The sequence below is a fragment of the Cupressus sempervirens genome, chromosome 3 (genome assembly GCF_028749045.1).
Source record: "Cupressus sempervirens isolate cs-2001-9-10 chromosome 3, ASM2874904v1, whole genome shotgun sequence".
Taxonomy (NCBI): Eukaryota; Viridiplantae; Streptophyta; class Pinopsida; order Cupressales; family Cupressaceae; genus Cupressus; species Cupressus sempervirens.
In genome coordinates this window covers 490,814,748-490,875,695 of record NC_143120.1, presented here as the reverse complement: position 1 = coordinate 490,875,695, position 60,948 = coordinate 490,814,748, and the positions used below count along the sequence as shown (strand labels likewise).

Here is a 60,948-nt window from a genome sequence, read left to right as displayed (position 1 = left end):
AACTTGTAAGACCTAACTTTTTAAACATGCTTCAATCCACTATAGAATAAATGTGGTGCATATTGGTGCCCTTAAATCTAACCCACCAAGCTCAACCAAATTTACTAAAGAGAAGAATATACTAGCACTTGTACCTGATAGGTAGGTCCAAGGATCACGCCAATTGTTTTCTTGTCAAATTGATTTAGGAATACTTAGAAACCAAAGAATTGGATTTTACTACCATTCCGGTCATTTTAAAATTGGAATCCAACATTCACAGGTATAAGAAGAACATTGATTCACAGGTATAAAAAGAACATTGATATAGCAGTAATTCAAGAACTGTACAGGGAACAAGCGTTGGATATGAAGTTGCGTTGTTTAAAATATAGTTAGCACAGTAATCTAATGGACTGAACATTTTTTGTTTTATTTTTTACACCTTAGAAATAGTTGTTTGAATAGGCGAGAACATGTTCTTTCTATTCAAAATTTGATTTTTGGATTCAGAATTAGTAAACAACAGATATTGAATTTCTTGCACAACGTTTCATGCCATTGAAATGGCGATGGAAAAATAAGCATATCATAGTCCAGTATTGTCAACCAAAACATGAACGGGGAATTGAAGCAAGGAACAAGTTCATGTGACTTGATCCCTCTTGTCCAGTATCCCATTCTGTCACAAATTCATGGGACCTTGCAAAGATAGAATCTCTTAACTGTTTTTGCAAAGAGGTAAATTTCCCTTCTAAATAATTGCACCGACAGAGATATTAAATAAAACTGAAATAATATTGAAAAATCAGCAGGAAACTAACAAGTTGAGTCGTAACCCAGTGGTAAAGATGTAGAGCCCATCATAAGTCCTTATAAATAAAAAGTGGTTTTCAACACGTTAAAATCTAAAAATGGAAATAAATATCTGGCATTCTCAATCAGTTTACTACTCCACCAACCTGAACCAAATTACTTTTATAAGGCATAAACCATAGCAGTCACAAGGAGTAGTATAACAACCATGGAGGAACAAACCATTTATCTACAAGAAAACACTAAGACAATGGATATATGTTGCTCACTTAGAAGTCAGAATGAAATCAGAAAGAAATTGTTAAGGGGATTAACAAGCATGAGTTACAAGTGAAATTAAGAGAGGTCGAAAAAGAGAAAGTGGAGAGCCGGTGAAGAAAGAGAAGTCAGAAAGAAATTGTTAAGAAGGAGATTAACAAGCACGAGTTCAAGAATCCTGAGGAGCATACAGTCAAACAGAAAATAGAAGACTTGTGAAGTCTTGGCTGGAAATTAGTTCACAAAGTTTTGAAGAGCATACAGGCAAACACAAAATAGAAGACTTTTGAGGTCTTGGCAGGAATTGGTTCACAAAGTTTTGCAGATGTGATGTTGAAGATCCTAGCATCGTTTTTGTTGTTTGAAGCAACCTCAAAAAATGATAGATATCTAAAGCAACCTAAGGCATGCATAGTGTAGGTGCAACAAATATAAACGCTGCTATAATTACATACAATTTTTTAATGAGCTTAAAAGTTGTTGCTTGTATAAAAATTGTCAGATATCTGATTTGAAATGTTATCAAATGATGACAAAACTTAGATTTTGAAATTAAAATATTAATATAAATTGAAATAAAAGATGTCAACATCAGAAATCTCTCCCTAATATATAAATTGAGGCTACTTTGACTTGTCAAATCGATACATATAAGAACACAAAAATGGTAGTTTATCTTCAACATATAAAGTTGCACCAAATTAGAAGGATTCGCTTAGATGATCTTTCATAGCAGTCAGTTTGAGTCGTAAATGGTACAGTCTTCTATTAAATTTCCCCCAATTTTTTGTAGGGAACACAAAGCTCTACTATGCACAACTGTGTCAATAATATACATAATGAAATTAAATGACACTGACAAGAACAGTGTCCAGATCTTTAAGTGCCATTTTGATTGACCTTTTAGATATGTCAGCAGCACAATATTTCAATGCAGTGTGCTAGAATGCTAGAATTGTAGAGACTCTGTAAATATTAGATTCGTGGATGACAATAATTACTTTAGAGATAAAAATTATGTTTACCTTACCAAATGTAATGATTAATTTGATAACAGGGAGTAATTAGTTTTGATCACTCATATAACACTCTCTTCATTTTCTTACGACATGTGTTATGTCCTTTGGAATGGCTGTGGAAACTATGTTCTGAATCAAACATAGGAATACTCAACGTAATTTCATATTTTTATCAATGTTTCGGATCACACTCTGTGATTCATTATCAGATTGAAGGAAAGAAAGTGAAACGAGAGAATGAGATATGTTGCAGACTACAACCAAGAAAGAGAAAAAAAACAAACAATTAAGAAATATCATAATCTGCACAATTTTACCAAGAATGGATCTGTACATTACTTTGGTTTAATTTCCTATTTTGCTAATATCTGTACAACTAAGATGTCGGCCTTCATAAGGCCAACAACATCCATTTAAGCTTACAATTACAGATACTAAGGAAAAATATGTTTACCTTTTGCATGAGTAGTTTCTCTTTATTTTTTCCATTCATGGACATAGAACTGTACATACAAGATATTAAGGTTTAAATAACAATATATATATGGGATCTTTGTTCTTTTGTGGAACAATTCAGAATTGGATCAAAATTTGCTACATTATATCTTTGCACATCACAAAGGAGTGTTTAATGTGGAATGTTGAAGCGACTCAAGGCTTACAAGGCAAATCTCTTACGAAAGTATCTGTTGCCTCGTGTATACATTTTGAACATCTGAAAAAAATGCTTGATCATAAAAAGATACCTGCCAAAAAGGATAATAAGATATCATTGATTAGAGAATCAACATAAAAGGACTGAAATTATGCAGTTACCTAGAAAGCAATTTCTAAAAAGAGTATTTATACGTTGCCATGTATTTCAATGGTTAGATTTAAAACATGTACTAAAGAACATGGAGTGTCGAATATATTTTCTATTGGTGCACCTTTAGTAACACTGTGCAACTAATTTTCAGTAGAGAGACATCACTTGTAGTCGAGCTTCCTCAATCTGAAGGATCATGTATGGGTGGTTTTGCATTTTTACAATCTTGTCAAAGGAGAAAGTTGGTTGGAGACAGAGGCTACCTAAGGTCTTGACTCTAGACAGGGTTGTGAACGTTAACCCTTGCCTCTATTTTTCCAATGTCGATTGTAGCTTTTTGGAGAGTTAGCCCCTAAGATTTGTGTATTGTCATTGCCCATGACATTTTGATTGGTAGCTGCCTCATGCTGCCTAGAGATACAAGTGTTATCGGTACCATCATGGAGTCCTCTGCATTCCATGGAGAGCCCACATATTTGTCTATTCCTGTCACTACATACAATGGGAGATCGGGTGGCTTTGAACCAGCACCGTAAACAATGCTCATTACCTCACCTAATGCTCCGTTTACAAGTCCAGCCTGTGTCCAAATTTTTTTTGTTAGCATGATCTGTTGGCCTTTGCAAAGTAACACTTGCACCTCTAGTTTCTCATCCTCTTTAGTATTATTAGTTGTATTCTTGGTTCTTGTTGCTACACTCAATGCTATTGGGAGGTTTAACTGCTTCAACATCTTTTTGTTGTATTGTTTGACTAGATCATTAGTGGAGAACAAGTGGGTTGCATTGTCAAATTCCTCCTTGTTGGTTGACACAATTCTTATGTGAGCACATGTCATCAGGAGTTCCCAATCCTCTTGTGTTGGATTTGCATTTCGTATGTTTTCTAGTGCTTGGCGGAATTGTGTTTGTTAACTTGATTCTCATTGTTGGCGGTACAATGTTTGTAAGGTGATAACTGTCGTGAACTTTTCCCAAAGTAATCATGCTCCCGCATGGGCAGCATAAATAGGCTTGCCCATTACAGGTGGCAGTTGTGAAAGGTCTCCAACTAAGACTATGGAGAGCCCACCAAAACATAGATGCTTATTGTGGGGGAATGCTTGGCACAACCTACTATCAATCTTTACTAATAGCTTTGGGCCTATAAAGCTCATCTCATTGATGAGGACGTGTCTTATGTTCTTCAAATCTTCCTGAAAGGTTGTCAATGCCTGCCCTTGTAATGCTCACATCTCTTTGATAGGAATACACAATGTAGAATGTATTGTTGTTGCATGTATGTTGAAAGTAGCAACTCCGGTTGGAGCAAGTGTGAGCAATTGGATTGTTTGTTGTTGTGTGTTCTCATTCAATGCAAATCTTACACAGCTAATTAAGTATGACTTCCCTGTACCTATCGTTCCTTGTATGATCATGTACAATGGTATGGTAGAGGCACCTTTGCTATGGCTGATAATTATGTTTAGGGCTTGCTTCTGGTGGTCAGCTAATACATGTACATGGTTTTCAATGGAAAATGGCATGTTCATAGTTGATGAGCCTTTTTTAGCAAGCTCTATAAACTTTGTCGCTATTTGGTGAAAGTGGGGGGCACCATGTCTTGATCCTGTTTGTTGTTGTTATCAAAGTCTCATCTCCCAAGCATTTCAAGGTCGCTTAAGTTACTACATGACGTTGGTCCCATTTGTGATAGCATTTGCCATTCATTGATCTCTAGTGTGCCATTGTCAGTGCCACTGTTGTCTTCTTCACCTTTTGTTGTTGCCTCTGAAGCGAGATGTTGGACATGCCACGCAATGTAGTTTGTTGCATTCATTTGCCTCCAATTTCTTACAATTGCATCTTTTGTGAGTCCCACATCATGCTCAATGTGGCGGAAATGTTTATATAGGAGCTATTCTGTCCAGCAAAATATTTCAAACTATTCTGAGTCCTCCTCTAGAATGCAATAAAATTTGGGGTGTACACGGACAATTGCTTCTATTGGCCTCTTTTGCCACTGGTTCTTTTTTGCGTTTGGCAGAGTAGGTAAATATCTTTGCAGGGTCGATGAGTGTCAATGTCTCTAGCTCGGGTGGTTGTTTAATGTAGCTTTATATATAATTGTTCTCTATTATTGTGGCAGATGGCATCCTCATTATTCATTGCAGTACTTTTCTACCTACATTCAGAGAGGCAAAAGGGCGACTGCACTCTACAAGGGGCAATTTTTGTAGCATGTGGTATGTTTCCTGTGCCCCTATGTCACGCTTAGCAATTATCTCCACCATGAATTTTCTATATGTTGTTAGTGTTGGATTATCTGCTTGTTGGCCTGCACACACCCTTGATAACATGTTTTTGCATGTTTTTAACGTTCTCTCCACCTTTGCAGCATACTTGGCTATGTATTTGAGAACCAGTTATCTTGAAACTAGTTCTCTTGAAATGACAGGCTGGCAATCTATGTTGGCTCTCCAAATTTGAAGCATCCGTTGGTTATGGATGTTTAATCTATCATCATTCCTTGCAGGTTCATATTTTTTATTTCCAATATTGTCAAATGTTAGTATAGATCTGGGTTTCTCTTTCCAGGGAGCTTTGTAATGGCATTCCATTCTTTTACCTCTCTTACGAAGGCATTTTCCCTCTGTGCAGTTTGTGTGCCTCTGGACACGATTAACAAGCTCTTCATAGTCTTCAAAGGGGTCCACAGAAAAGATTTCTACCGTATTTAGCAAGCATGGATCATCATGTGGCGATTGAAATATTCCATTATTTCTTTCATTTGTCTCTCGAGGATATCACGTTGTTACAAATGTATCAAAGAATGCTCTTGCCCTTTCAACATTCATGTTGCTATCCCAATTAATTTTATCTACATCTGGAGCATTAGGGAGCCAAATGAACCCATGTACATGCCTTGTACCTCTACTCTGCCATTCGGTCCTGTATCAATAGTCCTCCACACCTAGTAGTTTTTGGACAACTTCTTCTCAAAAGATCTAGAACCATTGTTGTAGGTAGAGCAATGTGGTGTGAGGGTGGTTAACAACATTTTCTAAGTGTTGCTTGTTTGATAATATAGTTGTTGGGGTTTTACCAATGAAGAGTTGTTGAAAGATTGGCCATTTTGTATCAGCTGCACTTAATGTGAAGAATAGAGAAGGTGGGCCCAACTAGTGAATCAAGTCCTTTAGTTCTAACCGCTAGATATTCCAATACGGTCTTGGTCCTCTAATCGAAGAGCCAAAGTGCATAAGCTCATTTGCTAGCTGTGTATCAAGTACATTTTGTAGGTGTGCTCGAAGGTTTTCAATAATTGTTGGTATTTTTTCCTCTACATTCCTCTTCATTAAAACACTTGCAATGCCTTGTGCACGATGTCATAGCATGAGGTTGTAGATGAAGTATCAATATCAAGGATGCCTTCTGAACCTCTTGTCATGGAACCGTAGCATGTGTACATCGTACTCATGGAGATCCACTTGATTCAGTCATGCTTGCATGTATTGCATGGCTCCAGTAGGAAAGAGTGTAGGAAATGCCATATCAAGCAATGCTTTAGTGTTGTACTCATTTATTTGACATAAATCCATATTAGGCCAATTGATTGTATTTCCTGTAGGATCATCAAGATGCAAGATGTGGCATATTGCCTCAAGCTCATGACATGCATTTGGCATCTTGGTGATGAATGATGATGTGTGGGCTCCACTACCTGTATTGTGGCCTTCATCTGCATCCATCTCATTTTCAAGTACTATGAGACCATCTTCAGTTTCAATGGTGCTCAACATGGTCGACACATCAGTGCTTTGTTCTGGTAGGGCAAGCAAACAACTCATATCTATGGTTATATCATAATAGTATTCGTCATATTTGATCTTGTATAGCAACGCATCTCTAACATGGATTCTACTCACATAGCAATCATAACATTGTGTTTGATTGTATTGTTTTCGTACAATGAGTACATCCAAGTCTGGAATTCTGCGTGGTAGGGCATTCATACTTGTGATGTCTTGTGCAAAGCTAATAGTATGTCCATGGTATTTATATTGTCCACCAAACACTTGTGTTACTTGTATGATTGGGTTGACTCTAGCAATGAGGATTTCTTCCACCTATGTTAATTTGCTCAGAACAGCGAGTTGCTCACCTGGGTCCATGTTGTTTAGTGCAGAGAACTGTTGTATTCCCACCTCTTTGAAGCATCTTTTGCATGTAGGTCGCAGGGCAGATGCTTGGAGCGGCAACCTTGAGTAACACTCATTGCATACCAAAAATCTTCGTACGATAGATAATTCATCTATTCTTTGTCTGAATCTCCATGTTGCAGTTTCACTGTCTGTATAGTTACTTTGTGTTGTTTGGCACCTTGGTAGCAGCCCCAATGTAGCATCTGATTGGGAGGGGGACAAGACAGGCCCATCTGGTTGTTTGCATTTTCAATAGTTTCTTGTGCACTTATTTGTTCCTTGCAACGTACACGAAAGCATTGCACTCTTGTAGAGTCTTTAAGGCATTGCATCTGGATCTCTTGGGGGTGGTTTTGAGTCTGGTCTGCTATCTTTTCACGCCTACAGGCTAGTATCTCGTCCCTATGGAGAGCATAATATTGACGATCTTTCCTCCATCATTCTTCCATAGTAAGTTTGATTTGTTGATTATATGCCTCTTGCTCAGTGTTCAACATGTTCATTTGTTCTTTGCTACAACCAGTAAGAGTGCATGATTGTTAAAGAACATTATTTTGATTAGTCTAGGAATGTTACATACATTAAGAATTTCAAGAGTTTATGGACAATCAGTTCCATAATATTCAAAAAGAGGCTGTTGAAGTATATGACATTGCTGCCATGTTCAGAGGCCTTAATGCTGTGACAAATTTTGATATGAGCACATAAGATGTGAAGATTATAATTGAAAGCAGCACCTTACCCATTTGAGGGGCTGCAAAACAGCTCAAAGAAGCTAATATATCTGATCGAAGTGTCAAAGGTTGTCAAACAGATTGAAGAAGAGGCTGCTAATCACACACCTTAACTAGTTACGCCAATGCTCATGCTAATTACACGAGTGGGCATGCAGGATGGCCTATGATTGCATTTCAGCATCATGCATATAATCAATAGAGGGCTGGTTGGTGCAAGCAAGAGTACAATACCCATAATCAAGTCTTGCAAACACAATTGCACACATCCACTAAAAAAAATTCAGCCATAAATCATGGAGCAAAATGCTTATGTTTTGCATAATCTTATGAACATAGAATCTTCTGGTTAGGTGGATGTGACTTACACGACTTCCAATAATTTGGCGTTCATGTCTAATTCAAACTGCCATCCAAAATAACAGTTGCAAACAATGCTAAAGCTCTTCACTGCATTAGTGATAATGGGGGAAGCACTTCAAAGCCCTCTTCCACCTATGATACAATGATATCTTCAGACCCCTATCCAGGAGGTTTGTATTATTTACCTTAGCATTCACATATACTGGTCAAAGAAAACTATGAAAGTCCAATGTACAACAACCGGAAGAAACCTATAGCGACTTACAGTGATTCAGTTAGAATTTTGTCAATTATCTAACAAAATAATGTATATGACAGTCCCTAAAGGAATATCTAAAGAGGACCTCAAATAATCCTATTTAGAGGAAATCAATTGATCCTATTTTATTTTTCTCGGTTAGCCAACATTCAGCTCCAAATGCAACCATTGTAAAAACGCATTTTAACACAACCAAATGAATTATTGTGCATGAAAATGAATGCCTGATTTTGTGGGAGGCTCAACATTCTTTTCAGAAAAAAAATTATCAATTCATATTTGGATTCTCCTGTATGTTTTGCACATTTTCATTGCAAAAGCAATAAGTTCACTTTTTTACCATAGCCATCTACTTTGTTGCACTATCGAAATGCAATTTTTGATGTGAAACAAAAACTTCGTGAAGTAAACTAAGAGCAATACATGCTAGATACTTGAGCTCATACACTAAATTGGGAGTCTCATTGAAGGGTTTCTTAATTTTTTTCACAGTGATTGCCTCTGAGTAAAATTAGGAACCCTTTTAAATAATATGTTCTCATGGAATGTTATATCCTATATTTATCCATATTGTTTTAGAAGTGGCAATAGAAATACAGACCAATCAAAGGACTAAAGACCACAGTTTCTTTTTTATTTGTAACAGCATTAGAATGTGCGGTGATAAAGCTATTGAGTGATTGTTCCATTGCAGGCCCCCTTTCAAACATCTCTTGACATATATTCTTTGTTGTTAAATTGATATCGCATGTGTTCCATAATGGGAGCAATTAGTACAATAATATTGGAACCCAAATATATAACATCCATTGTAACGACTCTTGGGTGAGATGAAGAATTTTTTTAGAATAAGAAAGACTTTAACCTTCCACAGTCCATAGTTTTTAGAAGATAGTTTCTGGTCGAAATAGGCAGTGTCAAATATTTGGATTATCAACATTTGTTCGAATACATGTACAAGAGTTGGAAAGTTCAGAATTTAAACTACATCTTTGGGAGGATTTTATGAGAGTGTTGCTTGATATTGCTAACCTCTCATATCCAATGAGTCAAATCTCCCTAAACACAGTCATGATCTTTTGGTCCTCGACTCATATGACTGATCTAATAGTTTCTATATAGAATAGGTTTCATGGTCTGAATTGATTCTCATCGAGTCGGTCAGATTCAAATTTTATGTTCGAAGTTATAATTTTTTTGTTCTATATGGATGGCATCGGGCATTATTATTGTTTGCAAGAGTAACCCAAGAATCAACATTAAGACTAAAGTGTTCTTTTTTTTATGGAAAACAACCAGAGATTGGTATATGTTTAACCTAGTGAAAAAGGGCAATCAAATACCGTGTTTTGGCGTTTTGTTGCATCAAATTCTAAAAATGATCTTAAAACAGTCTAGTGCGGGGGCAATATCTCGAGACCTAGCCATTAGATTTCATATATCATTGGAAATCAAATTTGCCGAAGGCTCACCAGAATGATCTTGAAAATAATGGTTGGCTCAAAAGTTATAGTCACTTATGTTTTTGATTAAGTAAAACAGGTTTTAAAGGGGTGCGTGAAACCCACCAGGTAAAAACAAAGGACAAAATAAAGTTCAACGCTAGCTACATAACAATAGATAACAACAAGCCATAATAGGCCACCAGAACCAAACAAAAGAAAAAACAGCCAAAAAGAGGAATAGGCAGTCGTAAACCACCAAAAGCCAAGGGCAAGACAAAAAACTAGGAACACCGATCAGGGTACCATTTCTTTGACCATCTCCACTATCTTGAGCTCCACCTTTCCCATGGTCTCTGCTGCAATAGTCATCAAATGAATATCAACCAGGGAATCCTCCTTTGCCCTCTTCCTCTTGTATAATCTCCTTATGTTGCTCGGGCTCTCAGCCAAAAGGTTGTCATCTTCTTCAATGACCCTGATTTCCTCGATGTCCTTATCCTCTTTCCCCCTAGTGCTATCCTCCGTCATCGAGTGTAACTATTTTATATTATCATTTAATCCTTTGATAATATTGAGGCTCTAGTTAGCCGAGCTATGGAGAGAGCTCTCCATCCTTTCCATTCTTTTTTCCATCTCAATAACTCTCACATCTAGCTAGCTAATTCTAACGATCCCATCCTCCCCTTCCTTTCCTACCCCTGCATCCTGATCTTTATCTCTTCTATTTCATGGAAAATCCACTTAATTGACTGAAAATTGTCCACCATACTGTTGCAGGCATTGTTTAGGAGGTTCAGCCCCACCTCCCTAACATTATCTCTTAGAATCACCAAAGTCGGATTGATGAGTTCCTCTGATCTAAATTGTTTTATCAATTCAGAGGACAATACCAAAGGAAGAAATAATGGTATTGTGAACACATAATAAACAATATCAAGAAACCAATTTATTCATAAAATAAAATTTCATACAATTGTGGACAATCTTGTAAGTGAGATGTATGCCTACAAATCAATCAAGTTTGGAGAAACTTGTGGAGGGGTTGTGTCCGAACTCATAAAGTTGGGCTATCCCGTGAATGAGATGTATGCCCATGAACTCTATAGGAGTAGGGAAATCCCGTGGTTAAGATGTCTGCCCATGAACTTTGTATTGATACAAATTGGCAACCTCTGAAAACAAATTGTCTCTACATATCATTCAGCCTTGTTGAATTCGACTTGAGCCTCTTTATACATCTTCATGGAAGCTGAAAGGTCACTTTATCTACATCTTCATTAGAAATTGAATGGACAATTTCAAATTACAAAGTCATTAGAATTAATTAAAGACAATAATTAATTAAAATATATGATTTAATATAATATGTTAATTCAATTCTGATCATTCCTCCTTCCTTATGAGGCAATGGGCCCCATTGCTCCATCATCTTCCAAATAAAGTAACGATGTCCACATGAAGAGAAGGCTCTGAATCTAGTTCTTGGAAAGGATTCAAAAACTCTCCTCAAATTTAAATCAATAAAGACCCTCAAAGGTCAATAAAACACTGTGGCTGATGCAACTGCAGTCAATTCTCCCAATTGGCTTCCGAAAGGATGGATAACAGAAATGAAATGCCATGAAACTAGCTCAACAGCAGGGACAAGGGATAAGTATTATATTGACCCTGTTTCTGGTAACCGATTTCGATCTAAGCCTGATGTATTGCGGTACTTACAGACTGGAGAAATTACAAAGAAACAAAAGTCAAAATTGTGTGGAAATGGGAACAGTGAATCCCAACATTTTCCTCTGCCTTCAGTTGATGCTTCAAATCTGCAGGTGCCTGATATCAACTCTTCCTCTGGAGTGCCCAACAACTTGGAAATTGAGATCAATTTAATATCCGTTCCTGAAGAGAACAACAAAAGGAAAATTTTGAATAGTGCAAGATGGATATGAAGCGAAAGTGTCACCCTCTTGGATATAGAATCGTGCAAAGAGGAAAAGGAAAACATGAATCATGAATTGCAGCAGAGTAGCATGACAGGCTGGTGGAGAAGGAAGCTAGGTTCAAGTTCCTCTTCTAGCTATAGTTTTCAAATTCGGTTTCCTCCTCCATCCCATAGGCAGATTATATATATGCACACAATAGAATCCACCACCTTTCACCATTCTAATATGTCGCTCCCCTTCACTTCTCAAACCCATACTCTTCTGTTACCCTTACAGCTTCTCCCTTTATGTGAATTCCAAGCCTCTTTATCCTTATTGAGGCCACCTCTCCATATCAACAGCCCCACTTGTTTTATCGAGCTTCTTACCTGTGGGTTCCTCTCTTCAAACACCCGAGATCTTCTTCCTATCTTTCGGGCTCCACTGTTTCTCTTTGTCGTGTATAGCTTGCTGTGTATCCATAGGTCTGAAAAACTTGAGCTATGTTGCCACCTTCACATTGATATGAATCGAGTTCTTTTACAAACCCGAGCTACCCTTTCTGTTTTAGGTTTCATACAGAAACCAAGCTCTCTCCTTTTGTCATGTTGGCACAATTTTGAGAGGATATCCATATGGAATATGAATAGACATAATACCACCTTATCACAATTGAAAGCATTTAAATCGAGTTCCTCCCTCTCAAATCCGAGCCAAACCAATAATAATGATTCTTGGAAAAAACACCATTTCAACTCTTGCACTCATACCATGATCAATACGTACATAACCATTGAAATGATTCTGCATAGTTTGAATACCTTGCATTTATCAGCAAATTCAAAATCATGTTAGATCTCAAGCTAACAAATGCTTTGTTGTTAAATCAATTCTGGTGTATGTGTTGATGAAGAACATGAAATACCACGTACCCCGGATGATAAAAATCTTCTAAGATGATTGAACTTGGCTCTGATACCATTGATCTGAATTGTTTTGTCAATTCAAAGGACAATACCAAAAGAAGAAATAATGGTATTGTAAACACATAATAAACAATATCAAGAATTCAATTTACTCATAATATTAAATAGAATTTCATACAATTGTGGAATATTTCGTAAGTGAGATGTATGCCTACAAATCAATCAAATTTCGACAAACCCATGGAGGAGTTGTGTGTCTGAGCTCATAAAAGTTGGGCTATCCCGTGAATGAGATGTATGCCCCTAAACTCTATAGGAGTTGGGCAATCACGTGGTTAAGATGTCTGCCCATGAACTCCGTATATAAGATCTGATACAAATTGGCAATCTCAACAAACGAGATGTATGTCCGCATCATTTTGTTCTTGAATTTGACTTGAGCCTCTTTATAGATCTTCATGGAAGTTGAAAGGTCACTCCATATACATGCTTATTAGAAGTTGAATGGACAAATCCAAATTGAAAAGTCATTAGAAATAATATAATATGATTTAATATAATATGCATGTTCAATTTTGATCATCCTCCAACTGAATTCTTTCATCACTTTATTCCAAGACCTGCGACTAGATATGTTCTCTCACCAGTCCCATTTTCACAATCCTAGTTTCAAAGTTTCTCCAAGTGGTTTTCTTGCCCTTAGCACCAAGAGTACAAGTGGTTTTTTCTTAACCATAATCCTCTTTACTCTCCTCCTAAGCTTCGAGATGGGTCTCCTTTCCCTTACTATGCCCCTTCTCAACTTCCTTATCTCCTACCCTCCTCCTTTTGGTCGAGCTATCATCCTTCCTGCTGATTTGTACCTTATTGGTACACACCTCTTTCACATCATCCTCCTCATCCATTTCCATCTCCTCTTCCTCTTCATTGTAATCCTCCGCAGAATTTACCTCAGGCTTAGTCTTCCTACCCTCCGGGCCTTTTCCAGTCTTTTTCTTCTTTTTCCTACCCAAGTCCTTAATAATGTTGGCCACCTCCTCTTCGTCATCCAAATGCAACCCTGCACTATCCTCAATGTCAGAAGGAAGGTAAGAGTTTTTTGTTTCCTTCGAGGACTCCACTTTATGGGCTATAGCTCTACCACGGATTTGAGCCTTAAAGTGCTCATAAAAAAGTAACAACAGACCCTCATGGAAGGTCGGGTTAGCATACGCTTTTCTTAAAACCCATGATATTCTTATTTGCTAAGAAGAAAAGGTAGTAGGGGATGGAGTTTTTGTTTTATACTTGAAGTGGTTTAGGATGACAAAATGGTGGGTTGATTCTATAATACCTCATGTCAAGCGTAATGTACGAGATAATTGCCCTCAGAACAAAACTCCATAGTTTCTTTATTGATGTAGGTTCATAGTACGCACCAATATTCACTAATTCTTTCATCTCCTTGGCATCCTTAGCAAAGTCTTTAATAGCATTGAGGGAAACTTTCTTATCCCTAAAGAATTTAATGCCCTGATTAGGAGAAGCAATGACCTCCGCAATAACACCTTCATTGACCTAGAAATCAATATCGTCAATCTTCACCTTCCCATCTTTTCATGACTTAACCATAAGATAAGTGATCTTAGGATTCCAACCATGTAGTTTCTCTATAAAACTCGTGATGTTGTCTCCCTCAGCTTCTCCCAGACTTTCAACCTCCTCTTCCACTTCTTCGCTTCACCCTCCGCCTCTCTACGATGCCTTTCGCCCACCATGTTGTTGTGGAACTTTGAACTTCTCTGTGTTCTCCAAGTGCGAAGAGTCAAAATCTAGTTTTTCTCAGCAAAACAATTCTTGTCTTTTTCCTCGAGAAAGTGATTGTAAAAACAATTACCAATCACCCAGAAAACGTGCCAAAAAGCCCCCCGATTATGGTTCGGCCCATGCCAAGCTTTCATAACTTTAAATGGATGATTGACAGCATTAACTTTCATTATTACACTTTATGCTTTCCATCCTCCCTTGGATTCTCTCAATCTCTATTAAACTTTTAGCGGCCACCGGAATCCCCTCAACACTTAACCACCTATGTGGTGTGTCCCTTCTAACTGCCTCATTGGCCATCTAATCAGCAACCGCATTAGCCTCTCGGTATACATGTGACACATAGACCCTCTCGAAGGTGAGTAATATTTGTTTGGTTTCTTCCTTCATGTTCTTAATACCCCAGAAGGATTGATGTTCACCCTTGAGGCATTTAATGACGTTATTAGAATCCCCCTCAAGCTAGAGGCTTTTAACACCTATCTCTTTAGCTAGCTTCGTAGTTTGAAGGGTTGCACAAGCCTCAGCAAAGTGATTAGTTTGGTGTCCTAGAGGGAAAGTAACCGCCGCTATACCATACTCATGGCTATTTCTAATCACCCCTCCACTGCCCGCAACTCCCGGGTTACCTTTTGCTGCACCATCAAAGTTAGCTTTGTGCCAATCCTCTGGGGGTAAAGACTAGTGACATTTCTTCCTTCTTTTTTGAGCGTTAATACTGCTACTGTTATCTCCTGCAAATGGTTTAGATCATTTGCATAACATATAATTTTCCAAAAGGGCATTTTGAATTTTACCAGACACAATTTTGGCAAGAAGGCAGACATCCCTGAAGATACGATTATTTAGTTCCTTCCATATTCCCCAGCCAAAGTGAGGTAGAGCCCATTTGCTTATGGCTTGGAGCCCAGATCCCTTCCAAGAGTCATCCCACTCCCTAAAGAATTCAATGGTCGAGATAGAAGCACACTAGCCCATCCCAAAAGCTTGACTAAAAATAGACCACACCTCTCTAGTGAAGGAGCAGTGGATAAATAGGGGATCCACAGACTCGGCCTGCTTTTTGCACAGGACACATCTATTAGGAATACGAAGGCCCCTTTTACATAGATTGTCTATAGTAAGGATCTTGTTCTCGAGTAAAAGCCAGAAGAAAAAGTTGATTTTAGGGATAAGGCCAGGGAACCAAGCCTTAGCCCAGTCCGGTCTGGAATCCTACCTCATAAGAGCTTGGTACCCCAAAGCCACCAAGTAGATGTCATTTGAAGTGTTCTCCCAAACAAGTTGGTCCTGATCGTCATTCAAAACCACAGAGTGGAGAATTGTCATCAGTGATTTGAGGTCCCCAGATATTAAAGAAAGGTCTCTCCATTCTCGGCCATGTCTATAGTCACTAACAAATCTGCCATACTTCTGAATACAAATATAAGCCCATCTTTCATATTCAGGAAAGTTGTGAAGAGGCCCCTAGATCAACCAGTTGTCCTCCCAAAACAGGGTATCCTTGCCATTTCCTACACTCCATTTCAACTTGTTGGTCGTCTCTCTGGCTCTTAGTATACCATTCCATTTATTAGATCCATTGGGAATGGTAATTCATAGAACAATTGTCTAATTGAAGGTCTACGAAGGTATTTGTCTTCCAAGATGTCTTGCCAGTCCCCCTTGCTAGAAAAGATTCTCCAAATCTGTTTAGCTTGGAAAGCTTTATTGAAAGGTCTCAGTTTTCTTATACCCAACCCCCCATTTTGTTTGGGAAGGCACACATTGTCCCATGCCACGAGGGAAAATCTTTTGTTATCTTCCGATCCAGACCAAAGAAAATTTCTCTGGATCTTCTCCAATTGGTCGACATACTTGCAGAGAGTCCCAAAGAGACTCAGTGCATAAGTTGGGAGATTAGAAGAGTGGATTTGACCAACTGAATCTTGCCAGCTTGGCTAAGGGTGATTCCTTTCCAAACAGCCAATTTCTCATTGAACCTGTCAATAAGGCTATTTGAGAAAGAGTCAAGGAGTTTGAGGCCCATTGGGAGACCCAAAAAGATAGAAGAGAGGTTGCCCAAGTCACAGCCCAGAATAGCAGCAATCTTCCTCTGTCTCTCAACTGGAGTGTTAATGAAGAAAAAAAAGCTGTTGTTCAAGTTGACAAACTGCCCCGAGCCCCTAGAGTAAGAGCTCAAGATTTTTCTTCACCACCCTGGCTTCTCCAACCAAGACTTTCCCCCCCATAATAGTGTCATCAACAAATTGTTGATGAGAGAAAGGTAGTTAGAATAAAGTAACTATTATGTTTAGCGCTTGTTTAAGCTAGTCGGGTTGGGTAGTTCAAAGGTGAGGGAATGCGTTGGTTGGTTTCCAACCAATTGACCCTTCTGTAAGTACTTGGATGATTGTCAATGTACTCATATTGTTTTTCTGGTATTAATAAAGAAATCATTCCCTTGCCTTTTGGTATTGTGGTATTACTAGTACATTCTATGTTTTACGTATGTGTATATCAATTGTGTTATTCTGTATTTGTGAACTTGAGTGATATTCCCACTCTACAGAGAAACCAGGGGACCAGAAGAAGGTTTGATACCAAACAAAGCATCAGAAATTATGTTGGCAAATATCATCCTTCCTAGACATTCAACCAAAATAATAAAAAGAATGGGCGAGATCAGATCTCCTTGCTTGAGCCCTCTAGAGGGTTTGAAGAATGCAAAGGGCAAGCCATTGACCAAAATAGCCAAAGAGGTTGTAGAAACCAACTGGTTAATAAGTTTGATGACCCTTGAGTTTAAACCAAAGGCTCTTAGAACCCTAAATAGAAAGGACCAGTCCACCCAATCATAAGCCTTGGAGAAGTCAAGCTTAAGGAGGAAACCTTCTCTCTTGCCTTCTTCCAAAGAGTGGATTACTTCGTGGACAGTCATGATAGAGTCCAGGATTTGTCTCCCCAGGACAAAGCCTGATTGCTAAGGAGCTATAAGAGTTGGGAGAACCTTGATAATCCTTGAAGCCAGAACTTTAGAAATAATCTTGTAGAATGAGTTGCAAAGGCTGATAGGTCTGAATTGGTCCAAAGAATCCACCCTACCCTTTTGGAATAAGCACAAGGAAAGTAGCATTTACCTCCTTGACCAGACTCTTGGCTCCAAAAAAACTCTTGAACCGCTTTGATGACATCCTGATGGACCACTTTCCAGAACGTTTGAAAGAAAAAAGTAGGAAAACCATCTGGGCCTAGAGACTTGTTGATTGCAAGGGAAAAAACAACCTGCTCAACTTCTAGAGGGGAAGGAATAGCCTCAATCATTGCATTCTCCTCTGGTTGGATCAGAGCCAGGATATTCGAAATAATATCCAGCTAATCTTCATCCACAAGATTAAGATCTCTCGAACGAAGATTAGAGAAGAAAGATATGGCCCAACAACAATATCACTTTCCTCTTCCAGGACAACATCCCCCAACTTGATTCTACTGATTCTATTATATAATTTGTGTTTCAGAGTAGAGATATGGAAGAATCTAGTATTTTGGTCCCCCTCTTTTAACCAGACAACCCTTGATCTCTGTTTCCAGTAGGCCTACTCTTGACCAATTATATTGTGAAGCTTAGTTAGAATAATTTTTTCTTCCTCCAACCTCTCTTCATTATACCCCTCCTTTTGAATGACATCTTGAATAATGTTGAGATCCTCTAAGATCTATGCTTTAGAATGAAATATGTTACCAAAATTTGACTTATTCCACTTTCTAATATTTAACTTTATGGTTTTCAGCTTCTTTGCCACCTTGAACATGGCAGTTCCCTCTATGTGAATGTTCCACCACTCCAAGATACGAAGAGAAATATCTGGGTGGGAAGTCCACATTATCTTGAGTCTAAAGGGGAAGTTACGTTTCATAGCAACGGGGTCCAAAGTGAGAGAAATAGGAGAGTGATCCGATCCAATCCGAGCCATTAAAGATAGATTGCAATAATTAGAATTCATCCAATCTAAAGATAAAAGAGCCATGTCCAACAAAACTTGAATGCAATCTCTACCCACTCTCTTATTGGACCAAGTGAAGAAGCTTCGCTGGAGATCAACATCCAACAGAGCCAAATCATTGATAAAGTCAAAAAGGTCCTGCCCACCGACCAGATCCAGAGCCAGACTCCTCTGTTCTTCATCTTCCCTTAAGGGGGTGTTGAAGTCCCCCATGATTATACAGATTCCCACTTGGAATCTAGATAACAAATTCTTAATTTTAACCCAATAGTTCCTCCTTCCAATCTTAGAGTTGGGAGCGTATACATTCAAAAGATACCAACATTCATGTTATTTGATATTAACAACTTGAATGAGGAGAATATTGCCTTCACCATATAAGACTTGGGACTTGAAAAGATTAGAGTTGCAGAGAAAAAGCAAACCTCACGAAGCCCCGTCTGAATTCGTTGAAAACCTTTCAAAACTCCTACTGAAAGAGATTCTCTCCACAGACTCCTTTCTCATTTTAGTTTCTTGAATAAGCATGAATTCCGGTCTATGGTCCCTAAGAATATTTCTTATTACCTCTTGTTTGTGGGCTCCATTTAGGCCACGAATGTTCCAGGATATGACCTTCATCTCTTCTTTGCATGGCGGGCCTCTTGGATGGTCTTTTGGCTCCCATCCGCTAGGTTCCTTCTAGTCTCCTTTTTCCTGTTCTAACTGTGATTGTTCCTTCCAAGAGTCTTTGCTTTTGCTCCAACATCTGCTTTCACTCTACTTCTTGTTGCAACTGGGGAGACTGGAGAAGGGTCACGACTCTTCTTTTTCTTTTTGACAGTAATCCATTCCCCCTGTCGTTCATCAATACAACTCGCAAACAAAACCTCCATTATGGTTAGTTAACCTAGCGACAAGGACCTTACCAGTTCCACCACTCTTGAAATCTTCCCAAGAGAGGCTACCTCCTAGCAGAATATGCCAGTTCCTCTAGGGTTGGGCCCACTGGATTGAGCTACAGACACACTCCCTACCAAAATCTAGGAATTGGGGACATTTGAAATTTCTCCTTCTATTTCTGGGTCAGTCCTAGCTATTGTGAGGCCTCGCCTCGACCCTTCGTAGCCTTAGTTATTACTTTATCATTTTGATACTCACGACTCGGGATGTCGAGACATTATCAGATACCTGAACATATCATATTATTTCATGTTGTGTGATGTTATTTTTCAGATATTTGATGTTTGTCATTTAATGTTTTATGTATATGTATGTTGATGAAATCAGTAAATGTAGGATTGATACTTTGATTTTAAGATATTTTAAATGGTTAAGAATTGAATAGGATGAGAGGAACCCTGATTTTGTTATAGATGGATGTTTTAAATTTATGTGATTCCTGATATGTATATACATATGTACATGTGATTTCCGGGACTACTGATGTGTGCAATGAGTGTGCAGATATTTTAGTCGAGGAAACCCACGGAGGAAACAGAACTGATCCCTATGTGCTAATTTTGGAAACCTTGTTGTTCATAATTCAAGTATTGTATTGTGAGATGTATGTATGTATCTTTCTGTGTTAAGTGAATGTTAGTGTTTGTAACTATGTTCTTTTAGTGTCGCTTGACACTCATAAATTTGTTTATGTTCTTCAGTGTGCTGAGTAGGGTTAGTTGTGTAACCTTTGAACCTATGTTGGTTTAAGTTAGTGTCAATTTGCTTTTTGGCTCTTAATCGAGGTTAGTCATACCTAATCCGGATTAGTGCTTAATCTGCATTTTAGAGTTGTTAGTTGGTCCTAATTATTTTCCTGGCGTTTGTTTGGCTCTAAACCTATTCCTAAGGTTTTAAAACTTGAAATATTTATACCCAAAGGGTATGGGTATGGGTTGGGGGTCTTTTCCAACCCCTAAGCCCCTTTTATTGACTTTTGAGGCCACTCAAAAAGTCTCTTTTTGCTTTTGTGCGAGAATTGACTATGGCTACCATGAGTTGTCTCACCCCACCTCCACTTAGTATTTAACCATAGTGTGGGTTGAGTTAGGAGCTTCTAGATTTGTATGTGGGTGGGAGAAGTTATTGATCCCTTTGGTGGTTGAGTTTGAGGCTTATTTAGAGGCCCTTCTTGGACTAGTTGAGGTTGTTACCCAATCTCTAGATTTAGAGAGGAGTCTTGGAAGATTGAAGCAAGGAAGGGGAAAACTCTATTCAAACTGGTTCATTTGCCATTATCTCTTTGTGCAGGTAGGAATTTTCATCTCCCTTGTTCAGATTTCATTCTTGTTTCATGCTTATGCTACCTTGTTGTTGTTTGAATGTTTGTATGTTTGTGGGTATGTTGGGAAGATTTGAAAACCATGTTATTTTGGATGATTTCTTTTCATGTTTATGTTTGAAATTTTGAGATTTTCTTGCATGGGTGTTTTGGTATTACTCACCCTTGGATAGGACAGAAGTGACCAATTTTGGGAAAGGTCTGTTTAGTTGGACTCCAACTAGTGTAGAGTCTCTTCTCAGGATGACAAGAGGGAGAAAGGGTAGGGTGTTATGGGCCCCTACCTGTCAGCACAAACCTTGTATGATTATGGTATGTTGAAATGAAAGAACGGAAGTTCTTGGTTTATAGCCCCGATTGGGCATCTGTTTGGTGTTGTGCTTGACTTCTCCTGGTTGGAAGAATCCACCTTTCCCTAGTGTTGATTCATTGTGAATCATATTGTGAAAACCATGTATGAATATGCATGTTTGATTGTCTCTTGGTTATGCTTGGTTGTCACCCGATCAGATTCTGTTTCCTCCACGGTTCGTAGAAATGTGTTGCAGAATTGGATATGGAACCCTTGTTGAGGGTCATGAAGGAAATTTCATTTAAGTGTTGTAATTCAGGATTGAAATCCTATGTAATTTGTATTTCAAAACTTTGTTGGATTGGCAACGAAGCCGGGTTTTCTTCCTGATTCTTTCCCAGCTGAGCCTTTGAATCAGGTTTGCCAATAAAAGTGGTGATTGAGTATAATTGGTTATCATGTGATTTAATCATGATTTAAATTTAGATGGTTGCACATCAAGAATAGGATGAAATTGATGATGTTCAATTTGGTAAAATTTCAAGTTTTCTTTTATGTTGAAAATGAAAATTATGATCATGGATGTAGATTCAGTTTGCATGATTATTTGAATCAAACAATTCTTGCATTATTGATTAAAACGGATAATTCATATTTTTGGTATATTAAGTTGTAACAAGTCCTTATAGATTTGCTTTGAAAAGAAAATTTTAATTCCCCCTTGGTTATTAATCAACTGAAAATTTTATACTTAGAAAATTTAGACCAAAAAATATATATATATTGGCATTGCCTTGTAATTCTAAACTTAGAAAATTTCAAAAAAAAAAAGTATTTCAAGAGAGTGAAAACTCTCTGGATTTTGTATGAAGAGGCAATTTAATTCCACCTCTTTGCAACAGAGAATCTTTGAAAGATTCCTTCTTATATTGTGGTTGAAAAATATTTTTAGATTAACAAATTTATAAATAAATTTATATATCAATGCAAAAATAAACTTTTAAAATATCCTAGTCTAACTACATAACTTTGTCTTAAATGCTTACCCATTTTACCTTGGGCGTCACATCTCAAATGCTATGTTTTAAAGGGTTTTATAATATATGTTTGTGCTTAGTCAACAATGATCATGGGGGGGTGACGTCACCCTGCCCCCATGTCCCATCCCCATCATCACTTTAAAAAGGGGCGTTCATCTTGGAGAGGGAATGCAATTAAGTTTTGGTTATAAAACAAAGTTAGCAAGTAATTCCACTTGCCTTTCTCCCCAACTGCCCTCCACTGAGATCGCACGTTTTAATGAGGGAGGGGGAGCATTTAAGTTTGTTTTTAAACAAAACATGCTTGACCTTATATCTCTTGGCCGCAGGTTTTGAGGGGGGCGGCTCTGCTAGCGTACCCTCGGGCAGAGCGCTGTCGCGCTGTCCCAAGGACAGCGCTTGGGAAGCGCTTGCCCAAGGGTTAGTGGGGAATAGAGTTAGTGTAGGGGGGAGTTAGGGTAGAGTTAGTCATGTTAGGTGTTAGGTGTTAGTAATGTTAGTTAGATCATTTTAAGTTTAGTTTAGTAATAATTTTTTTTTAGATAAGTTTTTAAGTTGTTATTTGTTTAAGATAGAATTAAATTGAAGATTAGTTTAGTTTTAAATTTATGATTAGTTAATATTAGTTAGTTGGGAACTTTATCTTTTATATATAATTTAATCATTATGATCCTTTTAAATATTGAATTTTGATATATTATTTTTATGTTGGTTTAAATTTAGTTTAAATTAGTTTATTTTATTAGTATTAAATAGTGTCTTAGATGTTAATATCTTAAATAAGTTTTAATTTAAAAAGTTTTAAATGTGAAATTAGTATATTTTAATTAAAACAATTTTAATGTGTTATTTATTAGTTTTAATTTAAGGTTAATTAACTATTTAAAATAAGTGTAAATATTTAGTTGTTTTATTCTAGTTATATATTATCTTTCGTAGAAATGTTGTCTATGAATTATAGATGAATTTTATGAGAAATGTTATTGTAGTAAGTGTGCTCTTATTTTTTTTCATTTCGAATCATTAATCTGATATTACTTATTTGAGCATTCAAATCAATTAGTTATAATGTTAATTGATATCTTGCCTAGTAAATTTATTATTGATCAAAGTTAATGGAACTTAAATTTACTGTTCATAAGGATCAACTATTGTAATAGACATGCAATGTTTTAAAAGTTACTAAAATCTTCAAGTTTTAGGTATCTTAATTAATTCAAATTAAATTGTTAATTTAATTAATCGATTTAACAATGAACGATTTAGCTTATCAATCTTTTCCTTCGTGGTGTCTTTAAAACTAAGACGTAATCTAAATGTTTTGTTAGGGATTTTGTATCCACCTTTCAGTGTACCTATATCTTTAGCTGAGAATCAACTTATCAAACTTAGTGAATTTTAATTATTAACTTAAAAAAAAAAAATTGGTGTGTGTTTTTGCCCTCGTAGTTTGGGCATGACAGCTATCCCAAATAAGAAATCCCCCTGAGAGATTTCCCTCGTAGGAGAAGATATCAACTTGTTACCTAAATCCTCAGATTCACTTTCTGACCACTGTTGAACAGCCACAAGCTTTAGGGATTTGGCTTCCTTAGTAGCTGTTCCACCGGACCTTACCAATTCCACCACTCTTGAAATCTTCCCAGGAGAGGCTACCTCCTAGCAGAATATGCCAGTTCCTCTAGGGTTGGGCCCACTGGATTGAGTTACATACACACTCCCTACCAAAATCTAGGAATTGGGGACATTTGAAATTTCTCCTTCTATTTCTGGGTCAGTCCTAGCTATCCCAAATAAGAAATCCCCTTGAGAGATTTCCCTCGTAGGAGAAGATATCAACTTGTTACCTAAATCCTCAGATTCACTTTCTGACCACTGTTGAACAGCCACAAGCTTTAGGGATTTGGCTTCCTTAGTAGCTGTTCCACTAGACTCTACCCCTAGGACCACAACATCAGCCAATGGCTGGGCAACCACCAAACCCTCCTGTTGCTACACCAAAGCACCTTTGTAGTTAGTAATTTCCTTTTGTCTCCATACTTTCTCTCCCTCTTTGGAGCTATTGTTTTTGTCCTTAGTTATACCCTTGGCCTTAGTCTTATTCTGAGACTGTTTCCTGGCTTTTTCCTCTTGGAGCCTAGGACAAAGCTTAGCAACATGGCCAAACTTCTTACAATGAAAGCATGCAAAGGGGACACTTTCAAAATCCAGCTTCTGAATATGGGTACCCAGCTTTAAGTGGAGATACACAACCTCTGGCATATCTCTACCCTCACTGACCCCTATACAAATCCTAGCATACGTTAGTCGGCTCCTTGACACTGTGACTGGATCAATGGATAGGAGCTCTCCAAAAGATTTAGCTATGCTATCAAAAACATCCTCATACCAAAACTCCATTGGAAGTTCAGGAAGGTGTACCCAAACCGGAGTTTGAACAAAGAACGAGTCATTGAGGTCCAACTTTGAGGTCCATTCCTACGAGGCAAGAGTCGAAGGACCAAAGGACTAGGACCCAGCACACAGAATCCTAGTGAGATCCTCCAAGCAAGAGAACTCAAAGAAGAGGAAACTTTATTCCCCTAGTCATCCTCCTCCTGGCAGGCACCAAAACCCTTCTTTGCACCATCCCAGACAGAACATCTTGATGCTGAATTCAAATTTCCAATCTTGCCTATTCCTAGGCCTACTCCCGCTCCCTCTCCACGTGCCATTAGTTATAGTCACTTATGTTTGATTCTATGTGAAAGTTAGAATTTCTTTTGTTAATAAGAATTAGTGTGACTTTAAGTGAGCAAGGTGCTGTTTGGAAATTCTTAATAAGAATTAGTGTGACTTTAAGTGAGCAAGGTGCTGTTTGGCTAACTGGCTGTAGTACTAATTTTTTCGCACGCCATCAACTGGAAATTACGTCAAATAGTTTGCACAAACATCATTGGAGCCCAGTGCTCGAAAGACGATCATCATATCAAAGGCCAAATTATTGTTATCCCAATCCTTACGGTGCAACTCTAGTAAAATCGGATGGCACGCCCAAGGTGAAGCCTAAGAACGTTGTCACAATTCCAGTAAATTTTGTTGATTCTAAGACGTCCGAGTGCAAAAAGGTGCCTGCCATGGATGAAAATACAGCGGCGTTAAAAATTCAGGCTATTAGTCGGTAATTAAGGTTTATTTAAAATGAGATTTGTCCCAGATTTTGGGATACTATAGGTTTTCTTTTGACTGATTTCTTATTCCTTTTTCCCAGTGAGTAGGGTTTTTTAAATTATGTTAACGAATTTCTGAAACTGGCAAATTTTTAGTTTGCAAAGCTTGTGGGAACACTCTGTGCTCTGCCAGAAGCTTTGTCCTCCAACGGCATGACCTCTCAAAAACTTTAGTTTTTTAGTTTGACAGAGAACGGTAACGCTATGAGCTTTTCTACTTGGCAAATTTATCACAATTTAAAACTTCACACTGTAGTTTTGGAAATTTTTCATTGAACTAGTCTATGGATTTGATTTGTTTGTCGTAAAATATATATTTTACTTTTTCTTTTTCTTTCCTCTCTTTTATTTTATACGATTCAAATCAGTATCTTCTTTGTTTCCCTAAAATAAGCGTTGTAAAATGCACAGAGCCATTCCTTTTGTGTGTGAATCAAGAAAGGCTGTGATTCGTGAGCTGATTAACTTGCAAGAGACCGTAGATGAAATAATTTCTGCCAAATGCAGGCAAGATGGTCCTGCACAAGTTTCAGTAAATTCTGAAGCGGCAATGGAGGAGTGCCCCACAGAGGGATTCGAGAGAAATGAGTTGCCAATTGAAATCTCTGTAAGTAACAATAGCAGAGGAGTCTCTGTCGTTTCAAATGCAAGACTTGCAAATTGAGGGTTGCTCTGAAGAAGGTAACAATAATAACGCTGGAGCAGAAATTTCTGAAGAGGGCTTTTCTGAAGCTGGACAAATTGTGTCTGGAACAGAGGGACGCACAATGATTGATGTCGTTGATAAAGATGCAGAGAATTTGAAAAGAAACAAATATGAAAGGCCCGTTGTTGGAGACAAATGCATTACCTACAGTTTCTCTCATAAGGAAAAGTTTTATTGGAAAAGCAAAGGATGATGAAAATTCTTCTGAATCTCTAGACTTGATTAAGGCTGATGCATCACCTTGCACAAAGGAGGGTGATGCAGCAAATTCAAAGGAGAATGACAGTATATCTGAATCACCTGAGTCGTTGAAGGTGGAGACAATCCAGCTTGATGAGAAGCCAGAAACTGTGGACCTCATGGATTGTGAAGAAGCGGGTGATAAGATGCCGGAGAAAGTAAAACCCATGGAAGATATTGGCATGGTAAGAAAGAGAATGAGAAATTAAAGAGGACTGTATCTGATCTGTTGAAGAAAAGTGAGAAACAGAGTGAGATGATTCATGATCTGAGTATGCGGATTTCACAGTTGGAAGAGCAAGTCTCTCAATGCAACAAGAAGAAAAATATAGAATCTAAAACGTTTGAAGGGGTACGCTCAAATCCATACTCTTAAATTAGCTAAACTATTCGCACTCAAAGCAAAATTGAAGCTCATTAGATTTAATTGTGTTGTTCTTTGTTCCCTTTGTCAACAAAAGATGAAACTTGATGTTGTCACATTTCAGTTTATGAGACATTTCAGACTGGATTGGTATACATTTCAGTTTATGACACATCGATATATAATTGACATATGCTATATTTCAGTGGACAAGACATTTTGATGCTCATTGATCTGACTTTGGTATACTCATTTTACACTCACTTCATTGGACATGTATATAAGATGGTTTGTCATATTTAATTTGTCATCTCACAATTTGCTATGGAATGATCAACCACTGTATCGAGACTCCTAAGGCCCTGAAAAGAGTTTAACAATCTGAGATGGATATGGCAGATTTCACTTTCTCAAACCCCTAAACCACTTTGAGATAGTTCTAAAATGACATAAACCCTACAACTCAAACCCCACTCCTTATGCGTTAAATTCCTCAAAAAAAATCTCCATGGATCAGATGATATCAACTTATACTGCTAATTTGCTAGACAAAGTGGGTGTGTTCCAGTAGCAAGAAAAAAATGGAATACAGATTCGCTAAATATAAGTCTTGTTTCGACATTTTGGGCAAAAATGGTGTTTTCCAAGGCTAGACGTATGTATTCAAATAGTAAAGAAATGAAATTGCTGTTAAAAGATTCAAACTGCAAACTTGTGGGTAGGAGGAAAAGTGACCGAATATTTCAGCTTCTATGAAAAGGTAAGATGTAGGCACAGGGTGCATCCATACTCACTTCAATTGCAACAACGATCCCACACGATGAGACAGAAGAAGAAGAGACGGCTTCGGTGAATTCCTCAAAAGTGCAGAGCATAAGCTGTGGAGGAGAAACATGCATGAGAGTTTGAATGTCTACTGTGTAGGGTTTTCATTTTGGCTGAACAGATACCGACTTAAGGAAACCGCAAGAATTTCTTACAGTATGCCATTACCGAGACCACCATCGGATAAATAAAATAATTGCACAATTTTCACAGTTAGCTAGAAAACATTAGTCCCCGTCGGACTAACAAGTTTATTACAACCAGAATTTCATGTTATAATATTGTGTAAAGAAACATCTGTAAGATAGCTCTTTTAAATTGCATCGGAACAAAGACGAGCAAATTTTGATATGTACAGCTTTATTTGTGCAGAGCTAAGAATCAGTGAAACAGCCTTGGGAAAGATAATCTAAAGCAGCTTTGATTCATTTATGGTGGAAATTACCTCTATCCAAATTTCGGTGGATTCAACATCATCATTTTTAGACATTACTAGAATTTTCAATTTCTAGGGCTCCTTTACGCGCCTTCACCCGTAACCAGCGTCTTTGCGCTGCGGGAAGACAAACATCAAATCAGGTCAAGAAGAAATGCTATTAATAAAACCCTAATTTATTTTGTGCAAAAACATCAAATGATGACAGAGTAAGTGCTATTAATAAAACCATATGTAATTAATTTTTATAATCGCTTTGGGTTGTAGGGTGCGCCGGGCTTCTGCTGTAGTGCAATACAGAAGCGACGCTCGAAGCCTCTGGTAGCAAGCTACCATTGTTGAGACTTCCCCTTCAAGAAATTAATTTAATATCGTGTGGCTCATTGAGCCACGTATCAGATATTAAACTGATAAGAACAGATACTACACTTGATCTTAGCCAAAAGGCCGAGAAAGGTATGCTTTGAAATGTCTCTTCCTTGTAAATTTATACTACATTTTCTTTCCTGTACGTATGCAGTGCCGCATGTGGGATAAATATATCTGGAAAGAGGACTCTGTAATTAGGCTATATTGCGTGGGCTTTACCAATCGGAATCCCTTAATTCTCATATAAATCCCTGATATTTGCAGGTCCACTTTGTATTTGCCGTGAATAGATTGAATGAAGCAGCAGTAGCAGGGACACTGGGTCGGGTTTGCCTCATTTTGAAAATAGTTCTGCTGTGGTTAGGGTTTCTAATGCTTTCCTGAAAATCCTACCAATTTTCTCATCGACATTGTTGACAAACGACGCAATTTGTGTAGAATCCTGAGGCAAGTCGTTTGTCAAGGATTTCATGAATTTTTTTTTTTTTGGAATCTGTACGCAGCCGGATAAATTTTTGTTATGTTTTATTTCATTCTAAAATAGTTCTGTTGTTATTCAAATGAAGGCGTCATTGGGAATAGTAACTTTAAGGCAGTTTAAACATTCCTCGCCCCATGCCTGAAAACAAAATTTAACTAGCAAACAACATTTCAGTTCTAAAGGCTGCAAAAAAATCTTGTCTTGACCCGGGGAATAAAGTAGCCCTAAAATCCTGATATTTTCAGATCGATTTAACATCCACCGCCAATTTTTGCAAAAATTCTTAAAATTTTCCTCCAAACTCTGCCCATTTTTTCTCATTTGCTATCTCTTGACCGCTGTCTGAAGAGTAAGGGAGAAGGATCGATTTGCTAAATCCTGATATTTTCAGATCGATTTAACATCCACCGCCAATTTTTGCTAAAATTTTCCTCCAAACTCTGCCCATTTTTTCTCATTTGCTACCTCTTGACCGCTGTCTGAAGAGTAAGGCAGTTTAAACATTCCTCGCCCCATGCCTGAAAACAAAATTTAACTCGCAAACAACATTTCAGTTCAAAAGGCTGCAAAAAAAATCTTGTCTTGACCCGGGGAATAAAGTAGCCCTAAAATCCTGATATTTTCAGATCGATTTAACATCCACCGCCAGTTTTTGCTAAAATTCTTAAAATTTTCCTCCAAACTCCACCCATTTTTTCTCATTTGCTACCTCTTGACCGCTGTCTGAAGAGTAAGGGAGAAGGATTTCAATTTTCCAAAAACGAAATACTGTAGATTTCGACATTCAACATCATTTATTCACTTGACAAAGGAGCCTTTGATCTATCTAAATATATTCATTCATGAGTATTTACACAAAATGTAATTGTTCAATGCATCACTTCTTTACAGGTTTTTGGATAAAAAAAATTGTGAAGGAAGTGTTTAATGCATTACTTCTATATATTGATATCTATTGCAAGATTTTTAATTTCGGGAAGATTTGAAATGGCTAGTTATGATCTATTTAGCTGATGTTCTCTCACATGTCCATGAATATCTCAATCTTAGAGCTATTGTCTTGGTTGAAGACATTTGAAACTATTTTCTTACATTTTACTCTGAAATATCGCTGGATATCTCCATACTTGTATTCAGAAGTTTTCATTATCACTTGTAATCATGTCTGCAAATATTCTCTATTTCGAAATATATAATTTATCAATTTTAAAATTAAAATAAAATCACGGATTCAACTGTAATTAGTCGATAGGCTTTCACCTGGGCGATAGCTCACCGGGAATTCCTCATGCTGCAGCGTCCAAACAGGAACTCTGTCATCGGAATGTTCATTGCCGATCATTCCTGTTGTGCTGGCAGATGCTCTGACTCACGACGTCCAAACACTTGGTCTATGTTGCATGGGAGCTACAGTGGTGTCTTTGCCAGTGAGTTACTGGCAGGAATGGTGCCATGAAGCTTCTACGGTGGGCTTCTCGTCATCCATCCAGACTGCTAGATAAACATGCCATCGAACACCCTGCTTTGAACTCGCATCAGACACGGAGGTGCTCACTATGAATTACCGCCCTAGCTAAAATATATAAATGATGCGCAAGGCATACTATTTACAGTAGCAAAGTTATTTAGAGAGAAGATCTCATGACATTGGGAAAGTCACAGGTGATTGCGACATTGCTGTAGAATCGTACCTTATCAGTTTGCTCTGCATCCTTTTCAACATATTCTTGTAGAAAGGTGTTGCTGGAAATGTAATATTATTCATTTTTACATCTATATGGACACACAAGCTAGGTAGAAACTAGTAGTTGTCCCTTCATGGCCTTTACTCGTAAATAGAATTGAGTATAGGCTAGGTGTTAGTTTATTATCTTATAGGCATCCTTGCTGCCTTTTTCGGAGGTTTTGACCCATTAGCCTCGAAGTGTATTTTACTGTGTACACATTATGTTAGCACTGTTATTAGTGCTAAAGCCAAAGTTACATTTCTTCTACAGTGAGCTCCTTTTGAAATATCACCTTATTTGGAAGTTTATTTGCACGGTGTTTTTTGTTTCTATACATATCATGGCAGGGGTGGAGGATAGCTTGCTAGATCCTCTTGCATGTGGCTTGTAATGTCCGCTACGCACGATTATCCTTGTTTTGGTGATGATGGGATGTGAAATTTTGAGCATATAAGATTCAGGAAGTACATAAACTAAAATACTCGCTGTTTTGTAACAGTTGTCTGTGCTTGTGCAGAATTTCTCCTTTCATCTAGTACATTGGCTTCATTGCGAAATCTGCAAGAACTTCATAAATATTTTGTGAATTACCTGCTTGAATAGCAGAAAGAAGGATCTATGTAACATATGTATAGTCTCGTTTTAATCTCTACATGATAGTAAATGTTTTTAGAAATAATATTTAGTACATTTGCTTTTCACTTAAGTTTTGAAAAACTATTATTGTTCATCACAACTAAAAGGCTCATTAGTGGTTGTGGACAAACTTGTTGATGAAGAAAGGAAAGAAGCAAAGTATTTTGAGGCAATGAAACTGATCAAGGCGGTGCAGATCATAATTCTCCCATCGGAGGTAGCTCACCATCACACTTTTTCATACTACCCTAGCTTGTTCGTTGTGAGAAATTTAACTTTGCTACTGTTCTTGCTCCCTGGCTGTGGCTACTTTCCAGAACTTGCTAAAGTGCATGATCAAATTATAACTGGCTTGGTATTTTCTTATTTTTAGTTATGCTAAGGTGATTCAGACCCCCTGCAAAGAACCATCATGCACCTGTGGAGTAATGTTCAGGTAGTGCATCCATAGGTGAATCGGTTGATGGGTTGTGAAGATAAGTGTTGTGGACCATAGAAGTTCTAAAATTCTTGTAATACTTTAGCTAGCATATAGAAATGTAACTGTAATTTTTGAAATAACAAAATGAATTACAGCTTATGCACAAAAATGACTTTGTGGCCAAGGTTTCAAATAGGTGGACAGATTTTAGTAAAGTATCTTAAATGACCTATCTGATTCTTACATAAATCATAATTAGAGGCTTACATAGATAGAATGGTCACCCACATAAGCTCAACACAATCCACCCATACAACCTTATGACTTACTGTTAAAAGAGGCCAAAATGTTGTCCTTAATTCATTCAAATACAAGATCAAATCTAAACATTTGGGTTTGATCAAATTCAAAATAGGTGGACAGATTTCAGTAAAGTATCTTAAATGACCTATCTGATTCTTACATAAATCATAATTAGAGGCTTACATAGATAGAATGGTTACCCACATAAGCTCAACACAATCCACCCATACAACCTTATGACTTACTGTTAAAAGAGGCCAAAATATCGTTCTTAATTCATTCAAATACAAGATCAAATCTGAACATCCGAGTTTGATCAAACTCAAAAATTGGTTTGCCCTCTGTATCAAACTCTTCACGACTTAAGGAATATTGTAAAAGAGGTCAAAATGTCGTCCTTAATTCATTCAAATACAAGATCAGATCTGAACATCCAAGTTCAATCAAATTCAAAAATTGGTTTTCCCTCTATATCAAACTCTTCATGACTTAAGAAATATTGTACAGTTAATTTCTACAACAAACTAATGCTCTGTTGTCATCTCCACTCCACATGACAACAGCGACGCCTATCGGTTGTACCCTTGGACCCTGTCGAGGTACAAGCGCTAGTTGTAAACATTTATAAATATATCAGATTGAATGTTAGAATTAAATCAAAGATTTAAATGTCATGGTCAGTTTTCAGTGAGTTTTATTTTTCAAAATCTGGGTCTGTTGTCATCTCCACTCCACATGACAACAGCAATGCCTATCGGCTGTACCCTTGGACCCTGCCGGGTACAAGCGCTAGTTGTAAACATTTATAAATATATCAGATTGAATGTTAGAATTAAATCAAAGATTTAAATGTCATGGTCAGTTTTCAGTGAGTTTTATTTTTCAAAATCTATATGTAGTTTGGACATAGGTGATTAATAATATTGTATTTTAGATTTATTTTATTTTATTTTTTTCTTTAATCTATATACATTTAGACCATTTATTTTAATATTTCTATATAGATTTAGACCATTTATTTTAATATTTTCTTTTCTTTTCAAGATGTATATGTATCTTGTAACAAATATAAGTTAAAAATATATATCAAAGTTTGATGTTTACATTCAAATCATTTCAATCTACAATATCAAAACATAAAACAAAAAAAATTAGTCTAGATTTGTATTTAAAAAATCATTAATATTAATATAATTTATTAATCATAAATAAGCTATATAATTTATTTTAATATTTAAAAATGATATTGCATTAGAAATAAAATATTTATTGTAATATTTTATAATTGCATTTTAGTTATCTATAATATTATTTTTCTAAATTTTTTATTTTGATTTTTTTGATGGAGACCTCATCTCCTGATGTTGAAGCCATTAACTTCACCAGTAGACCAATGACCCATTGACAAAATATTTTATTTTATACTAAATTGTAATTAAAATAATATATAATATTAATTATTATAATAAACATAAATAAATTAGTAAAATCTACAATTAAAACAAAATTAAAAAGTAACTAAAAAGTGCAAAGTTAATTTTATATTATAAAAAAAAAGGAAACTTTAGAAAATTAAATAAATATAATATAATAAATATTTGAAAATATATAATAATTAAAAAATATAATATTCTTTATATCTAAAAATGTAATTTAATAATTTTTATTTAAAATAACTATATTATGAAATATTAACTTAAAATATACATTTATTGCCTTCTACAAAATATTACAAATTTTTTTAATCTTAAGAATAATGTTAAATTTCATAGTACTTATAGATATAATTGTTTATATCATAAGTATGGTGAGAAAAGCAAAAAAAGCAAAAAAAGCAACCTGTTGTGAAAATGATTTTCGAACAATTCACAAACCTTCTCGTGGTAGAGGGAAAGTAAATAAAAATGGTTGCATAAACAATACATTACCAGCAAAGGAACTGAGAGGAAGGTAGGCACACCCCTAAATTCCAATCAGTAATAAATTCAAAGCACTCACAGAAGGAAAACTCTTTCTGAGATATGGTTAAAAAGCATGAAGCTCAGATAGCAAAAGAAACATTCGGGTCCAAAACTAGGCCTCTTCTTCAACCTAAGGGAAATTATCTTAACCTAGTCAAACACCATCCTGGAGCATCCACAAAGTCCCAGGAGGATCAACAAAATCAGAACACCCAAAAAAATCAATGGGATTTGAAACCCTAGTTCGACTTCATTCATAATACAATGTGAACATTCATCTTAGAATAGCACGAAGGAACACGAATGGAAGACCGTGGTAAACAAAAAGAAGCAGAGACGAAGAAATAGAAACTAGAATTCAAAACAATATAAAGGGAGTGAAGATATAAACTAGTAGTTCAAAAATCAATAGGTATTCTTCAATAAAACTAAATACCCTAGCAGAGTAAATAAAAAATCTTTGTTGAAGCAACGCCAAGACTATAATTATGCAAATCAACCCCTCCAAATATCCGAACCCAACAATATACCTCTAGGTCACTCCCTACCACAAACAAGGGCTCCTATTGATTAAAAGGAAGCATATGATTCTAGACCAAAAAATCTAGAATCAATTCAGAGGGGAATCAAACCACAGTCCCAGTTAGTTTACATTTTACTCCATCAAAAAAGGCATAATATATCAAGCAAACCTAGTGATGGAAAAAACCCTAAACAAAGCGAACCTATGGAAAAAGACTATACTAATATTATAATCAGCAACAACATATATAGCGAAGCAAGATGGAAGGAATGTGCAGGAAAAGGTATTTATGCTTATTGGAACAGTCTAGACAAATACAGAGCTAATCTGGAAAGGTATCTAGCGAAAATCTCTCAAGCAAAGGTAAGTAACATAATTCCCCACACTAAGCATTATTGGTTTTTGCAATGTTTGGACATAGAATCTAGAAATGAACTTTTAGAATTATCAAATTGTTATTAGAAAGGGCATCATATAGATTTCATAACATGGAAGCCAAATTTCGATGAAAATGATAACAATCATAAACAGGCAATCAAATGGTTGAAATGTGCAAGCATAACATCAGAATTAAATGAAAATCACATTATAAAAAGAATAGGTTGACCAATCTCTGGGAACATTAATAGGTTTTGAATCAAATAAAAACAAAACAAGCAAAATAAAATTTCTAGTTAAAACTAATCAAAATAACTCCATAAATAAGAAAATCATAACAAATAGATCAATATACAAACTATCATTCACTAAATACACAGGAGAAATCAATAATATTATAGGAACCGATTTTAATAATACCACAATCAAAAAATAACATTAAGGAATTACTGAGGGCAGGCACGAAAAATGATGGAAAACTTGAGAAAAACAGGGCAAAAAGAATACCAGAGAAGGACAGAAATAAAGATGTAAAGAAAGTAGAAATAAACCAAGAGACTCAAACGGAGGACTCGGAAAGGAAAAAAGAGGTAGAATATAGATGGATGACAAAAATAGACTATCAACATTTACTAGAGAAATACAAGAAATGTCAGGACTGCAAAATAGGGATGGACTCAATAGATGAGATAGAGAGTGATGCCAACAAAATAAAGATGCTCACTCATGAGATCCTGCAATCATAGCAGAGGCTAATCATACAATACACAAAGGTAAGGGAAATTTGGAGACAGATGTAGAGAAGGAAAAATCAAACAACAGCAATATACAATCTAAACAAGTGGAGAAAGAGATTTGTAACAACCAGTCAGGAAAAGGGATTCATAGAGAATTTGAACAAGAGCCAGAAACAAATCAAGAACAAGATTAAACAATGAAAAAGAAAGAACAAAGCCCAAGTATCCCACCAGCGGAATCAACACAATGGAGTAATAAAACTATCAGGAAAAAAACAAAAAAGAAGAGCTATAAATTTTGGCAGACACCAAGTGATGGAAAGGATATGTTCAATTAGGATAAAGAAGAATCAAAGAAGGAGATAGAAATAGAAAAAGCGGCATCAAGAACAGTACAAATAGAAAAGCAAAGAAGCATGCAAAAAGAAGAACATGAAAATCAAGTAGAGGAAATAGGGGAAGATTATGGACCTTTGGTGGAAAGCATCACTAGGAAGAATGAAATAAGAGAAAAAAAGACTAGAAAAAGAAGGGCAAAATCTAGAAGCAGAAGAGGACCAAATAAATAACCAACTTATCAAAAAAATCTTAACAGACAATAGAAGAATCTGAAGTTGCAGAAAGAGTAATTAACCAAGCTAATATGGAAAACTTGGGTATAGCAATGAATCAGGAAGGCATAAAGACACCCATTTGTGGAAAACTAAAACAAAAAAGAGAACAAAAATCATTGAAAGAGTTAAGGGAAGCAATAGGATAGGTAAAAGAACAAACTAAAATAATAGAAATCTTACAAGGAGGGAAGGGGAAGAACTTTCCCAAGGAACAATGAAAATCACTACGTGGAATGTTAGGGGCCAAAACGCCCCTAGCAAAAAATGCTTATTGAAGCATAACCTAACAATATTTAATACAAATATTCTATTAATTCAAGAAACAAAACTAAGCAAAGAAGGAGGACTGAAATTAGGACAGAAACTAAGAATCTGGAAATCAGAATTTAAACCATCTTAGGGAGCCTCAAGAGGATTGGGCATTATTTAGAACAACCGAAAAGTTAATATAGAAGACATCATTTCACACTTAAACTGGATGGGAAGTAGAGTTTCCAGCACTAAGACAAGTATATAGATGATAGTAATTAATGTCTATGGACCCATACAAACAGTAGAAAAATTAATAGTCTGGAACAAGATTACTACCTACCTCAGCACATTACAAGAAGAGAACATCATTATTGGGGGTGACTTTAATGCAATTTTAAACAGAGATGAAAAATATGGTAGGGTCAGAATAATGTCTAGAGCTACAAAAGATTTCAAAGAATGGACAGATAGGAACTCTCTCATTGACATTCCAACATCTAATGGAGTGTATACTTGGAATAACAGAAGAAAAATCTTTAGCTATATAGCAGAAAGATTGGACAGATTTTTCTTTAAAGGAGAATTAAGCAACCTGAACAAAGAAATCAAGGCATAAATTCTACCGATGGCAGGATCAAATCATTTTTCGGTAAAAAATGAATTCAAAGAATGAACTAAAATCGATAGAAATCCATTTAAATGTGAAAAGATGTGGTTCATAGATAAAAACTTTATGAATAATATAAAAAACTGGTGGCAAGAAGAACAATTTTAGGGACCTAAAATGTTATGCTTTGTACCCAAACTTAAGAGTGTAAAAAAAAAGATACTAAAATAGAATAATAAACAATTCAAAAATATATTTAAAGAAAAGTTAGCTATAGAAGAGAAACTGGAAAAACTAAACAAAGAAGTTATTAAAAATGGAATGAATAATGAAACTTACCAAATAGAAAAACAATATTTAATAAAACAAGAAGAGATATTAGCCAAAGAAGAAGTGTACTGGAAGCAAAAATCTAGAGAAAAATGGTTGGCAGAAGGAGACCATAACACGAAATACTTTCACAATAGCACCTTACTTGAGGGACTCTAATAACATACCAAAAATCAAAGTTAAGCAAGAGTACTTATTGATAATCTAGACAATATAGCAAAAAAAATTGTAGAATAATTTAAAGATATTCTTAATAATTATGAAACATCCAATAAATTAATTAAGAAGAAATGTTGAAAACTATACCCAAGATTATCACACCTGATGATAACAAAATTCTCAATAGACCATTCATGTTGTAGGAAATCAAAACAACTCTCTTTAATATGAATCCAGACAAATCTCCCGGACCTAATGGATTTCAAGCTTTTTTCTTTCAACAATGTTGGGAGGTAATAGGAGAAGACTTATGAAAAGCATTGGAAGCATCTAGGAATGGAGGAACACTTCTTACAAAAATCAATCACACCTTTTTGACTCTTATACCCAAGAAAAATAAGAGTGAAAAACCAAGAGACTATAGACCTACAGCTCTGTGTAATACTATATACAAGCTATTCTCAAAAAATCGAGCTAATCGCCTCAAAAAATTTCTCCCTAAACTAATATCAGAAGAACAAATAGATTTTGTACCTGGGAGATCTATCCTAGATGGCATCTCAATTATCCAAGAAACAATCCATTCAGCAATTAAAAATAAGAAAGCATGTATGTTATTAAAATTAGATATACAAAAAGCCTACGATAAAGTTGACTGGAGATTCTTATGTAAATCTCTTGAAGCTTTTGATTTCTCAAAACATTGAATAAATATCATCTTTCAATGTATCTCCACCCCTAAAATGTCAATCCTTGTCAATGGGACCCCAAAAGGATTCTTTAGTATATCAAAGGGGATCAGACAAGGTGACCCTATTTCACCTTTCCTATTTATCATTATGGTTGAATCCTTTAGAAGAGCAATCAAAACAACGCAACTTCAAAACAAAATCTTAGGAGTAAAGGTCACCAAAAATGTGGAAAATACCACTCATCAGCAATTTGTTGATGATACAATTCTAGTCGGAGCAAGTACTAAGAAAGAAGCAGACTACTTCAAGAATATTCTCAATAACTACACTGAAGCATCTGGTCAAAACATCAATGTAGGAAAATCAGAAATCTTTTTCTTAAATACAACAGTGGATAGAGAAGATTATATTTGCAATAGACTGGGATTCAAAAAGGGTAGATTCCCCTTTAAGTATTTAGGAATATACCTAGAAAAAGGAAACCAAAAAAACCAAGGCTAGGAACAAACTTTGGAAAGAATAAAACAAGCAGAAGCATGGAAAGGAAAATGGCTAACCAAGGCAGGAAAAGCTACAAAAATCAAATTAGTATTATTAGCCTTACCTATCAATCAACTCTCATGTTTACAACTACCTAAGAACATAAACCAAAATATTGAAAAGAAGTTTAGAGACTTCTTTTGGAACGGCTTAGAAGACAAAAAGAAATCAACATTAATCAAATGAGAGAAAATATGCAGACCTAAAGAAGCAAGAGGTCTAGGAATAAAAAACCTAGAATGGCAGAACGAAGTTTTAGGAGCAAAACAAGTTTGGAGAACGTATCAAGAAAGAGATAGTAAATGGGCTAGAATTTTATGCAACAAATACCTAGATATAAATGAAAGCACTTCATTATTTAGAACAAGGAATCCCCCTAGAGGTTTGATAGCCTGGAATTTCTTAATGAAGTATCGTCCCCTCATAACCAAATATACAACTTGGGATATTGGGAAAGGAGATAAAACATTATTTTGGGAAGACTCCTAGAATGGACACCCCCCCCCCCCCTCGAAAAATCAGGTCTGAATCACAATATCATCTGTCACTTAAAAAATAGACGGAGCTCCAAAGTTAAAGACTACATCAAAGTAGCCAAATGCCCTGTAGAAACCTCCTAGGAATGGAATTCCTTAGCCGACTGTTGCCTGAATCAGACAAACCAGGGGATCCTAGAAAACATTTTAAAAGATAGGCCGATCAAAATTTAAAATAGGGAGGATAGGCTTATCTAGGCAACATCCAAGGACGAAAACTATAAAGTCAAAGAAGGTTATAAACAAATAAGTAACTCATAGAGATGGGAAACATTAAACATCCCAATGAACCTATGTTGGGAACCAACAGGGCTTCCAAAAGCTGGTATATTCCTTTGGGAATCTATTCAAAAAAGAATCCTCATAGCGGACAAAATTAGAAAAATGGGATTAGAAGGCCCATCAAGATGTATCTTATGCAAAGAAGAATCAGAAACTATAGAGCACCTCCTATATCAATGTAAATTTGCGAAGGAGTGTTGGACATGGCTCAAATCAAAACTAAATTGGATAGCCCCCCTACCTAGAAAAATGGCAAGATCATATAATTAGATGGCCAAAACATACAAGCAAGAAAGTATATGGAAAACTCTGGAACATCACCCCAGCAATTCTAGTATGGGAGATATGGAAAGAGAGAAACAAACAGATCTTTCAAGACAGAGCTAAATACACTATCATTCTACAATAAAATTGAAGCTAATATAGTGAAAGTTATAAATAGCAACTTAAGAGAATAGATGATAGAAGAAGGCTCATTCATAGAATGGGATGCTAAATTTTTTAAAAAAATTGGAAACTTCTAATCAATCCACCCCAAACATATATGAAGAATATTAAAACGGCCAGAAAAGAATGTAAATGGAAACCACCCCCGAAAGGTTGGAAGAAATTGAATTTTGATGGGGCCTCCAGATGCAATCCTGGCAAGGCTGGAATAGGATGTATAGTTAAGGAAGAAACGGGGAACTAGATAGCTAAAAGAGCAAAACCTCTGGAAGTTACATCAAATAACATGGTGAAATTAGAAGCAGTAGAGGAAGGATTAAAAATGTGTATCAAACTAAAAATTAAGAAAATTATAATTGAAGGAGATTCACATCCTAAACACACTTAGGAAAGGAAAAACTCCAAACTAGATTATAAACTCTTGATTGGAAACAACGTTAAAATTATTGGAAGAATTCAAAGAAGTTAGATTCTCTTATATATTTAGAGAAGGTGACAATGAAGCAGATTACTTAGCCAACATAGGTACAGATGGAGAACACATGTCTTAATTTTTAATCATAGCTAGTTCATGTATTATGCAAAGACTTTCCAAAATTATTCCTCATGATAATTGGCTTTATGATTCCCTAATTAGTACATATATTGGCTCACGATTCTATGATCACATAATATCGGCATTGTCGAAATAAAATATATCAAAGTGATACTTTAATCATGACTTGACAAGGAAATCATCAGAAGAAGAACTTAGGAATGACATCACCTCGAGTAGTTTTAGATCCTTCCCTCTAAATTTTATATAAAACCCTCCCTTAATCCGGTTTCCTCATTTTCACCCCTCCTTTCTAGCAACATGCGCTGGTTAGCTTCTGCATTATGGAAACTAACATTTTCTTGTATCATGCCTTTGAAAGTAGAACTATGGCCTTTTGTGGCCCTGTTGAGCTAGAAAGATGGAACCGGCCATTTTGACCCATTGATGACATGAGTAGAGTGGCCGTTAGTAGGTCCCTGGGGGAAGGGGTTTTCAACTATGAATACTCATGGTGAAGCAATAGCGATATACTAGGGTTATGGATAGGTTGCCTAGCAAGGGCCGAAGTAGCAAAATGGGACATTATCAAATTGAGTCTCAATCTATTTGACCCGAGTTGGCTGATAGGTCTGGAGGAAGTAGTATTCAACATTGATGAGAAATTAAAAATTCCTGTGCCGGAGGCCTAAATGGAGTACCAGTTAGGCAGCCCTAAAGTAACTAGAAGCCTAAAACGCCCTAGTTTGGTTATTTGAGACAACATCCTCTTTTACAAAGAATGACTGAGAATGGAGGTAAGTGTGCAATTCTTATTGTGCTAGCGAGCTATCATAGAGGACCGAACTAAGGATTGGCTTACAAATTACTTACAAGCCTTTGATGCCTACATTCACCCAAAGGTGAATTTTTTCGACCTGGATGCAATTGAATTCTGCCTACCCAACTATGAGAGGTCAAGCAGGAGCAGGAACACTCAAGAATTTCCTCTGGGTTCAAGGGCGAGAAACCTTCAAGAAGCCACTAAAATTATCATGGTCTTCAGGAAATGGAACCAAACAGCTTAACCAGGTCTGCAGGTGAAACCTATGTTTTTGCTTTTTTCCTCTTCCATCATTACAGTGTCAAAGCTAATATGATTGTAGCTAGTCTATAGTTTTTGAGGATGGGTTTAGTAGTTTTTTCCTTGACAACATATATATTGTAAAAAAATTCAAATATGACTTAGCTGCATTTTACCTTGGCAACGTATATAATGTATGAAGATTAATAGATGCAATCGTGCTGTGTTTTACTTAGGTGGCTAGGATAGTTTTTGGGGCATTAAAGATGGATAGTTTGTATTGTATATATCAGACAATATTAATGAAATCCATATTTAGTTATCTTGATTCATTTTGATTGGCTTGGTTTGGCTTATGGCCGGAAATTCTTCAGTGGCTCTATGGTCCATCATTAATCTTAAATCTCCATAGCTTTATCTTTAATCTGGATTACAAGGATATATCTTGACACAAGCGAACAAGATTGTTAATTAATTTAATATATTAAAATGGAATACGAGTAACATCATAATAAAGTTAACAACAATACAATCATTTTAATATTCCTCATAATCTGTAGAAGAATACCTTCACCCTTATTTATCTTTAATTTAATATATTAATTAATCCAAACACAAACTTTTAGCCATCCAATAATTATTGAACTAAAGAGAGTAGTTATTTGCTAAGATTGGGTCACTCATAGTTTCCATTAAGGATTTTGTGTATGAAAATGAATGCTTGATTTTGTGGGAGGCTGAACATTCTTTTCAAAAAAAAATTATCAATTCATATTTGGATTCTCTTGTATGTTTTCCACATTTTCATTGCGAAAGCAATAAGTTGACTTTTTTACTGTGACCATCTATTGTGTTGCACTATCGAAATGCAATTTTTGATGTGAAACAAAAACTTCGTGAAGTAAACTAAGAGCAATACATGCTAGATACTTGAGCTCATACACTAAATTGGGAGTCTCTTTGAAGGGTTCCTTAATTTTTTTCACAGTGATTGCCTCTGAGTAAAATTAGGAACCCTTTTAAGTAATATGTTCTCATGGAATGTTATATCTTATATTTATCCATATCGTTTTAGAAGTGGTAAGAGAAATACAGACCAATCAAAGGACTAAAGACCACAACTTCTTTTTTATTTGTAATAGCATTAGAATGTGTGCTGATAAAGCTATTAAGTGATTATTCCATTGCAGGCCCCCTTTCAAACATCTCTTGACATATATTCTTTTTTGTTAAATTGATATTGCATGTGTTGCATAATGGCAGAAATTAGTACAATAATATTGGAACCCAAATATATAACATCCATTGTAATGACTCTTGGGCGAGATGAAGAATTTTTTTAGAATAAGAAAGACTTCAATCTTTCACAGTCCATAGTTTTTAGAAGATAGTTTCTAGTGGAAATGGGCAGTATCAAATATTTGGATTATCAACATTTGTTCGAATACATGCACAAGAGTTGGAAAGTTTAGAATTTAAACTACATCTTTGGGAGGATTTTACGAGAGTGTTGCTTGATATTGCTAACCTCTCATATCCGATGTGTTAAATCTACCTAAACACAATCATGATCTTTTGGTCCTCCACTCATATGATTGATCTAATAGTTTCTATATAGAATAGGTTTCATGGTCTGAATTGATTCTCATCAAGTCGGTCAAATTCAAATTTAATGTTTGAAGTTATAATTTTTTTGTTCTGTTTGGATGGCATCGGGCATTATTATTGTTTGCAATAGTAACCCAAGAATTAACATTAACACTAAAGTGTCCCTTTTTATGGAAAACGACCAGAGATTGGTAGAGGTTTATCCTAATGAAAAAGGGCAATCAAATACTGTGTTATTGGTGTTTTGTTGCAGCAAATTCTAAAAATGATCTTAAAATAGTCTAGTGGGGGGAGCAATATCTTGACACCTAGCCATTAGACCTAGCCATTAGATTTCATGTATCATTGAAAATCAAATTTGCCAGAGGCTCACTAGAATGATCTTGAAAATAATGGTTGGCTCAAAAGTTATAGTCACTTATGTTTTTGATAAGTAAAATAGGTTTTAAAGGGGTGCTTGAAACCCACCAGTTAACAAAAAAAGACAGAATCAAGTTTAGAGCTAGCTACATAACAATAGATAACAATAGGCCATAACAGACCACTAGAACCAAACAAAAGAAAAAACAACCAGAAAGAGGAATAGGCAATCGTAAACCACCAAAAGCCACGGGCAAGACAAAAAACTAGGAACGCCAATCAAGGCATTGTTTCTTTGACCATCTTTGCCACCTTGAGCTCTAGCTCTCCCATGGTCTCTATCGAAATAGTCATCAAATGAATATGAACCAGACAATCCTCCTTTTCCCTCTTCCTCTTGTCTGATCTCCTTATGTTGCTTGGGCTCTCAACCAAAAGGTTGTCATCTTCTTCAACAACCCTGATTTCCTCAATGTCCTTATCCTCTTTCCCCCTAATGCTATCCTCCATCATCAAGTGCAGTTGTTTTATATTATCAGTTAATCCTTTGATAATATTGAGGCTTTGGTTAACCGAGCTATGGAGAGAGCTCTCCATCCTTTCCATTCTTTTTTCCATCTCATTAACCCTCGCATCTAACTAGCTAATTCTAACGGCCCCGTCCTCCCCTTCCTTCCTTTCCTACCCCTACATCTTGATCTTTATCTCTTCTATTTCATGGAAGATCCACTTGATTGATTGGAAATTGTCCACCATACTGTTGCGGGCATTGTTTAGGAGGTTCAACCCCACCTCCTTAGCATTATCGCTTAGAATCACCAAAGTTGGATCGATGAGTTCCTCTAATCTAAATCATTTTGTCAATTCAAAGGACAATACCAAAGGATGAAATAATGGTATTGTGAACACATAATAAACAATATAAAGAAACCAATTTATTCATAAAATAAAATTTCATACAGTTGTGGACAATCTCGTAAGTGAGATGTATGCCTGCAAATCAATCAAGTTTGGACAAACTCGTGGAGGAGTTGTGTCCGAGCTCATAAAAGTTGGGCTATCCTATGAATGAGATGTACGCCCATGAACTCTATAAGAGTTGGGAAATCTCATAGTTAAGATGTCTGCCCATGAACTCTATATTGATACAAACTGGCAACCTCAGCAAACAAGTTGTCTCTACATATCATTTGTTGAATTCAACTTGAGCCTCTTCATTAGAAATTGAATGGACAATTTCAAATTGAAAAGTCATTAGAATTAATTAAAGACAAGAATTAATTAAAATATATGATTTAATATAATATGCTAATTCAACTCTGATCATTCCTCCTTCCTTATGAGGCAGTGGGCCCCATTGCCCCATCATCTTCAAAATGAAGTAACGATGTTTACATGAAGAGAAGGCTCTGAATCTAGTTCCTGGAAAGGATTCAAAAAAATTTCCTCATATTTAAATTAATAAAGACCCTTAGAGGTCAATAAAACAGAGTGGTTGATGCAACAGTAGTCAATTCTCCCAATTGGCTTTCGAAAGGATGGATAATAGAAATGAAATGCTGTGAAACTAGCTCAACAGTAGGGACAAGGGATAAGTATTATATTGACCCTGTTTCTAGCAACCGAATTTGATCTAAGCCTGATGTATTGCGGTACTTACAAACTAGAGAAATTACAAAGAAACAAATGTCAAAATTGTGTGGAAATGGGAACAATAAATCTCAACATTTTCCTCTACCTTCAGTTGATGCTTCAAATCTACAGGTGCCTGATATCAACTCTTCCTCTGGAGTGCTCGACAACTTGGAAATTGAGATCAATTTAATATCTGTTCCTGAGAGAAAAACAAAAGGAAAATTTTGAACATTGAGTGCAAGATGGATATGAAGCAAAAGCGTCATCCTATCTTGGATATAGAATCATGCAAAGAGGAAAAGGAAAACATGAATCATGAATTGCAGCAGAGTAGCATGACAGGTTGGTGGAGAAGGAAGCCAGGTTCAGGTTCCTCTTCTAGCTATAGTTTTCAAATTCGGTTTCCTCCTCCATCCCATAGGCAATTTATATATTTGCACACAATAGATTCCACCACCTTTCACCATTTTAATATGTCGTTCGCCTTCACTTCTCAAACCCGTACTCTTATGTTACCCTTACAGCTTCTCCCTCTATGTGAATTTTGAGCCTCTTTATCCTCATCAATGCCACCTTTCTATATCAACTACCCCACTTGTTGTTTTATCGAGCTTCTTATCTGTGGGTTCATGTCTTCAAACACTCGAGATCTTCTTCCTATCTTTTGGGCTCCACTGCTCCTCTTTGTCATGTATGGCTTGCTATGTATCCATAGGTATGAAAAGCTCGAGCTATATTGCCACCTTCACATTGATAGGAATCAAGTTCTTTTACAAACCCGAGCCATCCTTGCTGTTTTAGGTTTCATACAAAAATCGAGCTCTCTCCTTTTGTCATGTTGGCACAATTTTGAGAGGATATCCATATGGAATATGAATAGACATAATACCACCTTATCACAATTGAAAGAATTTAAATCGAGTTCATCCCTCTCAAATCCGAGCCAAACCAATAATAACAATTCTTGGAAAAAACACCATTTCAACTCTTGAACTCGTACCATGACCAATACGTTACATAACCATAGAAATGATTCTGCATAGTTTGAATACCTTGCATTTATCGGCAAATTCAAAATCATATTAGATCTCAAGCTAACAGATGCCTTGTGAAATCAATTCTGGTGTATGTGTTGATGAAGAACATGAAATACCACGAACTCAGGATGATAAAAATCTTCTAAGATGATTGAACTTGGCTCTGATACCACTAATCTGAATCATTTTGTCAATTCAGAAGACATTACCAAAAGAAGAAATAATGGTATTGTAAACGCATAATAAACAATATCAAGAATTCAATTTACTCATAATATTAAATAGAATTTCATATAATTGTGGACAATCTCGTAAGTGAGATGCATGTATGCAAATCAATCATATTTAGACAAACCTATGGAGGAGTTGCGTGTCTGAGCTCATAAAAGTTGGGCTATCCCATGAATGAGATGTATGCCCCTGAACTCTATAGAAGTTGGGCAATCCCGTGGTTGAGATGTCTACCCATGAACTTTGTATATAAGATCTTATACAAATTGGCAATCTCAACAAATGAGATGTATGTCCATATCATTTTGTTCTCAAATTCAACTTGAGCCTCTTTATAGATCTTCATGGAAGTTGAAAGGTCACTCCATCTACATTCTTATTAGAAGTTGAATGGACAAATCCAAATTAAAAAGTCATTAGAAACAATATAATATGATTTAATATAATATACATATGCATGTTCAATTCTGATCATCCTCCAACTTAATTCTTCCATCACTTTATTCTAAGACGTCCCGCTAGATATGTTCTCTCACTAGGCCCATTTTCGCAATCCTAGTTTCAAAGTTCCTCCAAGTAGTTTTCCCGCCCTTAGCACCAAGAGTACAAGTGGTTTTTTCCGAACCACAATCCTCTTTACTCTCCTCCTGAGCTTCGAGATGGGTCTCCTTTCCCTTACAATGCGCCTTCTCAGCTTCCTTATCTCCTCCCCTCCTCCTTTTGGTCAAGCTATCATCCTTCCTGCTAACTTGTACCTTACTTGTGTTGGTTCCCAAACTGCAGATTGGAAATCCAAGAGCTTGCCACATCTCCAATAGGATTTCACAATCAGTTCTAGCCAACGAACAGGAATACTTCTCGATTCCCCTACACTTCAAGCTCTACTACACCTAGGCAGGTAAACCTTCTCCTCAAACCTGATCATTTGGTCCAAAGCTTTTCTATAGTGAATTTAAACTTTGGGAGTTCTCCGGTTGGCAAAGTCCTTGAACTCGATTGAAATGAAACTAGATACTGGATAATGGTTAAATGTTTTGTATAATTGAATAATAATTAATTTGATACTTGTAGAAGGAATATATAGATTTTCTGACTTCAATAATAAAAAGACCAGTGTCTTTGCTCATCTGAGCAATAGAGTCAACTTCAGTGAATTTTCACGTACAACTTTGTAATGTTTTACGCACTTATACTGCCAACAATTAAATAATCAAGATGTGATAGATCAAATATTTATACAATCTTAAATTAGTCCAGATTGAATGTTAACTCCTCTGGTAGGGAGACAAATTGGACACAGGTACAAAAATGATTTAATATTTCACAATATCTGCAATGATCAAATTTAAAATGTTAAATGATCATGTCCACTTATCTGATATTTAAATTGTATACAGAATTCCAAAAAATAATTACAAAGGACAATTCACCTGCAATTTAAATCTCCACACCTTTAATAATAAACAAATAACATTTTATTTCATTATTAAAATAAAATAATAGAATTTATATTACAAAGCCATAATAAGCCCCTTATTCCTTCATACAATAAAAAATATAATACTCTTCTAAAAGAATATAAAATGGTCGAATATGTCTTGTTACAAATTTTCTCCTATTATTTAAATCTCCTTATTCTAAAATTATGACTTTTCAAATGAAAAGTCATAATTTATATCTTGCCTCATTTAATCCAAATCGCACCTCTTTGCATTTTAAATGACTTTATATTATTATTATATGTTAATCACAATTATGTTTCGCCGATAGTTTATAGCATTTGATGAAGTTAAAAATAAATATTTCCCCTGGCTGAGATCCATGGTGCCATTTGTTTGAGCATTTTTCTTTCCCCCGATTAGAGACATCATTCCCCCTAATCGCAATGAAAGTTTACTTCCATGAATGATCGATATGGAATGCGCTGACTTTTTCTTTCACTGTCGACACTTGGTGCGGGAGTTCAAATTGGTGTCGTTATAATGAATAGAAGTTGTAGCTTTTCCAAATCTACGGCTCCTAGGCCCTCTGCAAATGCTACGCATTTTAAATCTGGTACATCTCCATATGAGTTTGTAAATCACCATGTAGGAGAAACGTTCAATCCTAATGTGTCTCCTTATGTAGCATCCGACGACTGAGATCATCACATGAAGTATTCGTCCTTTATTTCTTTCACATGCACCATCCTCATGACCATGAGAACTTTAATGCTAAAGAGACGATCTGAAGAATACACTGTGTAAAATTGGGCAGTTTAACTCCACACTTGTGCATTTGCTTGGTTTATTTGTGCTACATCTTTACCAGATAATGTAATCATCTTGTCCTCCTGTTGTCTTCATACTTTATCACAATCTGTGATTGCTGGTGATCATTTATTAATTAGTTTCTAATGGATTTCCATTAGTTTGTTGTGCTTTCCATGCACACCATTGCAGAGATAAAAGGCTTAAATCATGTTCCATTTCTTCAAATGATGATGTCTCCGTATTAAATCTTTAAACAAACTGTTCATTATCATTGATCGTCTATGTATTTCTGATGTAAGATGCTATTATGAGGCTTGGACTACTATATTACTACAATTCCAGCTTTAGATCTGTTGCAGAGTCTCCATGTAATACGGTGAATTTTCAATGAATGTGTTTACTTCTTAATATTCTCCAGGCCATTCACTGACATAGAAGCAACCATCCTAATTATTTGTTTCCCTGTTGATGTGTACCTTCTATACACCACATGTTCTTAACTTTGACATCAACGGTTATATCATGAATTTCTAGCATTGTTTCACAAATGGAAGCCCCAAATTTTTGCAAATAATTTGGGCTCCATCAACTAGTATCCACCTCTTTCACATCATCCTCCTCATCTGTTTCTATCTCCTCTTCCTCTTCATTGTAATCCTTTACAGAATTTACCTCAAGCTTAGTCTTCCTATCCTCTAGGCCTTTTCCAGTCTCTTTCTTCTTTTTCCTACCCAAGTCCTTCATAATCTTGGCCACCTCCTCTTCATCATCCGAATGCAACCCTGCACTATCCTCAGTTTCAGAAGGAAGGTAAGAGTTTTTTGTTTCCTCTGAGGACTCCGCTTTATGGGCTATAGCTCTACCATGGATTTGAGCCTTAAAGTGCTCACAAATAAGTAACAACAGACCCTCATGGAAGGTCAGGTTAGCATAAACTTTCTTCTTAAAACCCATGATATTCTTATTTGTTGAGAAGAAAAGGTAGTAGGGGATGGATATTTTTGTTTCATACCTAAAGTGGTTTAGGATGAAAAAATGGTGAGTTCAGATTCTATCATACCTCATGTCAAGTGTAATGTACGAGATAATTGCCCTTAGAAAAAACCTCCATAGTTTCTTTATTGATGTAGGTTCATAATACACACCAATCTTCACTAATTCTTTCATCTCCTTGGCATCCTTAGCAAAGTCTTTAACAGTATTGAGGGAAACTTTCTTATCCCTAAAGAGTTTAATGCCCTGATTAAGAGAACCAATGACCTCCGCAATAACACCTTCATTGACCTAGAAATCAATACTGTCAATCTTCACCTTCCCATCTTTTCATCACGTAACCATAAAATCAATGATCTTAGGATTCCAACCATGTAGTTTCTCTATAAAACTCGTGATGTTGTCTTCCCTCAGCTTCTCCCGGACCTTCAACCTCCTCTTCCACTTCTCCGCTTCACCCTCCGGCTCTCTACGATGCCTTTTGCCCACCATGTTGTTGCAAAACTTTGAACAACTTCTTTGTGTTCTCCAAGTGCAAACAACCGAAATCTGGTTTTTCTCAACAAAACAATTCTTGTCTTTTTCTCAAGAAAGTGATTGTTAAAATAATTACCAATCACCCAAAAAACGTGCCACAAAACCCCTCGATTATGATTCGGCCCATGCCAAGCTTTCATAACTTTAAATGTATGATTGACAACATTAACTTTCATTATTACACTTTATGCTTCCCATCCTTCCCTGGATTCTCTCAATCTCTATTAAACTTTTAGCAACTGCCAGAATCCCCTCAGCATTTAACCACCTATGTGACATGTCCCTTCTAATTGCCTCATTGGCCATCCAGTCAGCAACCACATTAGCATCTCAATATACATGTGACACATAGACCCTCTCGAAGGTGAGCAATATTTGTTTGGTTTCTTCCATCATGTTCTTAATACTCTAGGATGATGGATGTTCACCCCTGAGGCATTTAATGATGTTATTAGAATCCCCCTCAAGCCAGAGGCTTTTAACACTTATCTCTTTAGCCAGCTTTGTAGTTTGAATGGTTGCACAAGCCTCAACAAAGTGATCAGTTTGGTGTCTCAGAGGGAAAGTAACCTCCGCTATACCATACTCATTGCTATTTCTGATCACCCCTCCACTACCCGCAACTCCCGAGTTACCTTTGCCACACCATCAAAGTTAGCTTTGTGCCAACCCTCTAGGAGTAAAGACTAGTGACATTCCTTCCTTCCTTTTTGAGTGTCATTGTTGCTACTGGTATCTCATACAAACGGGTTAGATCCTTTGCATAAAATATAATTTTCCAAAAGGGCATTTTGAATTTTACTAGACACAATTTTGGCAGGAAGGCAGACATCCCTGAAGATATGATTATTTTGTTCCTTCCATATTCCATAGCCAAAGTGATGCAGAGCCCATTTGCTTATGGATTGGAGCCCAGATCCCTTCCAAGAGTCATCCTACTCCCTGAAGAATTCAATGGTCGTGATAGGAGCACACTAGCTCATCCCAAAAGCTTGACTGAAAATAGACCACACTTCTTTAGTGAAGGAGCAATGGATAAACAAGTGATCCACAGACTCGGCCTGCATTTCGCACAAGACACATCTATTAGGAATATGAAGACCCCTTTTACATAGATTGTCTATAGTAAGAATCCTTAACTGGAGTAAAAGCCAAAATAATATGTTTATTTTAGGGATAAGGCCACAGAACCAAACCTTTGCCCAGTCCGGTTTGAAATCCCGCCTCATAAGAGCTTGGTACCCCAAAGCCACCGAGTAGATATCATTTGAAGTGTTCTCCCAAACAAGTTGAACCTGATCGTCATTCAAAACCACAAAGTGGAGAATAGTTGTTAGTGGTTTGAGGTCCTCGGATATTAAAGAAAGGTCTCTCCATTCTTGGCCATGTCTATAGTCACTAACAAATCTGCCATGCCTCTGAATACAAATATAAGTCCATCTTTCATATTCAGGAAAGTTGTGAAGAGGCCCCTAGATCACCCAGTTGTCCTCACAAAACAAGGTGTCCTTGCCATTTCCTACACTCCATTTCGCCTTGTTGTTGGTTGTCTCTCTGGCTCTTAGTATACCATTCCATATATTAGATCCATTGGGAATGCTATCTCCATAGAACAATTGTCTAATTGAAGGTCTATGAAGGTATTTGTCTTCCAAGATGTCCTGCCAGCCCCCCTTGCTGGAAAAGATTCTCCAAATCTATTTAACTTGGAGAGCTTTATTAAAAGGTCTTTTCTTATACCCAACCCCCTATTTTGTTTGGGGAGGTACACATTGTCCCATGCCACAAGGGGAAATCTCTTGTTATCTTCCGATCCAAACCAAAGAAAATTTCTTTGGATCTTCTCCAATTGGTTGACATACTTGCAGGGAATCCCAAAGAGACTTAGCGCATAAGTTGGGAGATTCTAAAGAGTGGATTTGACCAACTGAATCTTGCCAGCTTGGCTAAGGGTGATTTCTTTCCAACCAACCAATTTTTTATTGAACCTGTCAATAAGGCTATTCGAGAAAGAGTCAAGGGGTTCGAAGACCATTGGGAGACCCAAAAAAATAGAAGGGAGGTTAATCAAGTCACAGCGTAGAATAGCAGCAATCTTCCTCTGTCTCTTAGCTGGAGTGTTAATAATAAAAATAGAGCTCTTGTTCCAGTTGATAAGCTACCCTGAGCCCCTAGAGTAAGAGCTCAAGATTTTTTCACCACCCTGGCTACTCCAACCGAGGCTTTCCCCCCATAATAGTGTCATCAACAAATTGTTGATGAGAGAAAACCAGAGGACCAGAAGAAGGTTTGATACCAGACAAAGCATCAGAAATTATGCTGGCAGATATCATCCTTCCTAGACATTCAACCAAAATAATAAAAAGAATGGGCAAGATTGGATCTCCTTACTTGAGCCATCTAGAGGGTTTGAAGAATGCAGAGGGGTAGTCATTGACCAAAATAGCCAAAGAGGTTGTAGAAACCAACTTGTTAATAAGTTTGATGACCCTTGAGTTTAAACCAAAGGCTCTTAGAACCTTAAATAGAAAAGACCAGTCCACCTAATCATAAGCCTTGGACAAGTCAAGCTTGAGGATGAAACCTTCTCTCTTGCCTTCTTCCAAAGAGTGGATTACTTTGTGGACAGTCATGATAGAGTCCAGGATTTGTCTCCCCGGGACAAAGCCTGATTACTGAGGAGGTATAATAGTTGGGAGAACCTTGATAATCCTTGAAGCTAGAACTTTAGAAATAATCTTTTAGAACGAGTTGCAAAGGCTGATAGATCTGAATTGGTCCAAAGAATCCGCAGTGTCACTTTTGGAATAAGCACAAAGAAAGTAGCATTTACCTCCTTGAGCAGACTCTTGGCTCCAAGAAACTCTTGATGTTGATGACATCCTGATGGACCACTTTCTAGAACATTTGAAAGAAAAAAGTAGGGAAACCATCCGGGCCCAAGCCGACTGCAAGGTAAAAGATAGCCTGCTCAACTTCCAGAGGGGAAGGCTCAATCATTGCATTCTCCTCTGGTTGGATCAGAGCCGAGATATTCAAAATAATATCCAGCTTATCTTCATCCACAAGATTAAAATCTCTCGAAAGAAGATTAGAGAAGAAAAATATGGCCCAACAACAATATCATTTTCCTCTTCTAGGACAACATCCCCCAACTTGATTCTACTCATTTTGTTATATACTTTGTGTTTCAGAGTAGAGATATGAAAGAATTTAGTATTTTGGTCCCTCTCTTTTAACCAGACAACCCTTGATCTCTGTTTCCAGTAGGCCTCCTCTTGACCAATTATATTGTGAAGCTTAATTAGAATAATTTTTTCTTCCTCCAGCCTCTCTTCATTATACCCCTCCTTTTGAATGACATCTTGAATAATATTGACATCCTCTGAGATCTATTCTTTAGAATGAAATATGTTACCAAAATCTGACTTATTCCACTTTCTAATATTTAGCTTTATGTCTTTTAGCTTCTTTGCCACCTTGAACATGGCAGTTCCCTCTATATGAATGTTCCACTTCCACCACTCCAAGATACAAAGAGAAATATTTGGGCGGGAAGTCCACATTCTCTCGAGTTTGAATGGGAAGTCATGTTTCATAGCAATGGGGTCCAAAGAGAAGAGTGATCCAATCCAGTCCGGACCATTAAAGATAGATTGCAATAATTAGAATTCATCCAATCTAAGATACAAAGGAAAGTCTTATTGGAAAATCAAAGGATGATGAAAATTCTTCTGAATCTCTAGACTTGGTGAAGGCTGATGCATCACCTTGCACAAAGGACGGTGTTGCAGCAAATTCAAAGGAGAATGACAGTATATCTGAATCTCCCGAGTCGTTGAAGGTGGAGACAATCCAGCTTGATGAGAAGCCAGAAACTGTGGACCTCATGGATTGTAATGAAACGGGTGATAAGATGCCGGAAAAAGTAGAACCCATGGAAGATATTGGCATGGTAAGAGAAGAGAACGAGAAATTAAAGAGGACTGTATCTGATCTGTTAAAGAAAAGTGAGAAACAGAGTGAGATGATTCATGATCTGAGTATGCGGATTTCACAGTTGGAAGAGCAAGTCTCTCAATGCAACAAGAAGGAAAAAGTTGGGGACGGAAAGAAGAAAAATGGCACATCTACAGAGGAAAGAGGTGCACAGACAATCAATAGGAGGAGAAAATCTGACAGACATTCAGGCAACTGCTTTATGGAGGAATGGTTTTGATTCCTTCTCATTCAAGCTTTGAAACGGGTTAATGACTTTTCCTAATAAAGATATAATATGTGTCTGAGCTTGAACCCTGATCTTGAAAATCAAATCTGAGTTTGAGCTACATTTACCGTGATCTGATAGAATCATTTTGGGCAAGCATGTCATGGATTATTGGTTCAGAAGTGCCTAGTTAAACAGCATGGCTCTACTCAACTGTAAATATGCACTCATAGAGATGCTTTGTTGTGTTTTTGTCGAATCATTTCTTACCGTTCTTGGGATACAACAAGTGAAAAGTGAATATAACTTGTATTACCTTCTAGCTTTCAATATAAAGATCATAAACATTTTTTTGTCAATTTTTGTTGAATGAAAATGTGGATGAATTTGTGATTTCTTTATGGAATGTTTTGTTGATTATACTCCAGCTATTACTCAGCAAAGGGCAATTTCATCATGGCCACTATCAATGGGTTATGTTCATTTGAATCCTAGGCATCCAATATAATGTCCTTGCCTCACTGACAGAGTATATCTATGGCATATATCAGAGATCATTGGTGATCTTTATCAATAGAGAAACAGAAAAAAAATAGAGAAACAAAATTAAAAAAGAATACAAAGAAGGGTTCACCGCAACAGGAATTAAAAAATACAGAAAAGGGTCAACAGCTACAACATTCGAGTTTACTTCCAAACTACAAAAACCAATATCTTTAACAGAAACTAACCCGACAATTGAAGGGATTCATTGTTTCCGCAAAATCAACAATATAGAATCTAAAACGTTTGAAGGGGTACGCTCAAATCTATATTCTTAAATTAGCTAAACTATTCACACTCAAAGCAAAATTGAAGCTCAGTAGATTCAAATTGTGTTGTTCTTTGTTCCCTTTGTCAACAAAAGATGTAACTTAATGTTCTCACATTTCAGTGGTGATTGATATATTGATACATTTCAGTTTATGATACATTTCACTTTATGAGACATTTCAGACTGGATTGGTATACATTTCAGTTTATGACACATCGATATATAATTGACATATGCTATATCTCAGCGGACAGGACATTTTGATGCTCATTGATCTGACTGTGGTATACTCATTTTACACTCACTTTATTGGACATGTATACAAGATGGTTTGTCATATTTAATTTGTCATCTCACAATTTGCTATGGAATGATCAACCACTGTATCGAGACTACCAATGCCCTCAAAAGAGTTCAACAATCTGAGATGGATATGGCAGAATTCACTTCTGAAACCCCTAAACCACTTTGAGATAGTTCCAAAAGGACATAAACCCTACAATTCAAACCCCACTCCTTAAACGCGTTAAATTCCTCAAAAAAAATCTCCATGGATGAGATAATATCAACTTATACTGCTAATTTGTTAGACAAAGTGGGTGTGTTCCAGTAGCAAGGGAAAAATGGAATACAGATTCGCTAAATATAAGTCTTGTTTCGACATTTTGGGCAAAAATGGTACTTTCCAAGGCTAGACGTATGCATTCAAATAGTAAACAAATGAAATGGGTGTTATAAGATTCAAACTACAAATTGTGGGTAGGAGGAAAAGTGACCGAGTATTTCAGCTCTATGAAAAGGTAAGATGTAGGCACAGGTTGCATCCATACTCACTTCCATTCCCACACGATGAGACAGAGAAGAAGAAGAGGCGGCTTCGTTGAATTCCTCAAGAGTGCAGAGCATAAGCTGTGAAGGAGAAACATGCACGAGAGTTTGAATGCCGACCGTGTAGGGTTTTCATTTTGGCTGAACAGGTACCGACTTAAGGAAACCGCAAGAATTTATTTACCGAGACCACCATCGGATAAATAAAATAATTGCACAATTTTCACAGACAGCTAAAAAACATTAGTCCCCGCCAGCCTAACAAGCTTATTACAACCAGAATTTCATGTTATAATAACTGTGTAAAGAAACATCTGTAAGATACCTCTTTTAAATTGCATCGGAACAAAGACGAGCAAATTTTGATATGTACAGCTTTTATTTGTGCAGAGCTAAGAATCAGTGAAACAGCCTTGGGAAAGATAATCTAAAGCAGCTCTGATTCATTTATGGCGGGCAATCAAATTTCATTGCATTCAACTACATCATTTTTAGACATTACTGAAATTTTCAATTTCTACTCCTTTACGCGCCTTCATCCGTAACCAGCAGCTTTGCGCTGCTGTAAGACAAACATTAAATCAGATCAAGAAGAAATGCTATTAATTAAGCCCTAATTTATTTAGTGCAAAGACACCAAATCTGATCACAGAGTAAGTGCTATTAATAAAACCACATGTAACTAATTTTTTTAATTGCTTTGGGTTGTGGAGTGCGCCGGGCTTCTGCTGTAGTGCAATACAGAAGCGACGCTCGAAGCCTCTGGCAGCAAGCTACCATTGTTGGGACTTCCCCCTCAAGAAATTAATTTAATATCGTGTGGCTCATTGAGCCACGTATCAGATATTAAACTGATAAGAACAGATACTACACTTGATCTTAGCCAAAAGGCCGAGAAAGGTATGCTTTTAAACTCATCTTCCTTCTAAATTTATATTAGATTTTCTTTCCTGTACACTTGCAGTGCCGCATGTGGGATAAATATATCTGGAAAGAGGACTCTGTAATTAGGCTATATTGCGTGGGCTTTACCTATCGGAATCCAGTAATTCTTACATAAATACCTGATATTTCCAGATCCACTCTGTATTTGCTGTGAACAGATTGAATGAAGCAGCAGTAGCAGGGACACTAGTTCGGGTTTGCCCCATTTTGAAAATAGTTCTGCTGTGGTTAGGGTTCCTAATGCTTTCCTGCAAATCCTGCCAATTTTTTCTCATCGGCATAGTCGACAGAGCGACACAATTTGTGCAGAATCCTAAGATAAGTCGTTTGTCATGGATTTTTTTGAATTTTGTTTTCCGGAAACTGTACGCAGCGGGATTTTTTTTTTTTGTTGTGTTTTATTTCATTCTAAAATAGTTCTGTTGTTATTCAAATGAAGGCATCACTAGGAAAAATAACTTTCACGCAGTTAAAACATTCCTCGTCCCGTGCCTGAAAACAAAATTTAACTCGCAAACTATATTTTAATTTCAAAAGGCTGCAAACAAATCTTGTCTTGAGCTCGGGGAATAAAATAGCCCTAAAATCCTGATATTTTTCAGATCGATTTTTCATCCACCGCCAATTTTTAATAAAAATTCTTAAAATTTTCCGCCAAACTCTGCCCATTTTTTCTCATTTGCTACCTCTTGACCGCTGTCTGAAGAGTAAGGGAGAAGGATTTCAATTTTCCAGAAAACGAAATACTGTAGATTTCGACATTCAACATCATTTATTCACTGGACAAAGGAGCCTTTGATCTATCTAAATATATGCATTCATGAGTATTTACACAAAATGTAATTGTTTAATGCATTACTTCTTTACAGCTTTTTTTATAAAAAAATTGTGAAGGAAAGTGTAGGATGGTCTATATATTGATATCTATTGCAAGATTTTTAATTTCAGGAAGATTTGAGATGGCTGGTTATGATCAATTCAGCTGATGTTCTCTCACATGTCCATGAATATCTCAATCTTAGAGCTGTTGTCCTGGTTGAAGACATTTGAAACTATTTTTTTACATTTTACTCTGAAATATAGCTGGATATCTCCATACTTGTATTTGAAGACATTTGAAACTGTTTTCTTACATTTTACTCTGAAATATAGCTGGATATCTCCATACTTGTATTCAGAAGCTTTCGTTATCACTTGTATTCATGTCTGCAAATATTCTCTGTTTCGAAATATATAATTTATCAATTTTAAAATTAAAATAAAATCAAAGATTCAACTGTAATTGTAAACATTTATAAATATATCAGATTGAATGTTAGAATTAAATCAAAGACTCGAATTAATTGTCATGGTCACTTTTTAGTGAGTTTTATTTTTTGAATTAATTGTCATGGTCACTTTTTAGTGAGTTTTATTTTTTAAAATTTGTATGTAGTTTGGACATAGCTGATCAATAATATTGTATTTTAGAATTGTTTTTGTTTTTCTTTAATCTATATACATTTAGACCATTTATTTTAATATTTTCTTTTCTTTTTAACATGTATCTTGTAACAAATATAAGTTATAGATATATATATCAAAGTTTGATGTTTATAGTACAATGATTCAAATCATTTCAATCTACAATATCAAAACACAAAACAAAACAAAAATTGTCTAAATTTGTATTTAAAATTCATTAATATTAATATTTTTTATTTATTTTTTATCGATAAACAGTCAAAGCTTTTGATTATATAATAATAATAATAATAAAACTAAATACATCAGGGTATCTCCGTATGGGCATTGGTAGGAAAAAACGGAGAAGAAAACCTTCAGTCTTGTCTGGGACCTTAGTCCTATTTTGTTACAAACTTAAAAGGGGCATACCCTAGTAGAAGATTATAGATCTATTTATAATAAATGCAGAAGGATATCGATCCTCTCTTGCTGTTACTTTCACTATTACTGTTTAAACCAGTGATAAATTGAATATATCTCCGAAGTTTTAGTGTGTCCATGTGATCCTTTTCTAATTTATTTTGATTGAGAAGCTTTCCCCTTTATTAATCTATTACTCAATTCTATAGCTTAAAACAGATATTAGATTTAAATATAAAGCCATAATAAAACATGAGAACTTGCCAGGATGAAATTCCAAAAACCTTCAGCTATCCAGGAGGGGTAGAGTTGAAGGGAACTAATAATAAAGGCTAAACCTAAATTTAGAAACTAGAGCCCATTAGATTAACACTGAATTTATCCATATTGAGTTAAACTATTTTGAACTAGGAGTCCCTATTATTCAACTTATATGTATACAAAGAAATTCCTAGTTCTATACTAATTTAAATAATACTAGAATAGCTAATCAAACTGAAGGTTTGTACTAATAAAGATAGCTTCGGTGTATACCTTTGTTAATGAAATCCTAATACCTTTTTATGATACAATGTGTAAAAAAGACAGTGTACCAATCATCGTTAATTAGCCATTGATATTTAATTGAATCCTAAAAAATGTTATAAACTAATAACTGGAATATCATATTACTAAACAAAATCACTTCCTTAAGCTATAGATTTGATTAAATTGTCTACTTATTGTGATTAGAGTTTTTTCTTTGATTACTTCAATAGATACTGCGGACGCCATAACAAAAACTCAAAGAAGATTGCCAAATACAAAAATGAATAATAAAACTTTAACCGAAACAAAGAGAGTCAAGCAAAGAGGACTAAGACAAATTGATCTCAGTACTAATATAAACTTTATATTTATTATATCTAGTAATTACATTGATACGGAATGAAGAAACAAAGCAACTATACAATATAAGCTATTCAACTAGGTAGCCTCTGAAATGGCTACCAGTCGAATGAACATGCCACCCAAATAGAACTTAAAAGCTAGACTGTTGTTACCCATAATAGCTTGACCTAACTAAGTTGATCATACAAGATATATTACAACGAAAACCTTGTTGGTAGCGAACATAGAAGGGGAAAACCTAGACCAAACTGTCAAAGAAACACAGACCAAGCACCCTAGCATATATCGCCACTATGAGAAATAGGGGAGAAAAAACAGTGGACACCCCCAACCAACCACCCAAGCTCAGACACCTACTTCCTATAAACCATAATGATCTATGATATGTCATTGGGCTTCTCAAGCTGGAAGTTACGAGCGAATTCAAAAGCATTTTTCTCCCTGCTAGTTTTCTCCATGTTGGGGGTGTAGCGTCAAGGTTGTCCAGAACCACCCCTGTATAGATGAAGCCTTAAAAATGCTTAAGTAATTTTCTAGCCAATCTTTACTTTCATCTTCAACAATTCCTCACCACCGAGGGAGGAATTGAATACTTGCCTCCATTTTCGGCCATTCCTTGTAAAAGGCCAAATTCTTACAAATGACTAGGGAAGGACACCGAGCCACTACAACTAAATCAGGACTGCCAGGCGGGAGTGTCATGTACTTTTCTAGAAGGGGGACCCTGAATTTTTCATCGATGCTCTTAATTGCTTCTTCCAACCCCATTCGCCAAACTGGGTCGAAAATGTTGTAGCATAGCCTAATTATCACCCATTTCTCCACCCTAGTTCTGGCTAAGCAACTGATAAATGCCACAATAATATCACTGTTGGTCTGCCATGCATAGTTGTAGTTGAAAGTACTTTCACTGATGGCTTGACTAACCATGATTTTGGTCATATTGTCGACTGACTTCAAGAATCTGCTCCATCTCTCTAGTTTAACGTTTCCCTAGAAAGCCATCGTCTGTACCTCCAAGGTATGAAAGAGATAGATATTTGAATCCATCGGATAGATTTAAACCGCTCTGGAGATTGAGGTGGAAAAAGACAGAAGAAAATATAAAGGGGAAAAAAACAACCAAGGAAGGACCTAGAAGAACCTAGAAATGAAGACGTCATCCATAAATGACTCCAGCTAGATCAGAGGTGTGATGGGAGCCAAAGTAAATCTCATGATGGAGGTCGAGGAGGATCTCCAAAGATACTATCATCAACAGATAAGACATACCAGTTTGAG

General features: G+C 36.3%; 1 long non-coding RNA gene and 2 other non-coding genes across 9 annotated transcripts; all 3 read right to left on the bottom strand.

The window, feature by feature from the left end:
* Positions 1-2,358: 2,358 nt before the first annotated feature.
* On the bottom strand, positions 2,359-30,411 carry LOC149567312 (uncharacterized). 7 transcript variants are annotated; one of them, XR_016362396.1, is made up of 4 exons: positions 29,997-30,399; positions 27,880-27,987; positions 27,404-27,487; positions 2,359-2,818 (listed from the first exon to the last, which is right to left on the bottom strand). It is a non-coding gene; the product is annotated as an uncharacterized LOC149567312 (long non-coding RNA). The 7 variants fall into 7 exon arrangements; XR_016362395.1 differs by having other exon boundaries at positions 29,981-30,386; XR_016362397.1 differs by lacking the exon at positions 29,997-30,399 and adding an exon at positions 28,100-29,727.
* On the bottom strand, positions 28,134-28,330 carry LOC149567313 (U2 spliceosomal RNA). The gene has a single exon (XR_016363135.1). It is a non-coding gene; the product is annotated as a U2 spliceosomal RNA (small nuclear RNA).
* Positions 30,412-56,672: 26,261 nt separating the features above from the next.
* LOC149567311 (U2 spliceosomal RNA) lies at positions 56,673-56,869 on the bottom strand. Its single transcript, XR_016363141.1, has one exon. It is a non-coding gene; the product is annotated as a U2 spliceosomal RNA (small nuclear RNA).
* Between the last annotated feature and the right edge of the window lie 4,079 nt (positions 56,870-60,948).